Source organism: Catharus ustulatus, chromosome 1 (genome assembly GCF_009819885.2).
Source record: "Catharus ustulatus isolate bCatUst1 chromosome 1, bCatUst1.pri.v2, whole genome shotgun sequence".
Classification (NCBI taxonomy): Eukaryota; Metazoa; Chordata; class Aves; order Passeriformes; family Turdidae; genus Catharus; species Catharus ustulatus.
The window spans coordinates 83,283,893-83,355,383 of NC_046221.1; the positions used below are offsets into that span (position 1 = coordinate 83,283,893).

The 71,491-nt window shown below is 47.4% G+C and overlaps 1 protein-coding gene across 1 annotated transcript; it reads right to left on the bottom strand.

The window, feature by feature from the left end:
- Positions 1-12,547: 12,547 nt before the first annotated feature.
- Positions 12,548-50,515, bottom strand: LOC116995517 (inositol 1,4,5-trisphosphate receptor-interacting protein-like 1). The gene is made up of 4 exons (XM_033058348.1): positions 50,459-50,515; positions 49,661-49,700; positions 47,683-47,772; positions 12,548-14,209 (listed from the first exon to the last, which is right to left on the bottom strand). The coding sequence occupies exon 4, from the start codon at positions 14,204-14,206 to the stop codon at positions 12,548-12,550; it is 1,659 nt and encodes a 552-aa protein (XP_032914239.1). The 5' UTR covers positions 14,207-14,209; positions 47,683-47,772; positions 49,661-49,700; positions 50,459-50,515.
- Between the last annotated feature and the right edge of the window lie 20,976 nt (positions 50,516-71,491).

Sequence of the window (71,491 nt, forward strand, 5' to 3'; positions counted from 1 at the left end):
TTTGTAAAAATTACTCTCGACCTCTTACATTTCATGCCAAAAAATACAGTGCATACATTCTCTTCAGCTCCTCAAAGACACAGGCTGAATGCAGCTGATCAGGCTACCAGCCAACTTGGTCTGTGAGCCTTGCAGCAGGAGAAAAATGGCACATTGCCCAGGAGCCAACCAGGGCATGCTTCTCCTGACTGCTGCTCCACGCCACAGCCAGCTGGAGAAGGGAGCTGCTCCCACATCACAGACATGCTGGGCAGCCTCAGCTCAGTTCACATTCTCAAAGTTCAGAAGATGGGCGCTGAGGAAAACTCGATTGCCACCATGACTTAAGTGCAAAACGCCCAATTAAATCATGGAGATACAGCCCTCTGAAAGCAATGGTTTTCTTCAGAAAACTTTGTGAGTAATCAGCTATCTTCTTTATTTAACCTATAATAGTTCAAGACGACACGGGAGCGATAATTCATACTAAAAAAATAAACAATTTTGTGGTTTTGTCTCTTTTCCCACTGCACAACGCACATTACGTTGATGGTTTCCTCATAACTGTGCCTGCTCTAGATTTTGGCCAAAGCGTTTTCTAAAATTAACACTATTATTAAAAAAATTAAAATGTTTTAAACATTTCCATGATTATTAGGCTTCTTCCAGGTTTTTTTTCACAGTATGAAGGATAGGATTAAGATGTCTAGGTACTGTTAGTAAGGAAAAACAAAACAATATTTGGGCTAACCTACTCTGCCAGAAACATACCTTGGGATCAAAATTAGCACGCACATTCTCTATTTTTAAACAAAAAGCCCTTTGTCCTCCACAGGTCACCTGTTACCATTGTTTTCAGTTTTTAGCTAACTTCTCAGGAAAGGCAAAGAATCAAACAGTATGACATAAACAGCCATCATTTAAAACAACAGCGAGAAATGGTGTGGTTGGTCTGATCAGCCATCATGGAACCACTGCGAAATCACTGGCATCCCTATGCATTTCTGTACAGCAATGTGTGCCACAGTTAAGACTGGGAATTACTGTCCTTAGCTAGTCAACTGGCATAGCTTACTCCTGAGCTGTTCCATTTAAGTACCAAAACTTGTCTTTACCACTCAAGCAGTACCATTCCAGGACTTTAAATCTGAGAGCTCTGTGCTTCATCTGGATGCCTGTGGATAATGCTGATGCCTTTCCTGTTTGAACACAACCTAGGGCATTTTGAATGGGGAAGAAGGGACAGAGGAAATGGGCACCAGGAGAACACTGACCAGTCTTAAGCGGGAAAGCGTCCAAATCCTAGACAGCAATGTATTAACCCTGCAAAGCTACTTATGCATAAAGTCAGTCACAATTGAGCAACAGGAAAGATTATCATATTTGTCTTTTAGTTGTGACATTAATTTAATTTGACTCCCAGGTTCAAAATACACTATTATTTTTGGTTGGTAGTTCATATTTCATAAACAGTTTTCCCTTCCAAGGCTACCAGTAGGGGTTTAAACTTCTCATTACAATTCTGAAAGACATCAAAAACTTGGCAACAGCAGTACAGCCTTCCCTCAGCATTTAGGATAAGCTGGAAAGGAAAGATCTTTCCCATTGTTTGTTATCAGAGCTATTGCTCTGACCAACCTTATCTCACTAGTTCAAGTGATTTTCTCCCTTTCTCTGAATGATTTTATAGAACTGTTTCTACAGCAAACATCCCCTGTCAAAGAAGAAAAGGTGAAGAGACTAAGTAATCACAAAGTGGGTGAGATTGAAGAAAGGTCTCTGAAGAACAAAGGAGACAATTTGGAAGAATACTTGTAGAGCCAAGTAGTGAAAATTATCAAGAATAGTCCTAACTCCTTGACCTAGAGGCTGAATACATGAGCAGCAAACACCAATTAATGGCAATATAGGCCGTGTAGGGGACACTGGGAGAAAATATTTCAGATGGGGACGACACTTCTCAAAATGGGTTAAATCTTTCTAGTGATTATAAGTGAAATTTAAAATCTTTCCAACATGTTAGGGTCTACGATTTCCCTCAGAAAATACTGTCATCAGCAGATGTAACAGAAAAGGCCTGAGAAACATTGGAAGGAGATAGCTCTAAACTGCCTGTGTGAAGTGTTTGCCTTATGGGCCACAAAGGCAGTCAAAAGCCTTTGACAAGACACAGGCTGATGGTAGCTGAGCAAAGAAGCAGATTTAAATGGATTCAGGGCATGAGGAAGTGCACGGATGCCAGGCAGCCTTATAAACATACCCTGGATCAATTAAAACCTGAGGGTACATCACAGCGTCTGCTCAGAGAATAAATGAGGCCAGGATAAGAACATATGTGCTTCTGCAGGAGATCTCATGGCCAGTGGTACCCAAGTAAACCAGGCTGGCAACTCCTAGAGGGAAATCAAAAACCTGTAATCATTTTTGGGAATTAAAGTAGTAAATGCTGAACAGTGCAAAATGCTCCTGATTTTCCCACAGTAAGAAGTCCCTCATATTTACTGCAAGTACTAGCATAACAAAACAAAGGCTCAGAACAAGCACAAATTGTATTTTCCTCAGGTTCTCCTCCAGAGGCAGTATCTAAATACTAACTTTTAAGATGACAAATATACCAACAATGCAGTAAAGCAGCAGGATGTCACAGTTAGCTTTCTGCAGTCTGTTTATGAGATACAGTCTCTGTGTTGTGTTACACCAAAATGCTTATGCCAAAAAATCCACAAGAATTGATGAAGTACAGAGAGACAACAGCTTTTTCAGACTCTCTACCATATTGCTATATACATCTTGCAATGACTATTTATATTACCTCATGCTACATATTCTGGCCATACAATTCAATTAGCAAGTCACAATCCAAGAACGCTATCTGTTTTGTGACAATTTTAATATTTAAAGCAACCAGGCTCCATAGACATAAACACCAAAAGCCATGTAAATAAACGAGGAGTGATGTACAGCATGTGAAAAGTTTCAGACAAAGCAACAGACTTATTTATTAGAGCAAAGACATTCTCAAGTATTCTCAAGCTGTAAGCCTAACAAAAGTGTATCTTGGAGACTGTTCTCATAATTTCACTCCATATCTTCTTCCTCCCTTCCCCAAAACAACAGGGACAATGGGAAGAATGACATCACGCATTTTGCTTGTCAAAGAGTCCCAAAGGCAGCTAAAATATTGAACACTAGTTTTTCTTAACTATTGCTAAAGCCACAACAACACATTCCAAAATAGTCCCAACCACTTTTCTTACTGGAACAGATTTTCCTTGCTCTGAGCTCATTTAAAAGGGTTTTTGTGCTCACTTAGCACTGTGTGCAGTCAAGCCAACGTAAAAAGCCCAAACAGTAAGTTTTCATCTACCAGCAAGGAGACATGAGAGAAAATGGACATTTAACACTAATACCAGATAATAGGGCTGTTACATAAAATTCAGTAAACTCAGGGGGGAGTTCTTCACACACAGTTCCTTCAAACCACCAATTAGCAGAAGAAACACACAGAATGTGCATGCCCCCTATGTTCTTCCTTTTACTGGAAGGAAGCAGTAGGGTTGATTTCTAAGATACTGAGGTCAGCATCATTTAAGACAAGTACCAAAACTCATTTGTTGAAAAGCTACTGAACCCTTGTGCTGACTCTTGTGTCCATCTTTGATGTTTGTGGAGAACTGCAGAACACAGAATAAAGAAAATTATAATGATCTTGCCACTATTGAGTACCTCTGAATAATCTTCATGGGACAGGTATGTGTTAATACACATAATATTGACTCTGTGTTTTGGGGCACACAAGAAATTGATAAATGATCTAAATTAGTACATTTAGTTCAATCAAAGCTGATCTCAGAAAAAAAAAATCCTCAACCAAATATTCAACAAAAGCATGGAACCTGTCATTGGAGTTAAGCATTTACTCAGTCCTCAGCCCAATACAATTTTATTTCTTCAGTGTACCTTACTGGCACTCTAGCTTTTCACTTTTTAATATCCAATTATGTATAGCAGAGCAGTGGCAGAAAGCTTTAGTCAAGGCAGAGAGTAGTGTTTTGATTGAAACGTTTCGCAATCCTCCCTTTTTCATTCAGATACTGACCACATTCCCAGAATATACCAAACAATATTAATTTATCAGCACTCTTTATAAGGTCTGTAAAACGTCTTGAAAGAGTTCTGTCAAAGTATATTAAAACTGCAGCATTTCCCAAAAATCCCCAACTGATTAAAAGGAAGCTATGCATTAGCAACATATTTATTGAACTTTAAACTCTTTAAATGTCATTTTTACTGGACTATTAAAATTTAAAAGATAAATGTGAAGGAAAAGGTAAGAATAAGATTATAGAAAACTCTAAATTTAGTGCAGACTAAGATCTGCGATGTACAGTTTTTTAACTCGACTTACTCTGTTGTGAACATTTAGCGCAGTCAAGGTCTGTGGACATCCGGAACCAGAAACTCCTCATTCACAGAATTCTATGAGAAAGCTATCCATGAGAAGCTGAGATCCTCAGCAGTAAAACAGAAGAAAAAAGCGCTTGATAGCTAAGAAGCAGGTGCTGTGAATTTTCCTGAAGGCCGGCAGGGACACTGGGGCAGACGCAGGTGCAGCTCGGGAGCCCTGAGGGGGGCGGGGCGGGGCGGGGCGGGGCTTTGCCGTTACCGGGCAATTTGTCCGGCGCGGCAAGGGGCGGCTCCTGCCGCTGCTCCTCTCAGCGCCCTCAGACGCGTGCGAGTGGCGCTCTGTGAGGGTAAGTGCAGCGACAGGCGCTCCGAGCGGCTTGGGAAAAGGTGTTGCAGTGGCTCAGGGGCAAGTTAGGAGCTCCTTCAGAGGGAGGGAGTGTTGGGCAGCGGCGTCAGAAAGGCAGCAGGGTGTTTCGCTGGAATTCTGAGGGAAAAGCTGAGATAGTTCAGGCGGGACTGAAGAGCTTCTGAGGAGGAAAGCGGAGGGGATGTTAACGATAAATTCTGCGGGACAGAATAGAGTTCTGGCAGGGAAAAGCTGAATTATTTTGTGAAGGATATTTTCGGGGTAAATCTGAGATAATCTGCCGTGGCCAGAATGGGCATTTTGGGGCGAAATCTGAGGTGAATTCTGAGGGACAGAATGAAGTTGTCGTAGGGGAACGCTGAGTTGCCGTGAAGGGGTTTTTTGTGGGATTCGATAGGAGGTATCCTGTGTCTCGCTGAGGTAGAAGCAGGTGCTGTGAATTTTCCTGAAGGCTGGGAGGGACACTGAGGCTGACGCTGGTGCCGCGAGTGTCTCTCGGGTGCCCTGTGGAACCCGGAGGTGGAAAGCGGCGGTCCCGAGTGTCGCTGAGAGAGAGGCGCGTGCCGCGAGGGACTCGGAGAGGCCGTGGGGGTGCCCTGAGGGGGGCGGGGCTTTGCTGGTACCGGGCAAGTTGTCCTGCTCCGCAAGGGGGCGCCCCTCCCCATTCCTCCCCGCCTCACTCCCCTCAGAGCCCTCAGACCCGTCAGTCGCGCTCCATGAGGGAGTCGCAGCGATAGGCGCTCCGAGCGGCTTGAGAAAAAGGTGTTGCAGTGGCCCAGGGGCAACTTAGGAGCTCTTGCGGATGAGAGGGAGCATTGGGGAGCGGTGTCAGAAGGCAGCAGGGTATTTCGGTGGAGTTGCTGAGGGAAAAGCTGAGATAGTTCAGGCAGGACGGATGAGCTTCTGAGGGGGAAACTGGAGGGGATGTTCAAGGTAAAATCTGCGGTAAATTCTGAGGGACAGAATGAAGTTGTTGCAGGGGATTTTTGTAGGATTCGTTATGAGGTATCCTGTGTTTCCTGATGGCAAAGCAGGTGCTATGAGTATTGTCGTAGGCTGGAAGGGACCCTGAGGCAGCGACAGGTACCATGGCTTTGTACCAAGGAATAGGCTGGAAGGCTGAAAATAGAGAAAATAAAGGCAAAAGAGATTAATAAAGTGAAAACTAGACTTTATGTCAATTAGGAACTAATAAGTGGAACGATAATGAAGTTGTGTTTCAGGTCTCAGTAGTACTCCAAAAGTAGTGTTTATGAGACAGAACACAAACCTTACTGGGTCCTTCTTCCTTTATGGAAGCCGTCATGGAAGAAATGCTAGATATGTGGTATGGCACGGCAAGAGACGGAACAAGAGGAACTGCCTTAATATAAAATGGTGGTGTGGGAAAGCCTCTCTGGACAAATGGCATCCCTGCCATTTCTACGGCACAGATTGCTCCTGAGAGTCTGGTGGGCACATTGAGTGTAGGCGGGCTGACTTTGCACAGGGGGACCTCCCTCTAACCACGGCTTGGTCATCTCCTTGGCTGCCCTTGGACTTCTGCCACTGTGCTGCTTTGGGTGGCAAGAGACAGGGTCAGCCCAGTAAGAAGGGTGACAGCCCCACAATAGGAAGATGGAGGAGGATGGAACTGAGCTCCATGAGGACACCCTGTAAGGTGGGAAAAACATTTTTTGCAACCCCAGTAGCATTCAGTCCTCAGGGTAGGGTCAGGAGTACCACTTCAAGGGTGTAGCGCATGCAATGCTGAGAGGGGACAAGGTAGGGTGGCTGCATTTGGAATAGAAGGGAGATGTGGCAATTCCAGTGGTGGTGTGCAGAACTACTTGTGGGGCTCATGGGTGCCATTCAATAGCTGGAGCATCTATGGTGCAACTAACACGTAACAATGGTCTACTCCTTCCTTGGCAGAAGCCTTTGGGGGAGAAAGCAGAGACGTCGTGAGGGACGGCCAGGCAAGAGACAGCAAGAGGAGCAGCGGCTTGAAGATGAAGAGGTGGCACGTGAGAACCTCCGGGCAAATGACGTGCCTGGCATTTCCAGGGCACACATTCCTGCTTGGAGTCTGGTGGGCGCCTTCAGGGTGCCCTGACTCCTTGTGTGCTGGGCGACCTCCCTGTAAGCAGGGCTAGGTCTTTGCTTTTGCTTCCATTGGCCTTTTACAATTTTGCTGTTTTGGCTGCCCAGAAAAAGGGGCGACCGTCTAAGAACGGTGAGCGCCCCGGAGGGAAATGGAGCTCCCTCAGGCCACCCTGTAAGCAGGGCAGGTCCTTTTCCCCATGGCCAATGGTTTTGTGCCCCTGTCCAGTGTGACCCCCTGTAGTCAGGGTGTGTCACGGCCTTTTGTGCCCCTGAAGCCCCTCAGCATGCATAGGCCCTTATGGCCTCCCTGCAGCATCCCCGGGGCCAGCCTGGAGCTCTTGTCTCCTGCTCAGCGGAGGCAGGGCACCCCCAGGCTGTGTGTACAGAGCTTGCTCCCCCTGCTGGCACCTTGCCCCCGTGTGTTCCCTGGTCAGGTTAGTGTGTGAGTGAGGCGGTGTGTGTGCGCCCCTTTGTCCCTTAGAAAATAGGGCAGAGTAGGTTAGAGCTGCCAGGAGGGGAAGAGGAGCTCTGTGCCTCAGCCAGGGGTGCCCTGTCGCAGCGCAGGCAGGGACAGGGCCCGGCCTGGCCCCCTTGCTCCTGAGGACAGAGCCCAAGCCCCTTAGTTGGCAGCATGGGCACCGGGACCCGCCTGTAGCCAGAGCCTGGGTGCGTGCCTGTGCTGCGGGGCTGCCTGTCCTGCTGGCACCTGCCGGCATGCCTGGCCTGCACTCCCAGCAGCAGGCAGCTGCAGCCCCTGTAAACAGGGGCGCGCAGCCTTTTTAGCATATGCTTGCCATGCCCAGCTTCATTTGCCCGGAGGCTCTCGCTGCCACCAGTTCAAGGCCTTCGGGATTCGATGCCGAGGTGAGGCAGCCTGTGCTTTTGGGGAGTTTGGCTGTGGGCGAGTGGGTCTGTGGGATCCCGGTGGTGCTTCTCGAAGCTCCCTCTGGGGCTCTTGAGGGCCATTTCCCTCCTTCAGGTGTTGGAGCTTCTCAGGTGTTACAGGTAATAACTGAATTAAGCCAAATTAAATAGTGAAGCAACAATTTTTAGTTGTGCGCCTGAAAATACGGTCCTGCGAAGCCGCAAACGAAAAGAACAACACCGAGCCCGGCGATCAGTGCCGGGTGAACACGCTACCATGATCTGGCCTATATCGCACCAGATCGCCCCCTGTGTGCACGGATGCCATCCCGGGGAGCCCAGTTTTTGTACAGGTTTTGCAGCCTGAGGTGAGCGACGCCTTTGTTTCTGCTGTGCATTTTCATATTCAGATTAAATTCTTTTCTTGGTGCTGCCCTGGACAAAAGTCCTTCTTGTGCGTCGATGAATCCTGTTCTGGGGGCTGTGTCTGTTGCGTATCCATGTGTACTTTTCCTTGGGAGGGTTGATTTTTGCTTACGGGAGCCGAAGCTTTGGAATGTAATTTTTCCTGGTGGAGAGGATTGGATTTACGGGAAGTGGCGTTGCTATGAGGGGACTCCCAGAACCTGCCGGCTGTTTGATATGTGATACTTGCCATGGCTTTTATGGGTGATCTTTTCCTGTTTGGTTGTCGAGTGGTTTCAGGATCGTTGAGCTAGGTTTCTTGATGTGCATAATTAAGGCTTTGGTCTACGGCTCCGGGCGCTGGTGGCAGCAGCTGAAAAGTTGTCTTATTTTATGTCTTGATTTTATACAACCTTCTTATCTGATATAAACACGGATTATAACAAGGCATATGACAGGTGTAACTCGAGTTTGCTACTTCCTTGGCAGAAGCCGTTGCGGGAGAAAGCAGAGACGTCGTGAGGGACGGCCAGGCAAGAGACAGCAAGAGGAGCAGCGGCTTGAAGATGAAGAGGTGGCACGTGAGAACCTCAGTGCAAATGACGTCCCTGGCATTTCCAGGGCACACATTCCTGCTTGGAGTCTGGTGGGCGCCTTCAGGGTGCCCTGACTCCTTGTGTGCTGGGCGACCTCCCTGTAAGCAGGGCTAGGTCTTTGCTTTTGCTTCCATTGGCCTTTTACAATTTTGCTGTTTTGGCTGCCCAGAAAAAGGGGCGACCGTCTAAGAACGGTGAGCGCCCCGGAGGGAAATGGAGCTCCCTCAGGCCACCCTGTAAGCAGGGCAGGTCCTTTTCCCCATGGCCAATGGTTTTGTGCCCCTGTCCAGTGTGACCCCCTGTAGTCTGGGTGTGTCACGACCTTTTGTGCCCCTGAAACCCCTCAGCATGCATAGGCCCTTATGGCCTCTCTGTAGCATCCCTGGGGCAGGCGTGGAGCTCTTGTCTCCTGCTCAGCGGAGGCAGGGCACCCCCAGGTGGGTGAACACGCTATGATGATCTGACCTCTATCATATCAGATCGCCCCCATGTTCATGGATGCTATCCCGCGGAAGTGCAAAGAATCTGAAGGCACATCTGTTCTGCCATCTTTTCAGTGATCTAAAGGAGATACAGTGCTTTCTATAAGGACAAGGACAACCTTTGGTGGTCTTGCCTCTCCATACAAATAGAACATGCCCACTTCGGAGGGGATGAGATGGAGTACTATCAAATGCTGATTTTGCAAGACAGAAAGATGTATGCAAGGAGACTTTTTACCCCACAAAAAGCGGAATGTAGGTTGCCCCAGCCCGACTCCCACAGCACAATCCATTGCCTTGCAGAGAACCCATGGAGGCGCCGGTTGTATTTGCTCAGGTGCGGTGAGCTGCGCCCTGATGTGAGGCACGGCAGAGACTGGAGCGCTGTCTGGCCCTGCCTCTTTTCCCTCAGGTGCGCCCAGAAAGCGTGGGAAATCGCCTGATTTTTCTCTCCACCTGAACCTCAGGTGTTGAAAGGCTGCCCCCCCAATCACAAAAAGCAGAGGGAAAGGCTGTAAGGAGAATTTTTCCAACACTGCGCAAACGAAGTGCATGTAATTGAGTTTTCTACATCCTTGAATGGGTTCTCACGTTTCTCCTCAGCAGTTATTCCTCCCAGAGAAATAGCATTTCTGGCCATGATTTTCCTCGAGAATATTATTCATTTCCCATGTGCCTGGCATGTAGGAACATTCACCTTAAATGTTGAAGTCTGATTAAAATTAATGGCACAAGGATTCATAGGCTGTTCCTTTTTGGATTATTTATTAGTCCTGTGTGGCAGCAGCCCTAAGTGTTGGAAACTCTTCCTCTTCTGATGCTCAGTTAACAGCTATAGCTTGGTAGCTTTTTTTCACTGAACTGTTGTTCTTGTGATGACTGTTTATTTGACACAACTGTAGTTACAGTGAAATCCCTGTAGGTGCGTAGTTTGGTAAAATGGAAATAATCCAAACAATTTCCATCTGTTCCTACTGAAGGCTTCCTGCTCAGCACTGTACCCCTTGGTTCAGATGGGCTTGGGTTGTTTGGGGATTTTTCTGCTGTTGTTTGGCAACCATTTCCCAAAGCTGAGATACAGCTGCACCCAAGGAATGTAAACAGCTTTACAGAAGTAAAGAAGCTCCCATCCATAACTCAAACACATGGTCCCAAAGCAGGATGAGTCTGATAAGGAGGGCTGTGCTCACAGGCTGAAGATGTGCTGATATGCTGAAGCATACAAAGGAGATCACTGGATTTGTTTGCACAGCTTTACATCCAAACACTTGGATGCATGTTAACTTTGAAGTAAAGACTTGGAAGCTGCATACAGGACTTTGCACAGCCTGGCAGGCAGAGGTAACATCCTCTCACTGAGTGTTACAGCATATATGGCATGGGTCAAAGTTCCTTAGAAAGAATGACTAGGATGACACCCTTCAAAAAGGCACCCAATGTGGATCACTAATGTTGATATTCTTCAAGGATGTTTCCTCAAGGATGAAGAATACTTTGGTTTTCTGGAGACTTTTGCGAATACCCAAGGCACTCTCGCCCTTTACTGTTTGTGATCAGTTTCCTGCATGTCAGCTTCCAGGTGCTGCTCTTACCCTGCCTGTTCATTTTCTCTGTGCTGCCTGTGGGCTGTTGGCCCATGGTATTAACTGGGCAGGAAATGTCCCAGGGCTGGCTCAAGAATTAAAGTACCAAAGGAAGAACATTAAAGCCTGTCCCAGTGACACCCAAATACTTGCCATCATCATCTGAGAGCTCCTGCGCTGCCTCTGGCGTTGAACAGCTGCTCTCTGTGTTCTGGCTGTGGTTGGAGGGCTTATCACTGGTTTTGCAGCACCTGCAGTCTTTGGCAGACCTGTGCCAGGCCATCACATCCTCACCAACCAAAAGACCCAGTTTTCCCTTGCCTCTCCCTGGCTAGAGGCAGGGCCCCTCTAGCCCTGGTTATTATTCCTTTCCTGAGCCTACATACTAGAGGTTCCTTCAAGGGGATCTGACAGATCATCCTCCCTTCTGTAATACCCAGCAACTTGGTCATGGCAGGTCAAGGCTAATTTCCGTTTAGTGCAACTCCCTCAGTTAGGGTTTCCCTCGCTGAGTTGGTGAAGTCCACTGCTAAATGGACAGATGCAAAGCTTCAGCTTTCATGAGCATCACATCAGACTCAGAATCTACCACACATAATGCGGGTGATCCAAACCTGTGTAGATGGCTCTAGGGCACTACTGCTGCGATTCAAGAGCTTTTTTTTCTCTTGAACCAAAGACCCTAGTTACTTTATACAAACATATTTAGGATATTTGATGGAGAGGCACCTCAGTTCCTCCTCCTTCCCTTGATCACATTAGCTTTCCATATAACGTTAGGACCCTACTGGAGAGAAGCAGCAAAGTAAAGGAAAATCACTAAAACTAAAGTAACTCTGTCTTGACCTGCCTGGCCTCTGCACGCTTCCCAAGAATCTTGGCCAACATCTTGGCTTTCAAAATGTGTTCCAACTCACTATTCTAAGTTCTTTTAACACAGAGCATAGTGTTCTGCATGTCCAACAAGTTACTTTCTGTGGTGCCAAAGCCCTGGAGAGCATCTGGCATGAGCCAAATCTTCATTGTCTCCCCAATGAACACAAGAAGGCACAGCAACGGTGTCTCTTGCTTGGTCTCTGCCCAGCCAGAGCTGCTAGGGACTTCCAGAGCCCATGTGAAATGGCCAGCATGGCCTGAGAGTACAAGGGGAGCACAGGGCGAAAATCATCTTTGTAGTAGCCACCATGGTCTTCAGTGGCTGCAACACAAGGAAGACCACTGACAGGAGCAATGTGGAGTGAGAATTGTGTGCCTTTGTTAAAAAAGGCTTGCTACTTACAGTGCCTACTCCCAGCCAGTCCCAAATTCACAGCTAGTGGAATTTAAAAATACTCTAGGTCTGGTTGAGTTCAAAAAGAGCTTGCAGAGTCCAGATAATGGAATAGATCAGTTTATTGAAACAATACCAAAAGAAGATTTGGGATTGCTGAATGCCCTATCTAGTGCATATTAATATATATAATTCACTAACTAGAGGGTTCTCATATATAAATTCACTTACTAGAGGATCCCAATATATATAGTAAATTCCTTAACTAGAGGGTCCTAATAGATAAAATTCACTAACGAGGGGATCCTAACATATATATAGTAAATTGATTTTCTAGAAGGTCCTAATATCTATAGTAAATTAACTGGAGTGTCCTAATATATATAGTAAATGCACTAACTGGAGGGTCCTAATATGTATAGTAAATTCACTAACTAGAAAGTATTAATATATATAGTAAATGAGGCCCCACAAGCACAGCTCTGTGCATGAAGATCTCTTTCAAATGCTTAGAACAGCATTTTTTTGAGCTGGTGTAGCAGGTGAACGTACTCCTGCATGGCCTTCTTGTGGGCATCCGGACTGCTGGCAAGGTTCTGGAAGAGGTTGGGGGCTTCAGCCATGCGGAAGTCGGAGGGCAAACTGATCTCCATGGGAAACCTCTCGTTGCCTAGGACGAAGTGGTTCAGCTGTTTTGCGTCCAGTGAGCAGCGGAGGTACTTCATGGTGTCCTTCACGCGCCGCCAGAAATCCTTCCTGCGCCACTGCGTCAGGGGTACGGTGTTCAGCAGGTGCATCACCACTGTCTTCAGGGCATAGCTGGAGAAACCTGCCCCCATCAGCATGCGGCTGAGGAGCTGCAGGCACTTGCAGTGCCAGCTGTCAGGAGGAGCCTGCCTGGAAATGTGTCTAAAGAATTTTGCCTCTGCCACGGCGTAAGTCTCCACCCATGTTATGCTTGGGATACCTACTTCTGTAGGCTGGCTGCCCACAAAGATATCCGAGTCTCCTTGCCTCACTCCTAAGATGAGCTCAACCATGAGGCTTTCCTGGTCTTTCCTTAGCTGAAATTTACAGGACCGGGTGGAGGGCAGCAATCTTAAACGCCAATGGCGCGATTGAGGCGAAAGCACCCAGGCTTCTTTCGTGAATTGATAGAACCAGTGGACAGTTTTCTCCACATCTAGATAGCTGTCAGTGCACAGGGTATCCAGAAGGCTGGGGTCCTGGTCCCTTCTCAGCTCCTCCTCAGAGTGGTGGAGGAAACATAGCATGTCATCCCCCAGCTGCTCCCTCATGCAGGTGCACAGCAGCTCCACACGGACACAGCAGCTCCTCTGGAGCACCCCTGCAGTTTCCAACTCCAGGTGGAAGGCATGTCCTGGAGGGGGACTCAGTGGTACAAGCACATTGTACACAAGGTCCTCTGCACGGGGACTCCAGCCTTCAAAGGTGCTGCCCACTCCGATGGCTTCTTGTGGCACTGGGTAGAAGCTGTTGGACCAGTTTTGTCCAAAGATGTCTGTGAGTTTCTCCATCAGGTCTGTTACGATGGAGCAACCCTTGTCCAGGTCCAGAGCAGGCAACTGTACGCGCTCCTCTAAAAGGCTTCCAAGGGTCCTTTGGACATTGTGGCCATCATCTTCTTTGTTTGCATCATGTTTGCCCTCTTCCTTTCCATCAACATTGACTTTCTCCCCCTTCTCATTGTTTTTTACTTCTTCCTTTTCATCATCAGAACCTTCTTTTGCTTCATTTCCAGCAACATTAACTTGATCCTCCTTCTCATTGTTGTTTAATTCTTCCTTTGCATTGTCAGAGCCTTCTTTCGCTTCATTTCCCACATTGCTTTCTGCCTTTGCAACCACAATGCTGCCTTCTTCATTTCTGTCCTGATTGTCCTCTTCCACATTTGCACTGTCATTTCCGACTTCTCTCTTTACAAACTCGTTCTGTCCTTCTTTTTCCTCCTCCGCCAAGTTGCTGCTGGACCTCTCCTTGTGGCCACTGTTGTCTGGATCACATCTGATTTTGTGGAGTCCAAACCACAGTGCCAAGAGAAGGACAAGGAATCCATTTGCAGCCCAGAACTGCCAGGCAAGCAGGGCTCCCCAGGCCACACCACTGTGCTCCATGTTCTGCTCCAGTTCCTGAATCAGCCGAGTCATCTCCTGGTTCAGAAAATCAGCACGCTGCTGCATGCGCTCCCGTGTGGCCTCATCCAGCCCATCCCCGGCCTGCTGCGGGTACTGGATGAGGCCTTGCAGAAGCAAGAGAAGGAGTGTAGTGGCAAGCATGGCCTAAGCAGCTGGGTAGGGGTTAAGTGAAGATGGGAGGGAAGTACTGAGAGGGGAAGTGGGGACAGGAGTCCCAGGGATCTATTGGAAGGCAGGAAGGAGGGGCCCAGGCAGCTGGCAGGCTGCAAGGCTGTGCCCCACTGCTCCAGCAACAGCAGCAGCACTGTGCCCTGCCAAAGGCAGTCCCACAAGGGATCGGCCTCTGGATTCCCGCTGAGAAGCAGCTCCCCGGGTACTGGCGTTTCTGCCGTGGGCCTCGTCCCGCGTTCAGCACAGCCTCCTGTCTGCGTGCGCACTCGCCGCTCGCTGAGGCTGTACTGGAGCAGGGTCACCTGCTGCTTGGCTTGATAGCTGCCCCCATTGTGATGCGGGTCCTGTGATGTCACAGGTGCCAGAGTGCGTCCCAGCCAGGCCAGTGCCACCCTCCATCTCTACCTCAGCTCATGAACTCATAATGGCAACCAAACACCTGACACGTGCAGACCCACGGAGCATAATGGACTCCCAGGGGTCCCCTTGATAAAACAGGCAGAGCCCCCCGAACCCTTTCCAATCTGAACTTGGTTCACATGACCCATAAATGCTTTGTTCCTGTACATTTCCTGCTGTGAGATGGAACCGGTTCCCAGAGCACATAATAATTCACTGGGCAGAAAACTTCCCACAGGCATTTCAACACAGAAAATTCTCCCGTGTCAGATATGGTCCCTCTTGTGCTTTTCCACCACGTGTTGTACGACCCAGGCACAGAGATCACAGCTAGAAAAATCTTACCTGTGATGATCTCTTGGGAGCGAGTGCTCCCTTGGGAGGCTTTATGGGTTAGTTAGAACAAATCTAGAGCTCTTCTACTCCACGTAACTGGCCTATGGCAGACCATAAAAAGAGAGATAAGATCAGCCACAGGTCTCTTTCCAGGGCTGCCTCTATGGTTCAATTATTAATAATTAAATTAGTGGAAAGACAAGCACACGGTTTCTAAGGAAATCATATTTTATAAAATCTGGACTGACAGACGGTTGTTGAAGCGATCTGGTTGCGCAAGAAGTCTGTGGGATTGTTCTGCCTTGTCTTTCCCCAGTGTTGATTCATGCAGGCTGTTTCTAGACAGGGGTTTCCAGAATTTGTCCACATCCCTGTGTAGGGAGTGTCCACAGTGCGAACGTCTGCTATGAACAACCCAGGTACAACCCTCACCCTGCTCTGTGACTGGAAGGAAACCTGGCCACACCAGTAAAGAAGGCCACAACTTCTTTCCGAGAAGGAGCATATTCTTTTAATTGTCTACTTTTACATTACCATGTTCATATGGCTGCATATATTTTGTGAATGCTTCATGATAATATCTGTGATAACTGCTTTTGCGCATTGTAAAGGGAAAAAGAATCCAAAAGAAATTTGACTAATATGTTGCTGGCAACTTAAAACCTTTATCAAAAGCATATTGTTTCATTAACTGGAAAATGATCCATTAATGTTATATATTCTTCCTAAAGGAAGAAAAATTCTATTGTTTTCTCTAGTAAAACTTAAAAAAAACCCAGCAAAAATGTTATGAAATTTCAGGTTGGTTAAAAACTTTTGAATTAGTTGAAGTTTGGAAAGAAGTTTAAAATTAAGCTGGATCTTTATGTGATAGAATTGCCTGTATTTTATCTGGTCTGTGATCCCATCACACAAACCTAAACATAAACTCATATTGTCCAAAATGTCCTAGAACTTGAGCACCACCTTGATTTAGTACATGCCAACCAGACCTACTAAAGTCATTGTGGGACCAGAGCCTTTGCTTGGCTGGAGCAGCCTGACCTCATGCAAGTGAATGCTAAGATGGAGTTCTCAGCCAGGAGAACAGGCTCTACTAAAAGCTGCCTCTTCAAATACAATCTGAGCTATCCTTAGATCCTGCAGCTTTTCAGCCATGTAGATCAAGTCACTTGTAATGATACTAAGGCTACTCATGAGAAAATGGCACATCCTTTCAGGACACAGAGCAATGAGACCATGAGTTTTATCTATAATGATGATCTGTTGAAAAGAATAGTGAGTTTGAAAACCAAGCTCCTAAGTCTCAAGTGTTAGAAAACACAGGAATGAAAACTGTGTATACTTCCAGAACCACCACTGTAAATTCTCATGCCTTGTCTGCAGTACACCTTCCACCACCAACAAACCTGAGGCCTTCAGCCAGCACTGCAAAACCACTTCAGTGCCAGGAGCGCTTTGCAATTATATAAATTGTGGCATTTTAATGCATAGGCACAATGAGACAGAAGTAGGACTGTAGAAGCAAAATTAATTCTGGCATTTCACAACTAATGTCTGACCTTGCAATTTTAAAATAGAGGCTTTTTTCATTGGAGTTAAATACAGTTTTGGCTGGTGCATTCTCCAAAAACATGAGCAATGAATGAACTTAAGTTACATTGCCTCATTGCATTGTCCTAGGGTGATGTTATGGTGGCTTGTATCCCCAATCATGTGTTCTGTTTAAGCAAAAGTTTGTTTTGTCTACTTATCAGTTGGCTCCCCTCCCCCATCGTCTGTGCTTGAGAGCCTAGCTTTGCTGGCTCAGGCTGGCTCTGGCTGCTTGCTGGCTTTGCTTGCTTTTGCTTGCTTTTGGTTGCTTTTGCTTAGCTTTGCTTCGCTTGCTAGCTTTAGTTTTGCTTTTGCTTATTAGTTAGGCAGTCCAATCTCTTTCCCTGGACTGTTTTTTGTTCTTTCCCCCCTTTCCTTTCTGTATACCTTCTGAACCTGTTTGGACCCAGACCTGGAACACCGAGGAACACTGGGACCCTGCAATTTGAGATCTGCAGCAGCCATGCTCAGCGCCGGAGACTGATACCATCCGCAGGAGAGATTTTCTGAGTTTGTCACCCTCCCACACCGGTGAAAGAGTTTTTATCTCATCCGGGGTTGTTCATTTTCTTCTCTTGTGTTGCGGAGTGTTTTGTTTGATAATAAACAGGTTTTTTCCACTTTTCCTCTGAGGAAATTCTTCCTGAACCTGGTGGTGGGGGAGGAGTCTTGGGGGGTTGGTTTTTTTCCTGGGGGCTCCTCTTGGAGGTTTTCCCTAAATTTGCCCTAAACTAGGATAAATATTTGGCGCCCAATTGTAGGGCAAGAGAAAGTGGAAAAAACTTTGTTCTAATAATGTTGTTTGAATTTATAATGTCTCTTGGGCTGGAGGCCTGCATGTATTTTTGCTCTTTAGGGTTTTTTGAGGTCTTAATACCTCTGTGGTCCCTAGGTTTATTTTCTCATCCAGAAATAGCTCCAGTGTTTTCCCTAATACGCAGTTTCTGTAGCAGAGGGGCAATGACCAGAATATCCATCAGGCTGGGCTTGGTTGTAATGGCTTGTAGGAGGTTTTTAAAGATGCTGGAGTCTGTTCCAGGAATGTATGCTTCATGGTTATGGTTATGTGCCCAGTTTGTTAGAGGAGAAGCAGGGGATGAGGCTTTTCAGCCTTTGTTTTCCTTCCTCTCCCCTGAATTTTTTACATCCCTATTAGAGTATGTTCAGTTTCCCCTGAATGCTAAAGAGACCATCTTTCTGCTGTTTAATCTAGTAACCTTTCTTTATACAGTCTGCAGCTTCTATAGGATAAGAGCTGAGATTTCTAGAGGGGCTGATGAGACTCCTGACTTAGGAGTAGAGCCAAGTGTGAGGAATCCTGAGTGGTGTGGGAAATGGGAGGATATGGACCAAATCTTGAGGGAATTTTCTGACCCTATAGTCTGGGACTTTCCACCTGAACAAATTCAAAACCCAGCTGAGGTGGCAAAATACCTGAAAGAGAAGTGCCATGATAACTCCAAGGAGGAAAAGATCATTGCAGTGAGCTGGTCCCTGGCATATGCTTATCGCACTCTGCTAAGATACTGTAGGGCAGCAGGCAGAGGAAAGGGGACAGGGAGATAAATCAGCCACTATCCCAGTCACTCAGGCTGCAGCCAACACCCCAGGCTCAAGGCCAGCAGCTAAACCAGACTGTATGCCTCAACCAATGGCTGTTGCTACTAGCACGAGAAGTGGGATGTCCACAGACAAGACCAATCGACCAGTGGATGATGAATATGATGAGGATGCAGGAGAAGGACCCTCAGTGCCTCCTGATATAAAACCAGGAGTCAAAGCAACTGGTACAAGATCAGAGGCCAATATTGAGTCCTTTTCCCTAAAGGACCTCCGTGGTCTAAGAAAGGATTACACTCAACCTGATGAGTCTATAATTAGTTGGTTGGTCCGTCTTTGGGATGCTGCAGGCGAGGCTACAGTTCTGGATGGCACTGAAGCGAGGTATTTGGGATCCCTGTCACATGATCCTGTCATTGACCAAGGAATGATGAGGGGGACTAACCCTCACAGCCTCTGGGCATGGGTCCTAGACAGTGTAGCACAAAGATACCTGTGTGCAGACGATCTCTATATACAGCAGACACAGTGGAAGACTATAGAACAAGGGATCCAATGCCTGAGAGAAATGGCAGTAGCAGAGATTATCTTCTCAGATGACATAACAACTAGGAATCCAGACTTGGTACCATGTACATCTGTGATGTGGCGAAAAATTGTGCGACTTGGGCCACATGAATACGCATCTGCTTTGGCAATAATGAAGCGGGATGAGAGGGATGAGACCATGCTTGATATGGCGAAGAAGCTCCGAGCATATGCAGATGCTGTACATGGTCCAACACATGCCAGAATCGCAGCTGTGGAAACACGTCTGCAGAAATTAGAAGACAAGATAGAGGAGAATCATAAGAGACTCAGGGATGAGATTAAGGAGGACCTTCTCCAAATCTCGGCTGTACCAATTAGAGGCCCTGGTATCCAACGCAGACGTTCCCCCAATGGGGAGAGAAGGTACACCCCACAGGCTGAGCTGATTGTGGAGAAAACATGAAGAGATGGGATGGAAAATCTACTGCTGCTCTGGCCCAACCGGTGTGTGAATTGAAGGAAGGCAAGACTCAAAGAGGAAATTCCACCAAAAGGAGAGCAACTCCATTTGCCCGTAGCCAAATTTCCAAGTATGATGATGATGATGACATGTCCGATCCCCTTGAAGTAACCTCCAAGACATGTGCCCAAGGAAAGAAGGATAAACAGGCTTAGAGGGGCCCTGCCTCTAGCCCAGATAAAGCAAGAAATTGCTCATGCCGTAGCCCTTGGCCCAGTCAGGACAGGACCAGATGTGAAGAATGTGCTCTACTCTGCAGCTGGGAGCCATGGTTTGTCCTGGAGCCTGTGGCAGAAGGCACCTGATGAGACTCGAGGCCGACCTCTGGGATTCTGGAGTCGGAGCTACAGGGGGTCTGAAGGTAACTACACCCCAACAGAAAAGGAAATCTTGGCTGCCTATGAAGGAGTCCAAGCTGCCTCAGAGGTGATTGGAACGGAAGCACAACTCCTCCTGGCACCCCGACTACCAGTGCTGGGGTGGATGTTCAGAGGAAAGGTTCCCTCCACCCACCATGCCACCAGTGCTACATGGAGCAAGTGGATTGCCCTTATCACACAGCGCGCCCAGATTGGAAAACTGAATCACCCTGGGATTTTGGAAGTAATTACAAATTGGCCCAAAGGTAAAAGTTTTGGTGTCACAGATGAGGAACAAGAACCAGTGACACGGGCTGAAGAAGCTCCGCCATACAACCACCTGCCAGAGGAAACCCGTTACGCTTTATTCACCGACGGTTCCTGTCGCATCGTAGGGATGAATCGGAGGTGGAAAGCAGCTGTATGGAGCCCCACACGACGGGTCGCAGAGGCCACTGAAGGAGATGGTGGATCAAGCCAATTTGCTGAACTCAAAGCCATTCAGCTTGCCCTAGACATTGCAGAAAGAGAGAAGTGGCCAAAGCTTTATCTGTACACTGATTCCTGGATGGTATCCAATGCTTTGTGGGGATGGCTGGAGAGATGGAAAGAGGCGAACTGGCAGCGTAGAGGAAAACCAATTTGGGCTACTGAAGAATGGAAAGACATCGCTACCCAGTTAGAGAAACTACCTGTGAAGGTTCGCCATGTAGATGCCCATGTCCCCAGAAGTAGAGCTAATGAAGAGCAGCAAAACAATCAGAAGGTAGATCAGGCTGCAAAGATAGGGGTGTCAAAGATAGACCTTGATTGGGACCACAAGGGGAGAATTGTTCCTTGGCACGATGGGCCCATGATCGCCTCAGGCCACCAGGGCAGAGATGCCACCTATAAGTGGGCACGAGACCGAGGGGTGGATCTAACCATGGACAGTATCTCTCAGGTTATCCATGACTGTGATACGTGCGCTGCCATCAAACAGGCCAAGCAGGTGAAGCCCCTCTGGTATGGGGGACGTTGGTCCAAGTACAAGTACGGGGAGGCCTGGCAGATTGACTACATCACACTGCCTCAAACCCGCCAAGGCAAGCGCTACGTGCTGACCATGGTGGAAGCCACCACAGGATGGTTGGAAACCTACCCTGTGTCTCATGCTACAGCCCGTAACACCATCCTGGGCCTTGAGAAACAGGTCCTTTGGAGGCATGGCACCCCTGAGAGAATTGAGTCAGACAATGGGACTCATTTCAAGAACAGCCTCATAAACAGCTGGGCTAGGGAACATGGCATTGAGTGGGTGTACCACATCCCCTACCATGCACCAGCTGCAGGTAAAGTGGAGAGGTACAATGGATTGTTAAAAACCTACCTTTGAAAGCATTGGGTGGGGGTTCTTTTAAAAACTGGGAGCAGCATTTAGCAAAGGCCACCTGGTTAATTAACACCTGAGGCTCCACCAACCGAGCAGGTCCTGCCCAGTCTGAGTCCCTTAATATAATAGATGGAGATAAAGTCCCAGTGGCCCATGTCAGAGGTTTGTAAGGGAAGACAGTATGGATTAATTCTGCCTCGAGAACAGACAAACCCATTCGTGGGATTGTCTTTGCTCAAGGACCAGGTTGTACATGGTGGGTAATGCAGAGAGATGGAACAACACGATGTGTACCTCAGGGAGATCTGACTGTGGGGTGAGACAAATATGATTGTTTGCTGAATGTTACCGCCATTGTCTGTAAATTAGATCACACAGACATGAAACAGAAGGAAATGTGTAAGTATCGAAGGTTTGTGCAAGTGAGATGGAAGGAAATGTGTACGTGTCGAAGGTTTGAGCAAGTGAGATGGAAGTATTTAATTGATGAAGTTTTAACATGGTGTTTAGTAGTGGACTCACGATATGGAGATAAGGGGTGGAATGTCCTGGGGTGACGTTATGGTGGCTTGTATCCCCAGTCGTGTGTTCTGTTTAAGTGAAAGTTTGTTTTGTCTACTTATCAGTTGGCTCCCCTCCCCCATTGTCTGTGCTTGGGAGGCTGGCTCTGCTGGCTCAGGCTGGCTCAGGCTGCTTGCTGGCTTTGCTTGCTTTTGCTTGCTTTTGGTTGCTTTTGCTTAGCTTTGCTTTGCTTGCTAGCTTTAGTTTTGCTTTTGCTTATTAGTTAGGCAGTCCAGTCTTTTTCCCTGGACTGTTTCTTTGTTCTTTCCCCCCTTTCCTTTCTGTATACTTTCTGAACCTGTTTGGACTGGACCTGGAACACCGAGGAACACTGGGACCCTGCAATTGAGATCTGCAGCAGCCACTCTCAGCGCTGGAGACTGATACCATCTGCAGGAGAGATTTTCTGAGTTTGTCACCCTCTCACACCGGTGAAGAGTTTTTATCTCATCCGGGGTTGTCATTTTCTTCTCTTGTGTTGCGGAGTGTTTTGTTTGATTAATAAACAGGTTTTTTTTCCCACTTTTCCTCTGAGGAAATTCTTCCCGAACCCGGTGGTGGGGGAGGAGTCTTGGGGGTTGGTTTTTTTTTCCTGGGGGCTCCTCTTGGAGGTTTTCCCTAAATTTGCCCTACACGTCTCCAGCAATGATTTTCAGGGTGGAAAGCCTGAATTCTGCTTCACAGGCTGCTGGTAGTTGGACTAAGAGAAATAGTGATGGAAACATAAGACTTTCCAAGCACCATGGTTGTGTCCATGCTCCTTCTCAGAAAGACGTTGTGGCCTTCTTTCCTGGTGTGGCCAGGTTTCCTTCCAGTACAGAGCAGGGTGAGGGTTGTACCTAGCTTGTTCGTAGCAGACCTTCGCACTGTGGACACTCCCTACACAGGCATGTGGACAAACTCTGGAAACCCCTGTCTAGAATGTGTTGTCCATTGTCCTTTCTTGATACACTAGCCATTCCACTCAGAGTGAGGGTTTGGTAGTGCCAGTTTTTGTGATTTTTGCCTTCCGCGAAGTTAGGAAGGGTGCTGTGTAGGCTATTGACTCAGGATGAGCGTCTAGCTGTGTTTGTATTGTCTTTGAGCCTTCCTTGAAGTTGGGAAGGGTGCTGCACTAACTATTCCACTCAGGGTGAGGGTTTAAGTGGTGCAAGTTTTTCCTGTTGTTATATGTTTTGTATTGACTTTGCTTGAGGAAAAAGTGCTTCCTGCGTAACTTGTATGTGTGTGTAATTTCTGCTTCTTTTCTTTTTCTCCGGGAAATAAGGGGCTTAACTCAGTTAAGGCTGTGCGTGTGATTTAAGTTACTAGTTTTCCTATAGTAGTTTCTACTTCTCTAACTCATAAAATGACGTGAAAATCATAGTACAGAAGATAAAGCTGCATTTTATGCTTTGCTAGCTAAATACAATTCCAAAACCATCTACAGGGAGGGAAAGAATGAGCATACAACAACTGGTTTAATCTAGAAAATGTGATTGATAGAATACAATCTTTGCAACATCAAACAAAATTCAAACTGGGCCAAAATAAGACCACTCTCTGTTCAGTTTTGTGAGCCTGCCTTACGGCAGCTATAGAAACTCGCTCTAGGCGAAAAAGTGAAGAAAAAACAATTATTGACTCTGTACGAAATTTAGTGAAATTTTTGCAAAAACAATTAGATGAAGAAAGGAGTAAGAATCATGTTTTAAGGGATGAAATTATTTTTTTAAAGCCTCCCTAAGACTAGAACATCCCCAAACATTAAAACACACAAAATCACCAATAGAAACAGAGGAGAATGAAATTAATCAAATAAATCCTCAAAAAGAACTAACTCTGATGAGAAATTGTGGGGAACATTGCTGCCTTAGCTTGAAATCCATAATTAAACCAGAATTCAATTGTATCAATGATGAGGATTTTGACCCACAAGTAGCCACTAAAGAAATCCTGTTCACTGCTACTGAATTGTCAGAACAAGTAGCTAGTGGGTACTGGGGACATGAGGTTTCTTAACAACGGGAGACCAACGTAAGTCATGGTCCCTAACTCAGCATGCAGCTTATTGAGCATGGGGGCTCAAACCCTTGGAAAGGGGAGACCCTGTAGCTTTAATTGGTACCCCCAACCAACTCATAGAAAACTTTCACAAAGCTGCTTGCTTGCAAATTATGCTTGAAATAAAATTCACTGCTGGCTATAAATCACCTGTACAATTACCTGTAAATGTAAAACAATGCCCTCTTCCCTCTGGTGCCAAAGAAGGGATCAAACCAGTTATACAGGATTTGCAAAATCAAGAAACAATAATTAATACTAATTCTTCTTTCGACTGTCCTATATGGCCAGTCCAGAAACCCCAAACCTGACAACGTGGCTGTTTATCAATGGTTTTCCCGTGGGAGGAGGCGAAATAGAAGTAGTGGGGGATACTGAACAAAAAATCATCTCCCATTTGGAAAGCCTTAATTTTCAAATTTCCCCAGAGAAAACTCAAAAACCTTCTCAGAAACTGAAGGCATTGAAGACAACCACCAGTGGGACCCTCCCTGCTGATGGGGGTGGCGCAGAGCTCCTCAGTTAGGAAGTGGTATGACCTGATAGAGCATTACTGTAACACCTTCTCAGTGACAAAAGGAGCTGTAAAAAATCTGACAATTCAAGAAACTGAGAGCTTGGCTGGCAGCCAAAACAAACCTGCCTCAGTAATCACAGTAGCCTCTCCTTTCTCCCCCAAACAAACACCAAATTCTCGGTTTAAGAAAAGAATGATACGAGACGGGAAGCTAATAGCAGTTTGGAGTGTGCTGATAGCTGTTTGGGGTGTTTTCCAACCTGAGGTACAGATTGCCTCTCTTGTTTGCATCTACACTGACTCTTGTGTTGTGTTTAAAGAAGGTACAGAGTAGCCTCCAGTCAACAGAATTCCAGTCCACGTTACATGCTGAATAGTTCCATCATTTTTAACCCCCTGCCTCTTTGTGGCAGATTCTGTTGTGTCTACTTTTGACAGAAGAACGCCGCAGGACATGAAGATTAATTGCTGAATCCCTCATCTAACCTGTATACAGTTATGGCACAGGATCTCACAGCCATGTTTTATATTGTGAAATCCAAAATCAGAATTGTTAGTTAAACTTAAATGTTGTACAATTTTTTCCCATAAAGTCATGTGCGGTAAAAATAATACAAAATACTGGGGATAACTTGATGTTAATGTTGTAACACCTAACACCCAACCACCGGTTATACTGAACCTGAAAATTTTTTGAAATTGGACCATAGGTAATTAGAAAAACCGGCCAACAACAATAATGTTGAATTTGGCATAGTTTTTCTAACAAGGCAAATTATCAATAATTCTTTTAAGTAATGAATAATAAGAGACATAACCGGTGTTGTGGGAACAGGATTGGGAATTTTGAATAGCATTGATTCAGAAATACTGATGGATAAATTGGCTCTAACATTTCTTTAGCTCTTAGTTGTATCCAGGCTCAATTGTGGATGCAATCAGTTCTGTGTCTATTACAAGAGGAGGCAAGAAAGTACTTATTCTACTGAAATTTGGAGAATAATCTGGGATAGTGCCACTAACTCTGAAAGAGAATTCCAATCCTGGTGGAACTTGCTAAATTTACCTACAACCCCAGCACAAACACAACCACAGCCTTTGTACCGATGATATGCAATGCTTCAGTGCATTCAATATTCCCTATCATTGCATTAGGGCTGAATCACGATGGAGCTGTTCTCTATCCTTTGAGCATAGAGAATGGGCCCATCAAATTGGTAGAAAATGGCAAATTGTTAATTTGGAAACTTGCATTGTCCGGGAGCAAAGAGAGTTTATCTGTGAAAGTAACGCAATCAGAGCTCAAGATATTTGCTTAGACACAGAAGAATGAAAATCATCCAAACAAAATTCCTTGAAACAGTACTGATATATATATATTTGGGCAATAGGTGTGCATGCTTAAAAACTGCTTGTAATAGTTTTTTGGTTTTTGTTTTTTGTTTTAGTAGAGAGTACAGAAAATTATTCAAATCTTTGTGTTTGTAATTTTACTAAAATTACAGGATATGATTTTTCTTTTGTAGCCTCTGTTATCTCTCATCACCTTCTACAGTCCAATTATACACTGATCTCTCATTTATTGCCTACTCCCATTGGAATAAACCTCTCTCTTGATAAAGCAATTGCTGCTTCACCAGACCTGATTGGTATTTTGGAAAAGATTAAAAGAAATGAACAAAGAACTTTAATAACTGTTTTCCATAATGTGAAAGAAATTCGTTGTGTTCTGGAAACGGTCAAAAGAGTTGCTGAATACCGATGGTGGGATACACTTTTTGGGTGGTCGCCTACTGCCACAGGAGTCCTAAACAAACTGAGTCATCCCATCATCGTTCTCCTGATCCTGGTCTTAATTGATCAGCAATTCTCTACATTATGAATTGGAGAATTATGAAAAGGTTGACACATTTAACATCCACACTAAATTTACACAAATCTCTCACCATTGACATCCCTAAGGTTATTGATGTAAGGAGTAACTGTGTGATCTTGAAATAAGACAAAACATGTTCTTCGATTAAAAATTCACTTTTCTTTTGACCATCCTGTATTTTGAATCGATAGTTCAAAATGGATTATTTTTTATTATCTTAACTTTTTAATATCAATTTACAAATTGCTTAGTTTAGTCGAATTACATTTTGAATATTGATTAAAACTGATTGTTGCATTGTATTTCTCATTGAAATTGATCATTCTCTCTGTAAGCAGAAATTGTTTCTATGGAATGAAAACAATTGAATAATTAAAAAATTGATCATTTGTTTGTTTTCCCTTCCTCTTTTTCTTTCACCATATCTCTCTTACTCTTCTATCCATTTTCCTATCTTTGTTTTCCCTGGGATGTGCTACCAACTCGGACGAGTCCTGAAGATGTCGGAACAACACCACGAAGAAGCGCTCCTGACAATGATCGTGAGTCACGGGGTGGTGTAAGAGTTGGTCCGAAGATTGCCTGATTCTGCCTCACAATCATCGTCAGTGACTGAGACCTTGAGACCCCCACCACTCGTTCCAGGCCGGAGCCGCTGAAGCTATGCCAAGGCGGATGTTCTAATGAACTGAGTCTGGTTGTGTGCTGCATCGTTATGGTGCGCTGTGCCCTAGCAGGTGCAGGCTAAACCATACTTTCTGCAGCTGAATCAACAGGCCTCACTCTCACAATGGTCCATAAATCTTCCCACCTTTTGGCCAGCGGCCCCCTCACCTCGAAATGGACTATAAAATTATCACCCTCAGAAGAGACCTTTGGAGACTTCTTTCTCCCCATGGATGAAGACAGTCGCCGGATGACCTGAGGACTTCTCATCTGTTGGTAGCTATTCCCCCCTATTCTCTCTCTCTCTCGCTCTCTCTCTGTCTCTCTGTGTCTGTCCCTCTCTCTCTCGCTCTCTCTCTGTCCCTCTGTCTCTTTCTCTGCCTCTGTCTTTGTCTCTCTCTGTCTCTCCCTCTCTCTCGCTCTCTCTCTCTACTTCATCATCTTTTTATCTCTCTCCTTCTCACCATTACCCCAAAACTGAATTGTTGGCCCTCAATAAATTGCTTTGCTGCTTGTTGCTGAACAAAACCTTAGTCTCTTGCTGTTGTCCTTTTGCACCTCGCGGTCGAACGAACCATCACGATCCCCGCTCAGGTTGTGCGGACCGTGACATTAATTCCTATGTGAAGGTGTTTGCAATAGTCCCTTAAGACACTCTCGCCTTCAAAATGGTGCAAAGAATCTGAAGGCACATCAGTTCTGCCATCTTTTCAGTGATCTAAAGGAGATACAGTGCTTTCTATAAGGACAAGGACAACCTTTGGTGGTCTTGCCTCTCAATACAAATAGAACATGCCCACTTCGGAGGGGATGAGATGGAGTACTATCAAATGCTGATTTTGCAAGACAGAAAGATGTATGCAAGGAAAATTTTTCCCGCACAAAAAGTGGAATTTAGGTTGCCCCAGCCCCATCCCCATCCCCAGCCCCAGCCCCAGCCCCAGCCCCAGCCCCAGCCTGACTCCCACAGCACAATCCATCGCCTTGCAGAGAATCCATGGAGGCGCAGGTTTTATTCGCTCAGGTGCGGTGAGCGGCGCCCTGATGTGAGGCGGGGCAGAGACCGGAGCGCTGTCTGATCCCGCCTCTTTTCCCTCAGGTGCGCCCAGAAAGCGTGGGAAATCACCTGATTTGTCTCCCCACCTGAACCTCAGGTGTTGAAAGGCTGCCCTCCCCGATCACAAAAAGCAGAGGGAAAGCTGCATACAGGACTTTGCACAGCCTGGCAGGCAACGGTAACATCCTCTCACTGAGTGTTACAGCATATATGGCATGGGTCAAAGTTCCTTAGAAAGAATGACTAGGATGACACCCTTCAAAAAGGCACCCAATGTGGATCACTAATGTTGATATTCTTCAAGGATGTTTCCTCAAGGATGAAGAATACTTTGGTTTTCTGGAGACTTTTGCGAATACCCAGGGCACTCTCACCCTTTACTGTTTGTGATCAGTTTCCTGCATGTCAGCTTCCAGGTGCTGCTCTTACCCTGCCTGTTCATGTCAGAGAGCTGCAGTTCTCTCTGTGGAACAATCTGTTCACTACCCTCAGGTCCTCATAATCAAAATTCCCTAAGTCCAAGTCAAGTTTGTACATTTGCATGGACAACAGTGGGAATTAGGGTAACCACTTCTCTATCTGTGCAAGCTGCTAAAATTAGAAGACAATTTCTGTGTGAGGATGGTTTGGAAGAACTGTGGGCAAGGCAACTTTCCCCCATGAAATAGAGTTCTACCGTTTACCAAAGAGCGGCAACAGCCTTGCCTGTCCAATGACGATGGGTGTTAGGATGGGTGAGCCGGTGACCAGTTAATTAGAGTTGGAGTTGGAATGTGCTGGCTGTGTTGTGAGAAGGAAGGGACATGGGGTCGTGGAAGGGACAGTCAGGGTTAGGCGGCCGGGTAAGGGACAGGTGGGGATAAGGCGGTCATGCAGAAAGGGGAAGGAATCTTGCAGAGAGAAGGAGGGAAAGGAGTCAGTGCTGTGTGGAGCTGGCGGCTGCGAGGCAAGGGAGGAGTCAGTGCTGGGTTTTGGGGGCCGGCTGCTGCGCACCTGCGAGGGCGAGCAGGGCGCGGCCATGTGCGGGGCTCACGGTCGGGCTGGCTGCGCTTCCCGGCCCGCCTGTGTGGACAAGGAAGGAGTCATGGGCTGTGTGCAGCTTGATGCCTGGGAGGAAAATCCAGCTGCTATTGCCATTTGTCCTGCTTTGACATTAATGGTATCTGAAGGAAATGATGTTTTCTGAGAGGGCAGCTAGGGCAAGGAAAGGAGAGGGGATGCCCATGGCAGAAATCTTGGCTGCTTTCCCCTCACTCCTCCTCCCCCAGCGGTGGCCACTGGGACCGCAAAGGGGCGAGTGTGGCTGAGACGGGTTCCCCCCCGCGAACAGAGTACAGATAAACCACACACTACTATTTCTGTCTGGTCCCTGCTAAGATCGTGTTCCAGCGTTGCATCATAGCATAAAAAGTATGACCTTACGGCTAAAAAAACCTCTGTATCATAAAATAATTCCCGGTGGTGGCACGAAAAACACCCCCATCTGCAGACCCAGGCAAAATATTAACTCTTTCCCTGCCCAGAATAGACCTTACAAGCACTTTGTTCTCTCTCCTGAGTGAAAGTATAGAACCAAAATAAAGATACGCACAAAACCAACATAAAAATGCCGAGGTTGAACAAAAGAAATATTCAAGTCCCAGATGAAGAAATGAAAAAAGTGGTGAACTGAAATATCTCTTTTTTTAAAGTATAACAAAAAGACTCCTGTTTCCCTATAAAACATAGAAGTATCTTATAAGGTAAATAAATATTTTTACTGTAAATAAAACCAGAGACATTAGTGCTAGAATAAACAAACACTAAAATTATTATAATCACGTAAGTTTAAACAATAATAATAAAAAAGTTAAAAACTCCTGCAGCCCCCAGGGAAGAAGAAGCAAAAAACCCCAACAAACCTCTCTTTTCCAAGATGAAGAAAGCTTCTGTTTAAAGTGTCACAATCCTTAAAGTGTGCCCTGTAAGTTCATATAGCCCTCAAAAATGGTTGTGAAAAAACTGTTAGTCAAGAAGAGATTTTTTACATAATGTTCAAATTTCCATTTTCCTGGGCAGCTAATCATTGTGACATCGAGGCCATGAAAATCTCTTTCTTGTGTAAAAATTTCCACAGACTGAAGAGAGAAGTCTCTTCTCCCAAATACATTCATGAAAGATTCCTTTTAACAAAAATTATAAACTAGCTAGTTAATTTTCTCTGTGTTGCCTGTGGGCTGTTGGCCCATGGTATTAACTGGGCAGGAAATGTCCCAGGGCTGGCTCAAGAATTAAAGTACCAAAGGAAGAACATTTAAAGCCTGTCCCAGTGACACCCAAATACTTTGCCATCATCATCTGAGAGCTCCTGCATTGCCTCTGGCGTTGAACAACTGCTCTCTGTGTTCTGGCTGTGGTTGGAGGGCTGATCACTGGTTTTGCGGCACCTGCAATCTTTGGCAGACCTGTGCCAGGCCATCACATCCTCACCATCCAAAAGACCCAGTTTTCCCTTACCTCTCACTGGCTAGAGGGGCCCTGCCTCTAGCCCTGGTTATTATTCCTTTCCTGAGCCTACATACTAGAGGTTCCTTCAAGGGGATCTGACAGATCATCCTCTAGCCCTGGTTATTATTCCTCTCCTGAGCCCACATACTAGACGTTCTTTCAAGGGGATCTGACAGATCATCCTCCCTTCTGTAATACCCAGCACCTTGGTCATGGCAGGTTGCGGCTACTTTCCGTTTAGTGCAACTCCCTCAGTAGCGTTTCCCTTTCTGAGTTGGTGTACCTGTGCTGCCAGGACAGAAGTGGGTTTCCCATCTCATTTTCCATGTCTTCCCCATGGTCATGTAAAAAGAAGCACAGGCCAGCTCGTGGGGTGTACCCTCACTCCCTAGCTGGGGGGCGTTGACTTCCGACTTTGTAGTCTGTGACTCGCACCGGTGCTGCATTGATTTTCCTCATCTCCTCTTTCATCCCTCTCATCTCCTCCTTAAACTCCTCTTTGAGTTCTTTAACCACAGCAGAGACATGAGCCTGCATTGGGCCATTGATCATGCTCTCAAATTTTCTGAGCTTGTTAGCAACAGAACCCACTGTCTCCTTGGTTGTTGTTGGCATTAAGTATTGCAATGAATGGTGGTGTATTGAGATGGCCCCAGGTCTGCCAGATTCCACAGCATGTGCCCTGTGCACCTGACCTTGTCAGGGTCATTGTCATGCTGTCCATCCCTCCCAAAGAGTACCTCCAGTACCGCCACCTCTCTCAGCTGTTTGGATCCCTTCTTCAAGGGTTTTTCCAGTGCATTCTATGGTGGTGCTCCTGCATTCTCTCTCTGTGGACAATCCTCTCTCTCACACTCAATAAAAGCTGCTCCCAGAGGGAAAGGGGGTCTGTGTCTCTTACGAATACCTGATCTACACCTGAATCCTGGGTCAAAGGTCCCAAATTCCTTGCCTCAGTACCATCCAGTTGCACACCCGCACCCATAAGGTTCCCAGACCCAAAGTAACCAAGTTGTAAAAGCATCACGGCCCCATTGTAGAACGTCTTTTCGCAGATTACAGAGACTTTCATACGACAGGTACTCAGCGACAATCTCAACCTCTAGTTCCCCTGCTGGTTGTGAGGGCCCTCCTTTATTATCCTTATTGTCTAGGTGCTTTGTTTTTGTCTTAGACTTTGTAGTTTCCACAGGCGCGACTGCTGCTGGCTGTGAATGTCCCTGTAGTTTAGTTGGAACCTGGACAGACGTGACGTTTGTAGGTTCCACTGCAGCATCATTGGATTCTCCCTTTTTAGGGCAGGGGGAGGGTCTCTCACCAGCTGGGGAAATGTACTCCTTTAACATCTGGGCCTATCTCCTTCACTTCACCACCATCCACTCCGGGTGGTTCCTTTCTGAGGTGGGCTCTGGGCAGGGTCAGGCTCTGTGGCAGCATCCCTAGTTTCTGGGCAGGGTCAATGTCTGCAGCACCATCTCTATTTCCTGGAGTAGGTGTACAGGGTTGTTATCCTAGCTCAATCCCCTCTTATCTCTAAATGTTAAATAGAACAAGCCTATCAGTAACACAAGCCACTGTATAGATATCATTAGCATTTAGAGGAGATCTGAACCCTTCAAAGAGTGGCGGGGTAGACCCAAAAATCTGGGTGAAGGGTTGGGAGAAAATTTCCCCTGGTGTCATTCTCTCACAGTAAGTACTATTATTAGAGTAACTCTAAAAATATACAGTGAGTGTGTGATAGCTCTGAATTCATGTACTCGCCTTTCAAAGGAAGTTACAAATCCATGAATTCCTCACCTTGTTAACCTATAAAGCAAACTGGATAACAGCCACAGTAGCCTTAGTTATAGGGCCATGTTTAGATAAGGGCCTGTAAATGGGAGAAATACAGCCACAACCATGTGCCACCGAAACCAGGGTAAACTAGACAACATATTACCACCTAATGAGGTTTCTGTATCAGCACAAAAATTAGGTGACTCAAGAACTGTAATTCCGTTTATCTCTCGATGCCCTTGAGCCCCACGCTGGGTTCTAAAATCTGGCCTAGTTTGGAAGACAAGTGTCTGCTAAGAAAGGCAGAAGCCTCACTTTGAAAATGGAGAATGTAAACCCCCTCCCTCCAAATTATTATAACTTTGAAATCAAACGGCTCCCAGGCAAAGATACGGGAATTAGGAATAACAGTTCTTTACTAGAGAAATTAAAATAGAAATACAGTACTACAAAGAAATAGACCCCAAGCCCTGGCAAAGTCAGAGTACAACCTGACACCCCGTCAGGCAGGGTGTTGGCAGTAGTTCGATTAAATGGTGGCTGTAGTCCTTTTGTAGTGACAGATGTGATTCAGTTGAAGCAGTGGTCCTGTAGAAGGTGCAGTTTCCTTCCAGAGGTCCAGTGGTGATGTGGAGAAAATCCAGCTTCTCTCTGGAGTCCAGTGGAGAAGGGGCTAGCCTGGTGTCCCCCACACCTCTGTTTTATCTTGGTAAGAAATGTTGGGCTCTTCCCCCTGGCTGGAGCAACTTCCTGAGGAATGAAGTAATTTTATCAGTCACACAGTGGGACTCAATGGGCCATTAGCAGAAGATTACCTCCCTGAAGGAATAATGAGTTGTGAAAAGATAAAGAAAAATGCCCCTGCCTGGCTTCAATGGATGGTCCATTGCAGAACATCTCCCACGGAGATAAGGATCACCGCCCCCACCCTCAACAGATGGTGATAGAATAGATACCTTTTTATCACATCCTGTATTGTAACCCAGACAATGACCTAATAAGAAAAATCAAAGCCATTAGATTGTTTAGACAGGGAAGAAAGAGACATAAACATTTTCAAAATATAAAGAGTAAGTTTGACCAAGACAGGCAGCACAACTGGATGCTTACATATTATTAAAATGCAAATGAGGAATTTAAACAGTGAGGAGGTTACTTATGCAAACAACTCAGAAGAGCCAAGAACAAAGTGAAAACCCTTTCATGATCAATCCCATGCTCTCACCTGCAGCCATTATTTTCTAGATACTGTTTTAGATGACAGGCACTTTCTGAATGGAAGGTATTAAATGACTGTCATTTTATATTAAAGAAAAGTCTCTGCTGTAGAAGTCTTACCTGACACTGTATTATCTGTATTAATTGTCTCTTATCCTCATTTTCTACTATGTACATTCAGGTGTCTTTATAATCTCATTTCTTTCCCACCAAACAACAGTATGAATAGTCAGAAAACCTATTTGTAAGAGTCAGGGGAGGTATGCATAAACAGAAGGTTCTAGTGGTCAGGTCTACTATAATCTGTTGCAAAAGGATCCTTCCAGCTTTCAATGCCTTGGACAGCATGAACAATGCTCAAAAATCACAGTGTTGTATCTAATGCAAATGGTACCTTTCTCACTGTATTTTTGCTACAGGTCTGAGTTGATAGTATTGCATCGGGAAAGTGTAAAATATGCTTATGGGATCTTCACTGTATTGATGACCACTTTTTGAAAGCAAGTCCATAGCTCTTTTGCCTGCTCCTCAGGTACAAATTTGTAGCTGCAAGTTTGGGACTGGGCAGGGATGATGCCTGAAAGCCTGTACAATTGCTACAACTTAAGTGAGTTGTAGTAACGGTATGTTTGAAGACAATCTCAAATTCTAAAGTCACAGGATGACAGAAACCCACCCTGTCAAAGCACAATCCTGCTCTCAGGCACATCACAGATGCAGCACTTTCTGCCTTCTCTCACTACTCTGGAAGTACTCACTGCACTGTTTGCAGTACTGGTCCTTGGAACAGTTTAGGCACCAGAGCCATACTAGGAGCAAACTCTGCTATTCAGCTACATCTGGCTTCTACAATGGGTAGTGATTTTTTTAAATTAATCAGCATGCTGAGGGTTGTGCCAGCTGGACACAGTAAAACACGGATAGCATTCTGTTGAACAAAGAAAGAGAAATATTCAATGAAGCACATTTGAACCTCAGTTTGAAACCTCGCCCCCACCCCCCCTAAAAAAAAAAAAAAAGAAGTTGTTTGCAAGGACATCTCGGAAAGAGACACTCTAAGGACTTACTCTGAATTTTCTGGTTGCCCATGTTGGCCAGATACCAACCTCCACATGTTGCAGATAATCTGAGGGTAAGTAATGCATTCTAAAGTACAGTAATTTCACGAATACAAGCCGCAGCAATTTGACAAAAAATTTTGGTAGAAACCCGGAAGTGCGGCTAATACTCGGGGGGCGGCTAATATGTGAATAATTTTCTGACATTTACAACCCCAGACCGTGCCAGCCAGGGCGCCGAACCAAGCACCTGCCAGTAAAAGCTGGAATTTTGCGATTGTTACAAATTGTTACTCTGTTGCCTTGGCTCCCTGCAGGCAGCACTGGGGGCGGGGAGAGAGGCCAGGAGAGTTCTCTTCTTCCTCCTCTGCTGCAGTTCCGGGGGAGAGACGGGGGGACCCCGCGCCGCCATTGCCGCAGCTCGGGGAGGAGGGGGGGTGCCTGCACCGCCATTGCCACGGCTCAGGGAGGAGGGGGGGTGCTCTGCCCCCACCCTCTGCTGCCACGGCTGTGAGCGGGGCGTGCTCTCCGTGCCCGGCCGGGGTCGGTGCGAGCGAACCCAGAGGCGGCGGCCATCCCTGAGCGGCACCCACCGAGCTGGGCCATCTGGCCCCGTCAGCAGCCCCTAGCGGGCCGAGCCTGCACAGCCTTAGTTGAGCCAGTAAACCCCCCGCCATGCCGCGGTTCTGTTAGTATTTGGCAACTTTATTGCACGCGGGTCCTCGCTGCGAACGACAGAGCGGCTTATATTCAGGTGCGGCTTATTTATGGACAAAGAACGAAATATTTGCCAACACCCAGAGATGCGGCTTATACTCAGTGCGGCTTGTATTCGTGAATTTACTGTAAGTTGGCTATCCAAGAAGCAAGTTGCTTTTAGTTAGGTACCAAACAACATCAATCCATTGGGAGTAAGAACGCTCAAGCATTTTGAGAACACACTCAGAAAGCAGAACAATGTTATAAAACTAGTCAGGACTTCCCATTCTTGCACTTTTTTCATTACAAGAACCAAGTTTTCTTAGGAGTTGAAAACAAAAGACTGATTTACTAATGGTGTTACTTTAGAAGATCATTTCTCCAGCTGATCTCTTGTTAGGAACGATGTGCAAGAGGCCAGAATGAAGTCAGTGCAGTAAGTCAGGAATCATCATAACCACAGTTTTTGCTGGCTTTCTGGAAATTGTCTTGAACTACACATGATTAGTGTAAGTTAAGATATATGTAAGTAACATATATGCAATTGCTATTTTTACTGTAAATACCACTGTAGATAGAACATCTTGTAATACATAAAACTCACCAGTAGCGGTTCTCTTTTTTTTCCTTTCTTTTCTTTTTTCTTTTTCTGTTTTTTTTTTGGTAGAGAATAACCTTGCCTTTGACACAGGAACAGTAAGAGAAAATCATCATTTTATGTCTTAAAACTTTGCAATTGTCTCTGACAACAACTACATTCCTTTGCTTTGCATTCAACTGGTTTGATATTTAATATCTTGGAACAACTATAGCAGGTTGTAGAAAAAGGTGAGAGTTAGAATGCTCTTTGGTTTTGTAGGTAGCTGCATTCTTAATTTTTTTATTGCTTTCATGGGATTCACAAAATAGAGAAGTAATTTAGTTCCCGTACAAAGATTTCTGACAAAAGACTTGAAGTTTCAAATTTACACACTTGGGTGAGATGTCACTCCTTATGTAGGATAGTTATGGGATCAGGCTGAGACATGTGAGCCTACTTCAGGCACAGAGCATTTAACAGAAGACATGATTAAGGTCAAACCTAATAATCAGAAAGGATTTGCACACAGCAGCAGGTGACTGTGAGATGGGCATGAAACTCAAGTGGAGAAACAAAAATGGATCACATGTATACCTGAGATTTTCTCAAAATGTTTCACCCTCTGGCAAATCTGCCAGACATCTCACCTAAGTGTGTGTAGAGAATGCTACATCCTATTGAGATTAACACTCTGTCAAAAGTATAACAAAAGAATGAATATAAAAAGCCACCAGAATAATTAGCATAATTTTTTCTTAATAGGAATCACATATAAGACAATGTAAATATCTCAAAGTTCAAGTTCTATAGAAACAAAACAAAATTACTCCTCCTTCTCTATTACATCACATTTTGTTTCTTCCAAAAATCCTGATATAAACACTTTTTTCAGCAAGCAAGCAACAAGCCAACCAAGAACTGGAAAATTTTGAACCATGTCAGTGAACTGATGTCAGCCAGAAATGTCAGCCAGAATTCATCATGAATTAATAAAGAAGGAGGGAGAGGAGGTATTGTCAGTTGGTTTTAATCACTTACAATGAAGCAAAGAGGAAAAAAAAAAACAGCATGAGAATAGGAAATCTAGATCTTTTCATTCAATTCTGCAAGTAATGTAGATGCACTCTGTACTCTGTACATCTGATGTTCAGGAAGATTTAGCATCCAAAATTTAAGTGTACCAGGAATTCTCTGGGAAACTAAGCACTTTAAAGCCAGGCCATTCTTCTCCCTTCACTGTCCAAACACATTCACCTCCTGTAATATCTTAAAAATGAATAGCTGGGAATGACATATCCCATACTCCGTCTTCTTCTTCTGTATTGTGGAAGCCACTGCTGAGTGATTGAAACTTAAACGGCATCCAGGTTAAATTTAGTCAATCTTAGCATTAATCTCAAAGTTAACACAATCACTTTCTAGGAAAAAAATCGAAATTGGTCTCTAATACTAGGTCCCAATTAAAATAACCTCTCTGGCTTGAACACCAACGTTAGAGATGAGAAACCGAGCCAATGTGCTTTGCTTGGCTGACTATCTAAGTCTTTCCGCTGGCACCTTCTCAAACTGACAGCAGTGGAGGAAGGCAGGGGCAGCAACAGTATGTGGGGGCTGCTGTCAAGATGGGAGACAAGACCAACAGCAAGCAGTCCTATGGGAAAGGTTGAATGTGGATGGGGGAATCACTGGTGTATAACTGGTCCTGGCTGAAATGTTTCAAAAACATGTTTAACTCAAGAAGTATTTGGTAATTTCCTTAAATACGCCCCCCACTCTGCCCACACGCGTCTCTCATTATGTACTTAATGAGCAGCACAAGCATCTCCCTTTCACTTGTGCAGCAAGAGGGTTTTGACATGTAAAATCTTTGCACACTATTGCAAAGTTAAATATGTGTGTGGCCCTCCTGCCAGCAACAAGGATATAGTTTACATTTTTAAAAGTTTTTAAAAGAATACTGCCTTGACCCTCCTCTGGGGAAGGAGGAAGTCCCTGAAGTATAGCACTAATGACAATTTATGTTGTTGTTGAGGTATTTTTTTTTTCTGCTGAAGAGAAATGCTAAAGCCTCTTAGTTGTCATTTTGGACAAATAGCAAGGTCCAGAGTCACCTCAGAGGATCTGCAGTCGTGACATTTTCTGCTGTGGGCCCTGCTACCTGCCACAAACTGTTCTTCCCTCAGCCAGTCAAGCATCAATCCACCTCTCTTCCTAAAAACAGTGAGAACTTCCCTCCCACTCTGCTCAGTTTGTTATTTCAGATTTTTAGAAAGTGTGGCTAACACGGAGAGCTAAATACATTCCACCAGAAATCTCCTTAAAGGTGATCCTTCGGCAGCTGCTTTTCTCTTTCAGCTCCCAGGAAATGCATAAGAAATCTTTTCGGTGCCAGAGCTTGCCAAACACTTGCAGAAAACCATCTCATTCTCTTCTCCCCTGTCCACCTTAATCTTTCCACTCCAGCCCTTTCCACTCCTTTCCCTCCCGCACACAAGAAGATGAGTTTATCCCAAGCACAGTTAGGGTTAACTGGTCTGAAATTCTGCTCCATTTTCAGCAGAAAGTCCTTTCAAATTTATTAATGCAATAAAATTTAATGCATTCACACCCCCTGAGATGTAAACAGAACACTCCTAAGTTTTTAGGTTTCTCTGCCCTCTGCTATTTGGGCAAAGTGGGGAAGTGCAATGTAGGGGGTTAATTTTCACTTTAGGCCTCAGCCAACAGGGTTATACATACATTTTACAACTTGCAGGTTTCCCTAGTGAGAAGAATCTGATGTAAATAACATTTTCTGTAGTCATCCAGGTCCTCTACAGCAGTGTTCAGCCCAAGAACCTAACAAAAGAGGGAAAATGCCTCCAGAGAAGAGTGATTATATGAAGAGTATGGGTCTTTGACCACAGCTACAAGAAAACAGGAAATAGGAAAGAAAGTGGAAAGGGAGATACATAAAGCACACTGTCCTGGTTTAGGGCAAATTTAAAAAAAAAAACAAACAAACCAACCCCCAAGACTCCTCCCCCACCACTGGGTTCGGGAAAGAATTTCCTCAGAGGAATAAAGTGGAAAAAACCTGTTTATTAATTAAACAAAACACTCCCAACACGAGAGAGGTAAATAACAACCCCTGATGACAAACAAAAACTTTTTCACCGGTGTAGGAGGTGACAAGCTCAGGAAAGTCTCTCCTGTAGGTAGCGTTAGTTTCCGGGCAGGATGACTGCTGCAGGTCTCAGCTTTGCAGGGTTCCCGGTGTCCCTCGGTGATCCAAGTCCGGTCCAAACAGGTTTAAAGAGTGTACAGAAAAGAAAAAAGGAAAGAACAAAGAACAGTCCACAGAAAAGATTGGACTGCCTAACTAATAAGCAAAAACAAACTAAAGCTACCAGAAGCGGCTGGCATGCGGCAGCAGCAAAGCAGCAAAGCAGCAAAGCAGCAAGCAGCCAAGCAGCAAGCAGCAAAGCAGCAAGCACAAGCAGCAAAAGCAGCCAAGCAGCAAAGCAGCCCAAGCGCAAGCAGCAAGAGCCGAGCAGCAGAGCTAGCCTCCCAAGCACAGACATGGGGGAGGGGAGCCAACTGATAAGTAGACTAAACAAACTTCTACTTAAACATGGACCACACGATTGGGATACAGGCCACCATAACGTCACCCCAGGACATTCCACCCCTTATCTCCATATCGTGAGTCCACTACTAAACACCATGTAAAACTTCATCAATTAAATACTTCCATCTCATGCCTGTGTGATCTAGTATTTTGTGTCACCCCACAACCAGATCTCCCTGAGGTACACATCGTGTTGTTCCATCTCTCTGCATTACCCACCACGTACAACCTGGTCCTTGAGCAAAAACAATCCCACGAATGGGTTTGTCTGTACTCGAGGCAGAATTTATCCATACTGTCTTTCCTAACAAACCTCTGACAGTGGCCACTGGGACTTTATCTCCCTCTATTATATGAAGGGACTCAGACTGGGCAGGACCTGCTCGGTTAGTGGAGCCTCGAGTGTTAACTAACCAGGTGGCCTTTGCTAAATGTTGCTCCCAGTTTTTTAAAAGAGCCCCCACCCAATGCTTTTAAAGTAGTTTTTAACAATCCATTGTACCTCTCCACTTTACCTGCAGCTGGTGCATGGTAAGGGATGTGGTACACCCACTCGATGCCATGTTCCCTAGCCCAGCTGTTTATGAGGCTGTTCTTGAAATGAGTCCCATTGTCAGACTCAATTCTCTCAGGGGTACCATGCCTCCAAAGGACCTGTTTCTCAAGGCCCAGGATGGTGTTCCGAGCAGTGGCGTGGGGCACAGGGTAGGTCTCCAACCATCCAGTGGTGGCTTCCACCATGGTCAGCACGTAGCGCTTGCCTTGGCGGGTTTGAGGCAGTGTGATGTAGTCAATCTGCCAGGCCTCCCCATACTTGTACTTGGACCAACGCCCCCCATACCAGAGGGGCTTCACCCGCTTGGCCTGTTTGATGGCAGCGCACGTATCACAGTCATGGATAACCTGAGAGATACTGTCCATGGTTAGATCCACCCCTCGGTCTCGTGCCCACTTATAGGTGGCATCTCTACCCTGGTGGCCTGAGGCATCATGGGCCCATCGTGCCAAGAACAATTCTCCCTTGTGGTCCCAATCAAGGTCTATCTTTGACACCCCTATCTTTGCAGCCTGATCTACCTTCTGATTGTTTTGCTGCTCTTCATTAGCTCTACTTCTGGGGACATGGGCATCTACATGGCGAACCTTCACAGGTAGTTTCTCTAACCGGGTAGCGATGTCTTTCCATTCTTCAGCAGCCCAAATTGGTTTTCCTCTACGCTGCCAGTTCGCCTCTTTCCATCTCTCCAGCCATCCCCACAAAGCATTGGCTACCATCCAGGAATCAGTGTACAGATAAAGCTTCGGCCACTTCTCTCTTTCTGCAATGTCTAGGGCAAGCTGAATGGCTTTGAGTTCAGCAAATTGACTTGATCCACCATCTCCTTCAGTGGCCTCTGCGACCCGTCGTGTGGGGCTCCATACGGCTGCTTTCCACCTCCGATTCATCCCTACGATGCTGACAGGAACCGTCGGTGAATAAAGCGTAACTGAGTTTCCTCTGCCGGCAGTTGGTTATATGGCGGAGCTTCTTCAGCCCGTGTCACTGGTTCTTGTTCCTCATCTGTGACACCAAAACTTTCACCTTCGGGCCAATTTGTAATTACTTCCAAATCCCAGGGTGATTCAGTTTTCCAATCCGGGCCCGCTGTGTGATAAGGGCAATCCACTTGCTCCATGTAGCACTGGTGGCATGGTGGGTGGAGGGAACCTTTCCTCTGAACATCCACCCCAGCACTGGTAGTCGGGGTGCCAGGAGGAGTTGTGTTTCTGTGCCGATCACCTCTGAGGCAGCTTGGACTCCTTCATAGGCGGCCAAGATTTCCTTCTCTGTTGGGGTGTAGTTGCCTTCCGACCCCCGGTAGCTCCGACTCCAGAATCCCAGAGGTCGCCCTCGAGTCTCATCGGGCGCCTTCTGCCACAGGCTCCAGGACAAACCATGGCTTCCCAGCTGCAGAGTAGAGCACATTCTTTACATCTGGTCCTGTCCTGACTGGGCCAAGGGCTACGGCATGAGCTAATTTCCTGCTTGATCTGGGCAAAGGCTTGCTGCTGCTCAGGCACCCCAGTGGAAATCGTTCTTCTTACGGGTGACCATGTAGAGAGGCTCACAATCTGACTGTACTCAGGAATGTGCATCCTCCAAAAGCCTATGGCACCTAGGAAAGCTTGTGTCTCCTTCTTGCTGGTTGGTGGAGGACATAGCTGTGATCTGTATTGATGACCTCAGTAGGGATCTGGACGCCGTCCCATCTTGCCACTTTACTCCCAGGAACTGGATCTCTCAGGCAGGTCCCTTGACTTTGCTCTCTTTATGGCAAAGCCGGCTCTCAGAGAATCTGGATGATCTTTTCTCCTTTCTCAAATAACCTCACTGCCGTGTTCCCCCACACAATGATGTCATCAATGTATTGCAGGTGTTCTGGAGCCTCACCCTTTTCCAGTGCAGCCTGGATCAGTCCATGACAGATGGTGGGGCTGTGTTTCCACCCCTGGGGCAGACGATTCCACGTGTACTGCACGCCCCTCCATGTAAAGGCAAACTGAGGCCTGCACTCTGCTGCCAGGGAATGGAGAAAAATGCATTGGCAATATCAATAGTGGCATACCACCTTGCTGCCTTGGACTCCAGCTCGTTACTGCAGTTCCAGCATGTCCGGCACAGCAGCACTAAGTGGTGGAGTCACTTCATTCAACGCTCGATAATCTACTGTTAATCTCCATTCCCCTTCAGATTTACGCACAGGCCAGATGGGCTATTGAAGGGTGAGTGGGTTTTGCTGACCACCCCTTGGCTCTCCAGCTCTCGGATCATCTTATGGATGGAACTACAGCATCTCGAGTTGTTCTATATTGTCGGCGATGCACTGTGGAAGTGGCAATTGGTACCTTTTGCTCTTCTCCCTTCAGAAGTCCTACTGTAGTTGGGTTCTCAGACAGTCCAGGTAAGGTGTTCAATTGCTGGATGCCCTCTGTCATCACAGCTGCTATCCCAAATGCCCACCTGAATCCTTTTGGGTCTTTAAAATACCCCCTTCGGAGGTAATCTATGCCTAAAATACATGGGGCCTCTGGGCCGTCACAATGGGGTGTTTTTTCCATTCCTTCCCAGTCAGACTCACTTCAGCTTCCACCAAAGTAAAGTCCTGGGATCCACCTGTCACGCCAGCAATAGAGACGGATTCTGCCCCCACATATCTCGATGGAAACTAATGTGCATTGTGCACCAGTATCAACTAAAGCTTTGTACCTTTGTGGTTCCGATGTGCCAGGCCAACGGATCCACACAGTCCAGAAAACACGATTTTCCCTCACCTCACCCTGGCTAGAGGCAGGGCCCCTCTAAGCCTGTTTTATCCTTCTTTCCTTGGGCACATGTTTTGGAGGTTCCTTCAAGGGGATCGGACCATGTCGTCATCATCATCATACTTGGCAATTCGGCTACGGGCAACTGGAGCTGCTCTCCTTTTGGTGGAATTTCCTCTTTGAGTCTTGCCTTCCTTCAATTCATGGACTCGTTGTGCCAGAGCAGCAGTAGATTTTCCATCCCATCTCTTCATGTTTTCTCCACAATCACGCAGGAAAGAACCACAGCTCAGCCCGTGGGGTGTACCTTCTCTCCCCATCGGGGGAACGTCTGCGTTGGATACCAGGGCCTCTAATTGGTGCAGCCGAGATTTGGAGAAGGTCCTCCTTAATCTCATCCCTGAGTCTCTTATGATTCTCCTCTATCTTGTCTTCTAATTTCTGCAGGACGTGTTTCCACAGCTTGCGATTCTGGCATGTGTTGGACCATGTACAGCATCTGCATATGCTCGGAGCTTCTTTGCCATATCGAGCACGGTCTCATCCCTCTCATCCCTCTTCATTATTGCCAAAGCAGAAGCGTATTCATGTGGCCCAAGTCGCACAAGTTTTCGCCACATCACAGATGTACATGGTACCAAGTCTGGATTTCTAGTTGTTATGTCATCTGAGAAGATAATCTCTGCCACTGCCATTTCTCTCAGGCGTTGGATTCCTTGTTCTATAGTCTTCCACTGCGTCTGCTGCATATAGAGATCGTCTGCACACAGGTATCTTTGTGCTACACTGTCCAGGACCCGTGCCCAGAGGCTGTGAGGGTTAGTCCCCCTCATCATTCCTTGATCGATGACAGGATCATGTGACAGGGATCCCAAATGCCTCGCTTCAGTGCCGTCCAGAATTGTAGCCTCGCCTGCAGCATCCCAAAGACGGACCAACCAACTAATTATAGACTCATCAGGTCGTCGAGTGTAATCCTTTCTTAGACCACGGAGGTCCTTTAGGGAAAAGGATTCAATATTGGCCTCTGATCTTGTACCAGTTGCTTTGACTCCTGGTTTTATGTCAGGGGGCGCTGAGGGTCCTTCTCCTGCATCACCATCATCATCATCATCATCCACTGGTCGATTGGTCTTGTCTGTGGATTTCCCACTTCTCGTGCTAGTAGCAACAGCCATTGGTTGAGGCTTACTGTCTGGTTTAGCTGCTGGCCTTGAGCCTGGGATGTTGGCTGCAGCCTGAGTGACTGGGATAGTGGCTGATTTATCTCCCTGTCCCCTTTCCTCTGCCTGCTGCCCTACAGTATCTAGCAGAGTGCGATAAGCATATGCCAGGGACCAGCTCACCGCAATGATCTTTTCCTCCTTGGAGTTATCATGGCATTTCTCTTTAAGGTATTTTGCCACCTCATCTGGGTTCTGAATTTGTTCAGGGGGGAAAGTCCCAGACTATAGGATCTGAAAATTCCTTCAAGATTTGACCCATATGTTCCCATTTCCCACACCACTCAGGATTTCCTCACACTTTGCTCTAATCCTAAATCAGGAGTCACATCAGCCCCTCTAGAAATCTCAGCTCTTATCCTATAGAAGCTGCATACTGTATAAAGCAAAGGTTGCTACATTAAACAGCAGAAAGATGGTCTCTTTAGCAGTCAAGGGAAACTGAACATACTCTAATAGGAATGTAAAAAATTCAGGGGGAGACGAAGGAAAACAAAGGCTGAAAAGCCTCATCCCCTGCTTCTCCTCTAACAAACTGGGCACATAACCATAACCATGAACCATACATTCCTGGAACTAGACTCCAGCATCTTTTATAAACCTCCTACAAGCCATTACAACTAAGCCCGGCCCAATGGATATTCTGGTCATTGCCCCCCTGCTGCAGAAACTGCGTACTAGGGAAAACACCGGAGCTATTTCTGGGTGAGAAAATAAACCCAAGGACCATAGAGGTATTAAGACCTCAAAAAACCCTAAAGAGCAAAAATACATGCAAGCCTCCAGCCCCAGAGACATTATAAATTCAAACAACATTATTAGAACGAAGTTTTTCCACTTTCTCTTGCCCACAAGGTTGGGCGCCAAAAATTTGTCCTGGTTTAGGGCAAATTTAAAAAAAAAAAAAACAAACAAACCAACCCCCAAGACTCCTCCCCCACCACTGGGTTCGGGAAGCAATTTCCTCAGAGGAATAAAAGTGGAAAAAACCTGTTTATTAATAAACAAAACACTCCCAACACGAGAGAGGTAATTAACAACCCCTGATGACAAACAAAAACTTTTCACCGGTGTAGGAGGTGACAAGCTCAGGAAAGTCTCTCCCTGTAGGTGCGTTAGTTTCCGGGCAGGATGACTGCGCAGGTCTCAGCTTTGGCAGGGTTCCGGTGTCCCTCGGTGATCCAAGTCCGGTCCAAACAGGTTTAAAGAGTGTACAGAAAGAAAAAAAAAAGAAAAGAACAAAGAACAGTCCACAGAAAAGATTGGACTGCCTAACTAATAAGCAAAAACAAACTAAAGCTACCAGAAGCGGCTGGCATGCGGCAGCAGCAAAGCAGCCAAAGCAGCAAAAGCAAGCAGCCAAGCAGCAAGCAGCAAAGCAGCAAAGCAGCCAAGCAGCAAAAGCAGCCAAGCAGCAAAAGCAGCCAAGCAGCAAAGCAGCCAAGCAGCAAAAGCAGCCAAGCAGCAAAGCAGCCAAGTGGCAAGCAAACAGAGCCGAGCAGCAGAGCTAGCCTCCCAAGCACAGACATGGGGAGGGGAGCCAACTGATAAGTAGACTAAACAAACTTCTACTTAAACAGGACACACGATTGGGGATACAGGCCACCATAACGTCACCCCAGGACACACATGATTTCAGGCAGCAGGATGTTGGGCAGTAGAAACAGCAAGAAGAGAACTTGTACATTTCTTTTGCTGGAGAAAGTAAAGCGTTCCAGTCAAGCAAAGTGCTTAGAAAGCTTTGCACAATGCACTAGCAAGGAGGACTGAAGACACTTGGATCATTTGATGGGAGGAATCAAAGCTAGACTGAAGTTGGAAGAGCTGAGCCCTTGGCACTTTTTCCCCAGAAAAGTGACGCGTTCACATTGCATGTGGTTTTTGCATGACTGCCTCAGCAGGGTACTTGAAACAGTACCTGGAGAGTCACTGTACCAACTCCAGCCATAGCCAACACACAGAGACTGATCACCTGATATCTTTGCTCTGCTGCTTCTGCCTACCCCTCTTCACCATTCCCTGCCCCAGTGCCTGCCCCTCCCACTCGCAAGGAAGTCTTCTCAACCTCTTTTACAGAGGCTAGTAAAGGAAGTGGCGATGAATGGATCCATGGCTTCTCATTTGCATGAAAGACTACTGCAAGCACAAAAACATCAGGGAAGAGGCAGGGCTGGGGGACAGGTGAGACCATGTCTGTAGTCTCAGCTCCATTTGCTAAATCCCTGATGTCTCAAGGAGACAGTAGGTGTCGACCAAAGCAATGGGATGGGGCTGCACAGATATTCACACACATAGAAATTCTCACTATTTGTGCATTAAAAAAGGAAAAGGAGAGAGGCTACTAAACTCCATATTTTCTCTGTCACTTTATGAACCCCAGAGCTGGCAAAGATGAGTGTTAGGTGCATTTGGTCTGATGGTATAAGCAGAGAAAAAGAGAACACCATCCCAGTGAGTAATCTACCCAGGTTACAGTAAATTCACGAATACAAGCCGCACTGAGTATAAGCTGCATCTGTGGGTGTTGGCAAATATTTCATTTTTTGTCCATAAATAAGATGCACCAGAGTATAAGCCGCTCTGTCGTTCGCAGCGAGGACCCGCGTGCAACAAAGTTGCCAAATACTAACAGAACCGCGGCATGGCGGGGGGTTTACTGGCTCAACTTCACGAATACAAGCCGCACGGAGTATAAGCCACGTTTCCAGTGTGTTAGCAACGTTGATGTCTTTGTCAATAAAAAAGCCGCACCCAAATATTAGCCGCACTTTCGTTCGCAGCGAACTTTCATGAAGTCGTCATTTAATAACACAATCGCGGATTGCCGAGGCTTACTGTCTTACTGGCGACCTTGGAAACATTATTTCCAGGTGAAAAAAGACACAGACAATAGCTGCGGCAGCGTTCCCTGCAAGTCTTATTTACAAGCTGAAAAAGACACGAACAATAGTGCGAGCATTCCCAACAGATCCGCGTCACCTTTAAACAGCTGCTCAGCCGCGCGGGCGAGCAGCCAAGCTCCCAGTGGAGCTGCATCTCTGTGCCGGCACAGCCACCCTTCTCATCTGCGCGGGTGAGCGGCCGAGCTCCGAGGGGAACTGCATCTCCATGCCGGCACAGCCACCCCACTCATCCACGCGAGCCCAGCGCCCCACCTCGCTCCGCGTGAACCTAGCCAGCCACGCAGCCGCACAAGGACAGTCAGCCGCGCAGTTGCACAAGACTGAAAACACTTTAAAAAGTACGGAGAAATATCACACACTTTTATCAAACTGCCGAGAGAATGTGCCGAGGGAACTCACCCCGATAACACCCCCCCCGCCCCTCAGTAAAGCCGTCATCCACAAGCAGGCAATAAGCTGTTCTCTGATTAGTTCATCGTCGGAACAACCAGGAAACCATGGATTTCAAACCATTTTGGCTCGGGACAGGACCGGCACAGTACCAGGTAAGGGCAGATATCACATTTTTGTAAATAATTAGCCGCCCGGAGTATTAGCCGCACTTCCGGGTTTCCACCAAAATTCTGGTCTAAATGGTGCGGATGAATCTCTGCAAAGCCTAGCATGCCTTTCCAAGTGTGACAGATAAATGCTACAAGGAATTATCTTTTCATTAGTTGCAACTAGGAAACTTATTTCATCTTGCCATGAAAGCTGTTTAGCTTCACCTATGGTTATTGCTTTCTGGCCTGTTTATTCTGGAGAAGACTGAGAGGAGATCTCATCAATACAATATCTCAAAGGTGGGTGTCAAGAAGGTGGTACCAGATTCTTTAGAGTGGTGAGGAGCCATGGCCATAAACCCAAACACAAGAAGTTTCATCTCAGCATGAGGAAGAACTTCTTTGCATTGAGGGTGATAGAGCACTGGAACCGGCTGCTGGGGTAGGTAATGGATTTTCCCTCGTTGCAGACATTCAAACCCCAACTGGACACATTCCTGTGTAACCTGCTCTATGTGACCGTACCTTGGCAGGAGGGCTGGATCAGATGATCTCCAGAGGTCCCTTCCAAACCTAATGGTTCTGTAGTCCTCAAAGTTGAGGAAAACTCTGCTCCTATTTCAGCACCCAGGGTTAAGAAAAAAATTGGTTATTCATCATATAGATGATATTTTGTAGGTGAGATGCTTAATTTGTGCTGCTGAATATATAAAAACAAAATGGGAAGTCAACATAGCTGTTTCAAACCTGGTACTAAAATCTCCTACTGAAACACACCAATAATTTAAGCAAGTTTTCCACACAAGTAAACAAATAAGATGTCTCAGTTTTCTTTTTCTGGGAAGGTTGTCAAACCCAGAGAACTGGTCCTGAACTGGCATTTTGTTGACTATATTCAGGTGGATTCATAGTGCAGTGTCTGAAAATATAGCAATCGGGTGGCATTTGGCCATAGATACTATTTAGTTTAATATTTCACAGCATTTTTCATCACCCTTTTATGACTTAGAATGCAATTTCTCTCTTCAACCTGTATCAACTAATAAATACAGTAATTTCATGACTATAAGGCACACCCATTTGACTAAAATTTCCCCTGAAACCGGAAGTGCGCCTTATAGTCCAGTGCGCCTTATCTGATGGACAAAGCGGCAAAATTTGCCAACCCGGAAGTGCGAGCCGCAAGGGGGAGTGGCCCCGCAGCAGGGCTAGGCTGTGAGGGGAGAGGTGTCCCGTGGGGCTGTGCCTGGCTGTGAGGGGGAGTGCCCCCGCTGGACTGTGCCTGGTTGTCAGGGGGAGTGCCCACACGGGGCTGTGCCAGGCTGTAAGGAAGGAGTGGCCCTGTGGGGCTGTGCCGGGCTGTGAGGAGGGAGTGGCCCTGCGGGGTTGTGCCGGGCTGTGAGTGGGGAGTGGCTCCGCAGCAGCGTCAGGATGTGAGGGGAGAGGGGCTCCGCGGGGCAGGCCCACCGGCATTGCGGCAGCCACCGCGCGGGGGAAGCCCGCCGGTGTCGGGGCGGCCGCCGCACGGGGTGGGAAAGCCACCGGAATCAGGGCAGTGGCAGCGCGGGGGAAGCCCGCTGGCGTCGGGGCCGCCGGAGCACCCGGGAACTCCCTAAGCAGAGGGGCCCCAGGGACACCGCACGGAGCGGCGGCGGGCATTTTCCGGCACCAGGGACACCGCATGGAGCGGCAGTGGGCATTCCCTGGCCCCGGGGATGCCGCACGGAGGGGCGGCGGGCATGCCCCGGCCCCAGGGACGCCGCACAGAGCGGCGGCAGGCATGCCTCAGCCCCGGGGAGGCCGCACGGAGCAGCGGATACACGCGGGTCCAGGGGCCCATGGCTGCCGGGTTGGGGCGGGGCCTCGGCCTGCAACCGCGGGGGGGAGCTGGGGGCGGAGCCTCGCTGGGAAAAACAAAAGTGCACCTTATAGTCTGGTGCGCCTTATCTGATCTGCAAAGTTGCAGAATTTGCCGACTCCCGGGGGGTGCACCTTATAGTCCGGTGCGCCTTATGGTCGTGAAATTACTGTAATCATCCACAACTGCAGCAAGATGATCTTCCAGTATTCTTTATTTTTTTTAATCTCACATATATTATTTCTAGGCACCCAGCTTAGTATAATTTGACGTTGCCTTTAAGCCAGTGCCTAAAAATGCATTCTACCTGGCTGGCTGCCTGGCTGATTTGCTTAAATCTGCTTTTAAGAAACACTGAAGACATTGAGATTCTGTCTCACTTAAACAAATAAATACAGTCTGCTTTGTAGAAAGTACTGTACTTCCTCTTCCTCTTTTTGTTCCTGTTTAAGAGGATCTGGAGAGTGATTAAAGCAGAAAAAAAAAACCACAGAAAAAAGTCAAAGAAAAAGTCCTGCAAGAGGTTTTTAAGGAGAAAAAGTTAGATTCACATCTACAGCAGGTTTTATGGAATTTCACCATCTCTTCCCATTGCACTTTTGTGGTTTAACACACCTCAGGCTACAGTATTAAATGGATACCTACTGATATATGATGTTCAGACACATCCTCTTCAATCAAACACCTGAAAATGCATGAAGAAGAAGAGAACCTGGGTCAAGAATGCAATCCCACCTGCTTTAGCATTTTCAGCTATGTTGCTTGCATTTTTCTGGACCTTGGGTACAGTCAGCTGCAAATCTGATTGTGCATTTCAGAATTCAATCTCATCTTAATATCTCACTTTGCTGCCCCCTACTTGAGTTTTTTTAAGCTTTGGATCTGATTTTTTAGCTTTTAAGGACTGATCAATGTTACTTAGATAGCACAACATCGTGCTACTTAAGTACTGTGACACGGTAACATCTCTGTAGCTTCATATATAGCAGGGACAGCCAACAGTGTCCTGGGCTCTGTCAACAGGGTCACAGTCAGCACATGGAGGGGAGGAATTCCATCCCTCTGCTCAGCCCTTGAGAGATTTCATTCTCAATCATCTGTGTCTAATTTTGGACCCCTGATGCAGGATGGACATAAATGAACTAAAGTGAGTTCAGTGTTTGGGAAGCTGGAACATTGTCCTCTGAAGAGGGCTGAGGGACAGGGGCTTTTTCAGGCCTGGACAACAGAACACATTAGAGACACGTCATGGCAGTTTTCTAGTGCATCCAAGGAGATCATGGAGAAGATGGAGACAAGTGCATCTTAAGGCATCATCCACCATGATGAACAGTAGGAGGAGGGAAATCAGTGAGCATAAACTGAAACATGAGAACTGCAACTTGTGTGTGGCAACAGTGGAGGAGTGGTAGAGATGACCTACAAAGCTGTGAAGACACCAACCTCACCACTTCAGAGCAGTAAGCTACTGTCCATATGCACCTTCCTTCTTTCCTTTACCTCCAGTAGTCCACAGACTGTCACGGTGCCTCTTCACTCCTTGTTTTTACTTTATATACGAACAGCGACACTTTTCAGCTATCCATATGCTCACCTGTAACAAATTTGAGCTTCATGAACCCACTAACTTAAAGCTCCAACAATCTAATCACAATGGGAAAACAAATTCACTCGGTACTTCATTCAACACTATTGCACATATTAACACAAATGACAGCAACATCACTTAACTATTTCACACAGCTGGAATTTTCATGAATGTTTTCTAGATGATAGGGATTAAAATATTAGGAAATACTTCTATTTATAAGATAAAAGTTTGGAGTTACAATATGAAGAAGCCCACTTAAACACTATACTGTCATCAATGTGAAATGACAGCATTATATTTTGCTGATGTTTGAGGAAAAAACCTCCCAAATCTGAGGTGTAGCTGAGAAAAAAAATCCTACCAGGCATCCAAACAGGTTGTGGAGGGTTGCCTTTGGGAGCAGGGAACACCTATTTGTCCTCTATTTGTGTAGAGTCTAACATAATAAGCTCCTCAGCCACGACAAGGACTCTTAATCACTGCAGCAACATAAATCCAAGGGTAATCATAATAGACTTATACTGGTGTCTATTACAAATAATGGAATTTGTCCCTTGGCAATAAAACCTGTTTCATGTAACTATCAGGCCCTGAACGTACATAATTATGCATACAAAACTGGATCTAAGTTGAATACTTTCTTTAAAAGTATCCTTCAAGCCACATTTTTTAAGTTCTTCAGTTGAACCTGGTAAAAGCATGTAAGAAAGAACAAGCTTTGCAACTGTGTGGTTATCCAAGTCATTCCTGTGTACTACTATTTCTTCTGCTAGGAGCACCTTGTCTGTGCTAGCGGCTCACTAAAACACTAAAAGATAACCATCAGGAAGGTGTACATGAATGTCATAGGCAGGAGTGAGTTTAAGGCCCTTTCACATTTTGGCTCAAAGATTAGTAAGAGCAGAAATTTTGAGAAATTTCTCTATGCTTGTTAGTGTTAACGTATGTTTTCCATTCCTGAAGAATTTTGAGAAATCTGAGAGAGAGGAGAAGGGGGGAAAGATATAAAGTGTTCATTGCTCCTGCTGAGTTTCCTTCTTCAGTTTTTTCATTTTATCATTTAAAAGGAGCATTGTTTTACTTCAAAACTATTATACAATAGGGAAGAGAACTTGGACCCTTAATTCAGCAAGTCAACTTTAGCCAAGTTTTGTGCATACGAACAGTTCCCATAACTTTTGTATAACTTACTACAGGTGTAAATTGAGACATGATAAGAAAATCTGTTAACTCAGATGCATGTACATAATGCTCTTTGATTTTTCTTTGATCACTTCTGCAAATCATTTGCCCCACTCACTTGAGCATACTGAAAGAGAGGTGCCAGCATTACTCAGAGGCTTATTCTGTTTGGATCATAATTATTACTACACCTATTTCTTCTCCTTCCTTCCTGTGTGCTTGGCACAGGAAAGGGTGAGGGGAGGGGGGGAACCATAGAAACAGCAGAATGTTTGTGGGAGGTGAGCAATGGAAGTAATGGAACAGCAACAGACAGAAGTAATCTGGTCTAAGAATGGGCACTTTTTCTGTCTTTTTTGTTGGTGTTATTTTAATTTTTAAAAATATGCCTTTATTTTTTAAAAAAAGGATGAGACCTAATCCATTTTACATATGTGAGGCTCATGGTTAGGAGCTGAAAGAGCAATGGACAAAGGTCTGACACTGGAGATAGGGCTATGGAGAAGGACAATACCTGAGTCTGAACAATGGGGACAATGGGGCAAGAATGAACTGACAGGAGGAAAGAGGCAAGAAGGTGTAAGCACAGGCAAAAGCATCAGTGCTGTAATGGAGTGAAGGAAATGGCAAAAAAATATTCAATCTTCCCAACAGAAAGGATTCAGCAGAGCCACAAGGTCAGGCTATGCACTCATACAATACTGCTGTCAGAGCTGCAAGATCAGGGCCCTGTTCCTATAATGCCAGAAAGAACACACCTGAATGAAGGTCACCAGATTCCATGAGATATAAAACAGGTATTGCAAAGACATTCTCTTGTTTGTAATCACACACTATTATATTTGAATACACATAACTGTCAGCAAAAAATAGTGATAGTGAGACAAGCATAAAATTGTATCTCTCTCACAGCCAAGGTCATAAAAGATGGGGAAAAGCAATCTACCAAGAGATTTGCTTAGGGAAATAAAGAATGTATCTTTCACTATTAGACAAAAAATTAAAGAAATTTTTTAGAAAGCCAAAACAATTGGAGAGAGTAACTTCTCATTTAATCTTTGACTTTCACCATGAAATATATTTACCTCTATTTTACCCAGATACTGATATTTTTTGATTGACAGCAGCTGGATTGGACAACTGGAAAACTGTAAGAGTTCTCTGCCTTGAGGAAAATGCAACGCAAGACATGAATTTTAGCTTATGAATGGGATGCAGTTTTTCTCAAGCCTCAAATCAGGGGCATGAGTCATTTGGAGTGAAACCAACCTCTACTACTAGATTACACTTACCTTACTGCTTGAGTAAGCCTATAAAGTTGTGCGAGACGTGACACAAAAACACCAATCCTGTGCCAAGGAATTCACACATCCACTTCACCCCAGGCAAAGGAAGTTGGAAATACACTGTTCTGAAAGTTTTTATTCTCTTCAGTATTGTATGCAGATTTACATTTTTGAAACTAAGCTGATTCTATCAGTTCACTGAGTCTGTGTGGGTGAGGAGCAAGTGTGGCTGTTAGAGTTCAAAATGCAGGGCAGAAGTCTTGTGATGCTTACTTCTGGTCATTAATCCTGCATTGATGCACAGAGAGAGCCGGCTGGACCTGCAAGAACTACACTACGTAAGTCTCAAGCTAGGAAGGGTTTGTTTGTTCAGAGGTGTCTGTGCTGTGCCAGCACTCAGGTAACTAGGACCCCAGCCACCTGATGCAGAAGTCATGTACACAAGTATTCCCAAAACCAGAAAAAGAAACAAATCATTTTTGTAAAAATTACTTTCTACCTCTCATATTTCATGCCAAAAACTACAGTGCATACATTCTCTTCAGCTCCTCAAAGACACAGGCTGAATGCAGCTGATCAGGCTACCAGCCAACTTGGTCTGTGAGCCTTGCAGCAGGAGAAAAATGGCACATTGCCCAGGAACCAACCAGGGCATGCTTCTCCTGACTGCTGCTCCATGCCACACCCAGCTGGAGAAGGGAGCTGTTCCCATATCACAGACATGCTGGGCAGCCTCAGCTCAGTTCACATTCTCAAAGTTCAGAAGATGGGTGCTGAGGAAAACTCGGTTGCCACAATGACTTAAGTGCAAAATGCCCAATTAAATCATGGAGATACAGCCCTCTGAAACCAATGGTTTTCTTCAGAAAACTTTGTGAGTAATCAGCTATCTTCTTTATTTAACCTATAATAGTTCAAGACGACACGGGAGCGATAATTCATACTAAAAAAATAAACAATTTTGTGGTTTTGTCTCTTTTCCCACTGCGCAACGCAAATTACGTTGATGGTTTCCTCCTAACTGTGCCTGCTCTAGATTTTGGCCAAAGCGTTTTCTAAAATTAACACTATTATTAAAAAAAATTAAAATGTTTTAAACATTTCCATGATTATTAGGTTTCTTCCAGGTTTTTTTCACAGTATGAAGGATAGGATTAAGATGTCTAGGTACTGTTAGAAAGGAAAAACAAAACAATATTTGGGCTAACCTACTCTGCCAGAAACATACCTTGGGATCAAAATTAGCACGCACATTCTCTATTTTTAAACAAAAAGCCCTTTGTCCTCCACAGGTCACCTGTTACCATTGTTTTCAGTTTTTAGCTAACTTCTCAAGAAAGGCAAAGAATCAAACAGTATGACATAAACAGCCATCATTTAAAACAACAGCGAGAAATGGTGTGGTTGGTCTGATCAGCCATCATGGAACCACTGTGAAATCACTGGCATCCCTATGCATTTCTGTACAGCAATGTGTGCCACAGTTAAGACTGGGAATTACTGTCCTTAGCTAGTCAACTGGCATAGCTTACTCCTGAGCTGTTCCATTTAAGTACCAAAACTTGTCTTTACCACTCAAGCAGTACCATTCCAGGACTTTAAATCTGAGAGCTCTGTGCTTCATCTGGATGCCTGTGGATAATGCTGATGCCTTTCCTGTTTGAACACAACCTAGGGCATTTTGAATGGGGAAGAAGGGACAGAGGAAATGGGCACCAGGAGAACACTGACCAGTCTTAAGCGGGAAAGCGTCCAAATCCTAGACAGCAATGTATTAACCCTGTAAAGCTACTTATGCATAAAGTCAGTCACAATTAAGCCACAAATGCCTCAACTGGAAAAAATGAGCAACAGGAAAGATTATCATATTTGTCTTTTAGTTGTGACATTAATTTAACTTGACTCCCAGGTTCAAAATACACTATTATTTTTGGTTGGTAGTTCATATTTCATAAACAGTTTTCCCTTCCAAGGCTACCAGTAGGGGTTTAAACTTCTCATTACAATTCTGAAAGACGTCAAAAGCTTGGCAACAGCAGTACAGCCTTCCCTCAGCATTTAGGATAAGCTGGAAAAGGAAGATCTTTCCCATTGTTTGTTATCAGAGCTATTGCTCTGACCAACCTTATCTCACTAGTTCAAGTGATTTTCTCCCTTTCTCTGAATGATTTTATAGAACTGTTTCTACAGCAAACATCCCCCGTCAAAGAAGAAAAGGTGAAGAGACTAAGTAATCACAAAGTGGGTGAGATTGAAGAAAGGTGTCTGAAGAACAAAGGAGACAATTTGGAAGAATACTTGTAGAGCCAAGTAGTGAAAATTATCAAGAATAGTCCTAACTCCTTGACCTAGAGGCTGAATACATGAGCAGCAAACACCAATTAATGGCAATATAGGCCGTGTAGGGGGACACTGGGAGAAAATATTTTCAGATGGGGATGACACTTCTCAAAATGGGTTTAAACCTTTCTAGTGATTATAAGTGAAATTTAAAATCTTTCCAACATGTTAGGGTCTACGATTTCCCTCAGAAAATACTGTCATCAGCAGATGTAACAGAAAAGGCCTGAGAAACATTGGAAGGAGATAGCTCTGAACTGCCTGTGTGAAGTGTTTGCCTATGGGCCACAAAGGCAGTCAAAAGCCTTGACAAGACACAGGCTGATGGTAGCTGAGCAAAGAAGCAGATTTAAATGGATTCAGGGCACCAGAAGTGCACAGATTGCCAGGCAGCCTTATAAACATACCCTGGATCAATTAAAACCTGAGGGTACATCACAGTGTCTGCTCAGAGAATAAATGAGGCCAGGATAAGAACATATGTGCTTCTGCAGGAGATCTCATGGCCAGTGGTACCCAAGTAAACCAGGCTGGCAACTCCTAGAGGGGAAATCAAAAACCTGTAATCATTTTTGGGAATTAAAGTAGTAAATGCTGAACAGTGCAAAATGCTCCTGATTTTCCCACAGTAAGAAGTCCCTCATATTTACTGCAAGTACTAGCATAACAAAACAAAGGCTCAGAACAAGCACAAATTGTATTTTCCTCAGGTTCTCCTCCAGAGGCAGTATCTAAATACTAACTTTTAAGATGACAAATATACCAACAATGCAGTAATGCAGCACAATGTCAGAGTTAGCTTTCTGCAGTCTGTTTATGAGATACAGTCTCTGTGTTACACCAAAATGCTTATGCCAAAAAATCCACAAGAATTGAGGAAGTACAGAGAGACAACAGCTTTTTCAGACTCTCTACCATATTGCTATATACATCTTGCAATGACTATTTATATTACCTCATGCTACATATTCTGGCCATACAATTCAATTAGCAAGTCACAATCCAAGAACGCTATCTGTTTTGTGACAATTTTAATATTTAAAGCAACCAGGCTCCATAGACATAAACACCAAAAGCCATGTAAATAAACGGGGAGTGATGTACAGCATGTGAAAAGTTTCAGACAAAGCAATAGAATTATTTATTAGAGCAAAGACATTCTCAAGTATTCTCAAGCTGTAAGCCTAACAAAAGTGTATCTTGGAGACTGTTCTCATAATTTCACTCCATATCTTCTTCCTCCCTTCCCCAAACAACAGGGACAATGGGAAGAATGACATCACGCATTTTGCTTGTCAAAGAGTCCCAAAGGCAGCTAAAATATTGAACACTAGTTTTTCTTAACTATGCTAAAGCCACAACAACACATTCCAAAATAGTCCCAACCACTTTTCTTACTGGAACAGATTTTCCTTGCTCTGAGCTCATTTAAAAGGGTTTTTGTGCTCACTTAGCACTGTGTGCAGTCAAGCCAACGTAAAAAGCCCAAACAGTAAGTTTTCATCTACCAGCAAGGGGACATGAGAGAAAAATGGACATTTAACACTAATACCAGATAATAGGGCTGTTACATAAAATTCAGTAAACTCAGGGGGGAGTTCTTCACACACAGTTCCTTCAAACCACCAATTAGCAGAAGAAACACACAGAATGTGCATGCCCCCTATGTTCTTCCTTTTACTGGAAGGAAGCAGTAGGGTTGATTTCTAAGATACTGAGGTCAGCATCATTTAAGACAAGTACCAAAACTCATTTGTTGAAAAGCTACTGAACCCTTGTGCTGACTCTTGTGTCCATCTTTGATGTTGGTGGAGAACTGCAGAACACAGAATAAAGAAAATTATAATGATCTTGCCACTATTGAGTACCTCTGAATAATCTTCATGGGACAGGTATGTGTTAATACACATAATATTGACTCTGTGTTTTGGGGCACACAAGAAATTGATAAATGATCTAAATTAGTACATCTAGTTCAATCAAAGCTGATCTCAGAAAAAAAAAATCCTCAACCAAATATTCAACAAAAGCATGAAACCTGTCATTGAAGTTAAGCATTTACTCAGTCCTCAGGCCAATACAATTTTATTTCTTACAGTGTACCTTACTGGCACTCTAGCTTTTCACTTTTTAATATCCAATTATGTATAGCAGAGCAGTGGCAGAAAGCTTTAGTCAAGGCAGAGAGTAGTGTTTTTGATTGAAACGTTTCGCAATCCTCCCTTTTTCATTCAGATACTGACCACATTCCCAGAATATACCAAACAATATTAATTTATCAGCACTCTTATAAGGTCTGTAAAACGTCTTGAAAGAGTTCTGTCAAAGTATATTAAAACTGCAGCATTTCCCAAAAATCCCCAACTGATTAAAAGGAAGCTATGCATTAGCAACATATTTATTGAACTTTAAACTCTTTAAATGTCATTTTTACTGGACTATTAAAATTTAAAAGATAAATGTGAAGGAAAAGGTAAGAATAAGATTATAGAAAACTCTACAGTTTTTTAACTCGACTTACTCTGTTGTGAACATTTAGCGCAGTCAAGGTCTGTGGACATCCGGAACCAGAAACTCCTCATTCACAGAATTCCATGAGAAGGTTATCCATGGGAAGCTGAGATCCTCAGCAGTAAAACAGAAGAAAAAAGCGCTTGATAGCTAAGAAGCAGGTGCTGTGAATTTTCCTGAAGGCCGGCAGGGACACTGGGGCAGACGCAGGTGCAGCTCGGGAGCCCTGAGGGGGGGGGGGGGGGGGGGGGGGGGCTTTGCCGTTACCGGGCAATTTGTCCGGCGCGGCAAGGGGCGGCTCCTGCCGCTGCTCCTCTCAGCGCCCTCAGACGCGTGCGAGTGGCGCTCCGTGAGGGTAAGTGCAGCGACAGGCGCTCCGAGCGGCTTGGGAAAAGGTGTTGCAGTGGCTCAGGGGCAAGTTAGGAGCTCCTTCAGAGGGAGGGAGTGTTGGGCAGCGGCGTCAGAAAGGCAGCAGGGTGTTTCGCTGGAATTCTGAGGGAAAAGCTGAGATAGTTCAGGCGGGATTGAAGAGCTTCTGAGGAGGAAAGCGGAGGGGATGTTAACTATAAATTCTGCGGGACAGAATAGAGTTCTGGCAGGGAAAAGCTGAATTATTTGTGAAGGACATTTTCGGGGTAAATCTGAGATAATCTGCCGTGGCCAGAATGGGCATTTTGGGGCGAAATCTGAGGTGAATTCTGAGGGACAGAATGAAGTTGTCGTAGGGGAACGCTGAGTTGCCGTGAAGGGGTTTTTTGTGGGATTCGATAGGAGGTATCCTGTGTCTCGCTGAGGTAGAAGCAGGTGCTGTGAATTTTCCTGAAGGCTGGGAGGGACACTGAGGCTGACGCTGGTGCCGCGAGTGTCTCTCGGGTGCCCTGTGGAACCCGGAGGTGGAAAGCGGCGGTCCCGAGTGTCGCTGAGAGAGAGGCGGGTGCCGCGAGGGACTTGGAGAGGCCGTGGGGGTGCCCTGAGGGGGGCGGGGCTTTGCTGGTACCGGGCAAGTTGTCCTGCTCCGCAAGGGGGCGCCCCTCCCCATTCCTCCCCGCCTCACTCCCCTCAGAGCCCTCAGACCCGTCAGTCGCGCTCCATGAGGGAGTCGCAGCGATAGGCGCTCCGAGCGGCTTGAGAAAAAGGTGTTGCAGTGGCCCAGGGGCAACTTAGGAGCTCTTGCGGATGAGAGGGAGCATTGGGGAGCGGTGTCAGAAGGCAGCAGGGTATTTCGGTGGAGTTGCTGAGGGAAAAGCTGAGATAGTTCAGGCAGGACGGATGAGCTTCTGAGGGGGAAACTGGAGGGGATGTTCAAGGTAAATTCTGAGGGACAGAATGAAGTTGTTGCAGGGGAAAGCTGAGTTACTTTGCAGGGGATTTTTGTAGGATTCATTATGAGGTATCCTGTGTTTGCTGATGGCAAAGCAGGTGCTATGAGTATTGTCGTGGGCTGGAAGGGACCCTGAGGCAGCGACAGGTACCATGGCTTTGTACCAAGGAATAGGCTGGAAGGCTGAAAATAGAGAAAATAAAGGCAAAAGAGATTAATAAAGTGAAAACTAGACTTTATGTCAATTAGGAACCAATAAGTGGAACGATAATGAAGTTGTGTTTCAGGTCTCAGTTGTACTCCAAAAGTAGTGTTTATGAGACAGAACACAAACCTTACTGGGTCCTTCTTCCTTTATGGAAGCCGTCATGGAAGAAATGCTAGATATGTGGTATGGCAGGGCAAGAGACGGAACAAGAGGAACTGCCTTAATATAAAATGGTGGTGTGGGAAAGCCTCTCTGGACAAATGGCATCCCTGCCATTTCTACGGCACAGATTGCTCCTGAGAGTCTGGTGGGCACATTGAGTGTAGGCGGGCTGACTTTGCACAGGGGGACCTCCCTCTAACCACGGCTTGGTCATCTCCTTGGCTGCCCTTGGACTTCTGCCACTGTGCTGCTTTGGGTGGCAAGAGACAGGGTCAGCCCAGTAAGAAGGGTGACAGCCCCACAATAGGAAGATGAAGGAGGGTGGAACTGAGCTCCATGAGGACACCCTGTAAGGTGGGAAAAACATTTTTTGCAGCCCCAGTAGCAGTCAGTCCTCAGGGTAGGGTCAGGAGTACCACTTCAAGGGTGTAGCGCATGCAATGCTGAGAGGGGACAAGGTAGGGTGGCTGCATTTGGAATAGAAGGGAGATGTGGCAATTCCAGTGGTGGTGTGCAGAACTACTTGTGGGGCTCATGGGTGCCATTCAATAGCTGGAGCATCTATGGTGCAACTAACACGTAACAATGGTCTACTCCTTCCTTGGCAGAAGCCTTTGGGGGAGAAAGCAGAGACGTCGTGAGGGACGGCCAGGCAAGAGACAGCAAGAGGAGCAGCGGCTTGAAGATGAAGAGGTGGCACGTGAGAACCTCCGGGCAAATGACGTCCCTGGCATTTCCAGGGCACACATTCCTGCTTGGAGTCTGGTGGGCGCCTTCAGGGTGCCCTGACTCCTTGTGTGCTGGGCGACCTCCCTGTAAGCAGGGCTAGGTCTTTGCTTTTGCTTCCATTGGCCTTTTACAATTTTGCTGTTTTGGCTGCCCAGAAAAAGGGGCGACCGTCTAAGAACGGTGAGCGCCCCGGAGGGAAATGGAGCTCCCTCAGGCCACCCTGTAAGCAGGGCAGGTCCTTTTCCCCATGGCCAATGGTTTTGTGCCCCTGTCCAGTGTGACCCCCTGTAGTCAGGGTGTGTCACGGCCTTTTGTGCCCCTGAAGGCCCCTCAGCATGAATAGGCCCTTATGGCCTCCCTGCAGCATCCCCGGGCCAGCCTGGAGCTCTTGTCTCTGCTCACGGAGGCAGGGCACCCCCAGGCTGTGTGTACAGAGCTTGCTCCCCCTGCTGGCACCTTGCCCCCGTGTGTTCCCCTGGTCAGGTTAGTGTGTGAGTGAGGCGGTGTGTGTGCGCCCCTTTGTCCCTTAGAAAATTAGGGGCAGAGTAGGTTAGAGCTGCCAGGAGGGGAAGAGGAGCTCTGTGCCTCAGCCAGGGGTGCCCTGTCGCAGCGCAGGCAGGGACAGGGCCCGGCCTGGCCCCCTTGCTCCTGAGGACAGAGCTCCAAGCCCCTTAGTTGGCAGCATGGGCACCGGGACCCGCCTGTAGCCAGAGCCTGGGTGCGTGCCTGTGCTGCGGGGCTGCCTGTCCTGCTGGCACACTGCCGGCATGCCTGGCCTGCACTCCCAGCAGCAGGCAGCTGCAGCCCCTGTAAACAGGGGGCGCGCAGCCTTTTTAGCATATGCTTGCCATGCCCAGCTTCATTTGCCCGGAGGCTCTCGCTGCCCACCAGTTCAAGGCCTTCGGGATTCGATGCCGAGGTGAGGCAGCCTGTGCTTTTGGGGAGTTTGGCTGTGGGCGAGTGGGTCTGTGGGATCCCGGTGGTGCTTCTCGAAGCTCCCTCTGGGGCTCCTTGAGGGCCATTTCCCTCCTTCAGATGTTGGAGCTTCTCAGGTGTGTTACAGGTAATAACTGAATTAAGCCAAATTAAATAGTGAAGGCAACAATTTTTAGTTTGTGCGCCTGAAAATACGGTCCTGCGAAGCCGCCAACGAAAAGAACAACACCGAGCCCGGCGATCAGTGCCGGGTGAACACGGTACCATGATCTGGCCTGTAGCGCACCAGATGGCCCCCTGTGTGCACGGATGCCATCCCCGGGGAGCCCAGTTTTGTACAGTTTTTGCGGCCTGAGGCGAGCGACGCCTTTGTTTCTGCTGTGCATTTTCATATTCAGATTAAATTCTTTTCTTGGTGCTGCCCTGGACAAAAGTCCTTCCTGTGCGTCGATGAATCCTGTTCTGGGGGCTGTGTCTGTTGCGTATCCATGTGTACTTTTCCTTGGGAGGGTTGATTTTTGCTTACGGGAGCCGAAGCTTTGGAATGTAATTTTTCCTGGTGGAGAGGATTGGATTTACGGGAAGTGGCGTTGCTATGAGGGGACTCCCAGAACCTGCCGGCTGTTTGATATGTGATACTTGCCATGGCTTTTATGGGTGATCTTTTCCTGTTTGGTTGTCGAGTGGTTTCAGGATCGTTGAGCTAGGTTTCTTGATGTGCATAATTAAGGCTTTGGTCTACGGCTCCGGGCGCTGGTGGCAGCAGCTGAAAAAGTTGTCTATTTTATGTCTTGATTTTATACAACCTTCTTATCTGATATAAACACGGATTATAACAAGGCATATGACAGGTGTAACTCGAGTTTGCTACTTCTTGGCAGAAGCCGTTGCTGGAGAAAGCAGAGACGTCGTGAGGGACGGCCAGGCAAGAGACAGCAAGAGGAGCAGCGGCTTGAAGATGAAGAGGTGGCACGTGAGAACCTCCGGGCAAATGACGTCCCTGGCATTTCCAGGGCACACATTCCTGCTTGGAGTCTGGTGGGCGCCTTCAGGGTGCCCTGACTCCTTGTGTGCTGGGCGACCTCCCTGTAAGCAGGGCTAGGTCTTTGCTTTTGCTTCCATTGGCCTTTTACAATTTTGCTGTTTTGGCTGCCCAGAAAAAGGGGCGAACTTCTAAGAACGGTGAGCGCCCCGGAGGGAAATGGAGCTCCCTCAGGCCACCCTGTAAGCAGGGCAGGTCCTTTTCCCCAGTGGCCAATGGTTTTGTGCCCCCTGTCCAGTGTGACCCCCTGTAGTCAGGGTGTGTCACGGCCTTTTGTGCCCCTGAAGCCCCTCAGCATGAATAGGCCCTTATGCCTCCCTGCAGCATCCCCGGGGCCAGGCCTGGAGCTCTTGTCTCCTGCTCAGCGGAGGCAGGGCACCCCCAGGCTGTGTGTACAGAGCTTGCTCCCCTGCTGGCACCTTGCCCCCCGTGTGTTTCCCTGGTCAGGTTAGTTGTGTGAGTGAGGCGGTGTGTGTGCGCCACTCTTTGTCCCTTAGAAAAATAGGGCAGAGTAGGTTAGAGCTGCCAAGAAGGGGAAGAGGAGCTCTGTGCCTCAGCCAGGGGTTGCCCTGTCGCAGCGCAGGCAGGTGACAGGGCCCGGCCTGGCCCCCTTGCTCCTGAGGACAGAACCCAAGCCCCTTAGTTGTGCAGCATGGCCACCGGACCCGCCTGTAGCCAGAGCCTGGGTGCGTGCCTGTGCTGCGGGGCTGCCTGTCCTGCTGGCACCTGCCGGCATGCCTGGCCTGCACTCCCAGCAGCAGGCAGCTGCAACCCCTGTAAACAGGGGCGCGCAAGCCTTTTTTAGCATATGCTTGCCATGCCCAGCTTCATTTGCCGGAGGCTCTCGCTCCCACCAGTTTCAAGGCCTTCGGGATTCGATGCCGAGGTGAGGCAGCCTGTGCTTTTGGGGAGTTTGGCTGTGGGCGAGTGGGTCTGTGGGATCCCGGTGGTGCTTCTCGAAGCTCCCTCTGGGGCTCTTGAGGGCCATTTCCCTCGTCAGATGTTGGAGCTTCTCAGGTGTGTTACAGGTAATAACTGAATTAAGCCAAATTAAATAGTGAAGCAACAATTTTTAGTTGTGCGCCTGTGAAAATACGGTCCTGCCGAAGCCGCAAACGAAAAGAACAACACCGAGCCCGGCGATCAGTGCCGGGTGAACACGGGTACCATGATCTGGCCTGTAGCGCACCAGATGGCCCCCTGTGTGCACGGATGCCATCCCTGGGAGCCCAGTTTTTGTACAGTTTTTGCGGCCTGAGGCGAGCGACGCCTTTGTTTCTGCTGTGCATTTTCATATTCAGATTAAATTCTTTTCTTGGTGCTGCCCTGGACAAAAGTCCTTCCTGTGCGTCGATGAATCCTGTTCTGGGGGCTGTGTCTGTTGCGTATCCATGTGTACTTTCCTTGGGAGGGTTGATTTTTGCTTACGGGAGCCGAAGCTTTGGAATGTAATTTTTCCTGGTGGAGAGGATTGGATTTACGGGAAGTGGCGTTGCTATGAAGGGGACTCCAGAACCTGCCGGCTGTTTGATATGTGATACTTGCCATGGCTTTTATGGGTGATCTTTTCCTGTTTGGTTGTCGAGTGGTTTCAGGATCGGTTGAGCTAGGGTTTCTTGATGTGCATAATTAAGGCTTTGGTCTACGGCTCCGGGCGCTGGTGGCAGCAGCTGAAAAGTTGTCTTATTTTATGTCTTGATTTTATACAACCTTCTTATCTGATATAAACACGGATTATAACAAGGCATATGACAGGTGTAACTCGAGTTTGCTACTTCCTTGGCAGAAGCCGTTGCGGGAGAAAGCAGAGACGTCGTGAGGGACGGCCAGGCAAGAGACAGCAAGAGGAGCAGCGGCTTGAAGATGAAGAGGTGGCACGTGAGAACCTCCGGGCAATGACGTCCCCTGGCATTTCCAGGGCACACATTCCTGCTTGGAGTCTGGTGGGCGCCTTCAGGGTGCCCTGACTCCTTGTGTGCTGGGCGAACTCCCTGTAAGCAGGGCTAGGTCTTTGCTTTTGCTTCCATTGGCCTTTTACAATTTTTGCTGGTTTTGGCTGCCCAGAAAAAAGGGGCGACCGTCTAAGAACGGTGAGCGCCCCGGAGGGAAATGGAGCTCCCTCAGGCCACCCTGTAAGCAGGGCAGGTCCTTTTTCCCCCATGGCCAACTGGTTTTGTGCCCTGTCCAGTGTGACACCCCTGTAGTCAGGGTGTGTCACAGCCTTTTGTGCCCTGAAGCCCCCTCAGCATGCATAGGCCCTTATGGCCTCCCTGCAGCATCACCCGGGGCCAGCCTGGAGCTCTTGTCTCTGCTCAGCGGAGGCAGGGCACCCCCAGGCTGTGTGTACAGAGCTTGCTCCCCCTGCGGCACCTTGCCCCCGTGTGTTCCCTGGTCAGGTTAGTGTGTGAGTGAGGCGGTGTGTGTGCGCCCCTTTGTTCCCTTAGAAAATAGGGCAGAGTAGGTTAGAGCTGCCAGGAGGGGAAGAGGAGCTCTGTGCCTCAGCCAGGGGGTGCCCTGTCGCAGCGCAGGCAGGGACAGGGCCCGGCCTGGCCCCCTTGCTCCTGAGGACAGAGCCCAAGCCCCCTTAGTTGGCAGCATGGGCACCGGGACCCGCCTGTAGCCAGAGCCTGGGTGCGTGCCTGTGCTGCGGGCTGCCTGTCCTGCTGGCACCTGCCGGCATGCCTGGCCTGCACTCCCAGCAGCAGGCAGCTGCAAGCCCCTGTAAACAGGGGCGCGCAGCCTTTTAGCATATGCTTGCCATGCCCCAGCTTCATTTGCCCGGAGGCTCTCGCTGCCACCAGTTCAAGGCCTTCGGATTCGATGCCGAGGTGAGGCAGCCTGTGCTTTTGGGGAGTTTGGCTGTGGGCGAGTGGGTCTGTGGGATCCCGGTGGGTGCTTCTCGAAGCTCCCTCTGGGCTCCTGAGGGCCATTTCCCTCCTTCAGATGTTGGAGCTTCTCAGGTGTGTTACAGGTAATAACTGAATTAAGCCAAATTAAATAGTGAAGCAACAATTTTTAGTTGTTGCGCCTGAAAATACGGTCCTGCGAAGCCGCAAACGAAAAGAACAACACCGAGCCCGGCGATCAGTGCCGGGTGAACACGGTACCATGATCTGGCCTGTAGCGCACCAGATGGCCCCCTGTGTGCACGGATGCCATCCCGGGGAGCCCAGTTTTTGTACAGTTTTTGCGGCCTGAGGCGAGCGACGCCTTTGTTTCTGCTGTGCATTTTCATATTCAGATTAAAATTCTTTTCTTGGTGCTGCCCTGGACAAAAGTCCTTCCTGTGCGTCGATGAAATCCCTGTTCTGGGGCTGTGTCTGTTGCGTATCCATGTGTACTTTTCCTTGGGAGGGTTGATTTTTGCTTACGGGAGCCGAAGCTTTGGAATGTAATTTTTCCTGGTGGAGAGGATTGGATTTACGGGAAGTGGCGTTGCTATGAGGGACTCCCAGAACCTGCCGGCTGTTTTGATATGTGATACTTGCCATGGCTTTTATGGGTGATCTTTTCCTGTTTGGTTGTCGAGTGGTTTCAGGATCGTTGAGCTAGGTTTCTTGATGTGCATAATTAAGGCTTTGGTCTACGGCTCCGGGCGCTGGTGGCAGCAGCTGAAAAAGTTGTCTTATTTTATGTCTTGATTTTATACAACCTTCTTATCTGATATAAACACGGATTATAACAAGGCATATGACAGGTGTAACTCGAGTTTGCTACTTCCTTGGCAGAAGCCGTTGCGGGAGAAAGCAGAGACGTCGTGAGGGACGGCCAGGCAAGAGACAGCAAGAGGAGCAGCGGCTTGAAGATGAAGAGGTGGCACGTGAGAACCTCCGGGCAAATGACGTCCCTGGCATTTCCAGGGCACACATTCCTGCTTGGAGTCTGGTGGGCGCCTTCAGGGTGCCCTGACTCCTTGTGTGCTGGGCGACCTCCCTGTAAGCAGGGCTAGGTCTTTGCTTTTGCTTCCATTGGCCTTTTTCAATTTTGCTGTTTTGGCTGCCCAGAAAAAAGGGGCGACCGTCTAAGAAACGGTGAGCGCCCCGGAGGGAAATGGAGCTCCCTCAGGCCACCCTGTAAGCAGGGCAGGTCCTTTTCCCCATGGCCAATGGTTTTGTGCCCCTGTCCAGTGTGACCCCCTGTAGTCAGGGTGTGTCACGGCCTTTTGTGCCCCTGAAGCCCCTCAGCATGAATAGGCCCCTTATGGCCTCCCTGCAGCATCTCCGGGGCCAGCCTGGAGCTCTTGTCTCCTGCTCAGCGGAGGCAGGGCACCCCCAGGCTGTGTGTACAGAGCTTGCTCCCCCTGCTGGCACCTTGCCCCCGTGTGTTTCCCTGGTCAGGTTAGTGTGTGAGTGAGGCGGTGTGTGTGCGCCCCTTTGTCCCTTAGAAAATAGGGCAGAGTAGGTTAGAGCTGCCAGGAGGGGAAGAGGAGCTCTGTGCCTCAGCCAGGGGTGCCCTGTCGCAGCGCAGGCAGGGACAGGGCCCGGCCTGGCCCCCTTGCTCCTGAGGACAGAGCCCAAGCCCCTTAGTTGGCAGCATGGGCACCGGGACCCGCCTGTAGCCAGAGCCTGGGTGCGTGCCTGTGCTGCGGGGCTGCCTGTCCTGCTGGCACCTGCCGGCATGCCTGGCCTGCACTCCCAGCAGCAGGCAGCTGCGCGCCCCTGTTTACAGGGGCGCGCAGCCTTTTTAGCATATGCTTGCCATGCCCAGCTTCATTTGCCCGGAGGCTCTCGCTCCCACCAGTTCAAGGCCTTCGGGATTCGATGCCGAGGTGAGGCAGCCTGTGCTTTTGGGGAGTTTGGCTGTGGGCGAGTGGGTCTGTGGGATCCCGGTGGTGCTTCTCGAAGCTCCCTCTGGGGCTCTTGAGGGCCATTTCCCTCCTTCAGATGTTGGAGCTTCTCAGGTGTGTTACAGGTAATAACTGAATTAAGCCAAATTAAATAGTGAAGCAACAATTTTTAGTTGTGCGCCTGAAAATACGGTCCTGCGAAGCCGCAAACGAAAAGAACAACACCGAGCCCGGCGATCAGTGCCGGGTGAACACGGTACCATGATCTGGCCTGTAGCGCACCAGATGGCCCCCTGTGTGCACGGATGCCATCCCGGGGAGCCCAGTTTTTGTACAGTTTTTGCGGCCTGAGGCGAGCGACGCCTTTGTTTCTGCTGTGCATTTTCATATTCAGATTAAATTCTTTTCTTGGTGCTGCCCTGGACAAAAGTCCTTCCTGTGCGTCGATGAATCCTGTTCTGGGGGCTGTGTCTGTTGCGTATCCATGTGTACTTTTCCTTGGGAGGGTTGATTTTTGCTTACGGGAGCCGAAGCTTTGGAATGTAATTTTTCCTGGTGGAGAGGATTGGATTTACGGGAAGTGGCGTTGCTATGAGGGGACTCCCAGAACCTGCCGGCTGTTTGATATGTGATACTTGCCATGGCTTTTATGGGTGATCTTTTCCTGTTTGGTTGTCGAGTGGTTTCAGGATCGTTTGAGCTAGGTTTCTTGATGTGCATAATTAAGGCTTTGGTCTACGGCTCCGGGCGCTGGTGGCAGCAGCTGAAAGTTGTCCTTATTTTATGTCTTGATTTTATACAACCTTCTTATCTGATATAAACACGGATTATAACAAGGCATATGACAGGTGTAACTCGAGTTTGCTACTTCCTTGGCAGAAGCCCGTTTGCGGGAGAAAGCAGAGACGTCGTGAGGGACGGCCAGGCAAGAGACAGCAAGAGGAGCAGCGGCTTGAAGATGAAGAGGTGGGCACGGTGAGAACCTCCGGGCAAATGACGTCCCTGGCATTTCCAGGGCACACATTCCTGCTTGGAGTCTGGTGGGCGCCTTCAGGGTGCCCTGACTCCTTGTGTGCTGGGCGACCTCCCTGTAAGCAGGGCTAGGTCTTTGCTTTTGCTTCCATTGGCCTTTTACATTTTGCTGTTTTGGCTGCCCAGAAAAAGGGGCGACCGTCTAAGAACGGTGAGCGCCCCGGAGGGAAATGGAGCTCCCTCAGGCCACCCTGTAAGCAGGGCAGGTCCTTTTCCCCATGGCCAATGGTTTTGTGCCCCTGTCCAGTGTGACCCCCTGTAGTCAGGGTGTGTCACGGCCTTTTGTGCCCCTGAAGCCCCTCAGCATGAATAGGCCCTTATGGCCTCCCTGCAGCATCCCCGGGGCCAGCCTGGAGCTCTTGTCTCCTGCTCAGCGGAGGCAGGGCACCCCCAGGCTGTGTGTACAGAGCTTGCTCCCCCTGCTGGCACCTTGCCCCGTGTGTTCCCTGGTCAGGTTAGTGTGTGAGTGAGGCGGTGTGTGTGCGCCCCTTTGTCCCTTAGAAAATAGGGCAGAGTAGGTTAGAGCTGCCAGGAGGGGAAGAGGAGCTCTGTTGCCTCAGCCAGGGGTGCCCTGTCGCAGCGCAGGCAGGGACAGGGCCCGGCCTGGCCCCCTTGCTCCTGAGGACAGAGCCCCAAGCCCCTTAGTTGGCAGCATGGGCACCGGGACCCGCCTGTAGCCAGAGCCTGGGTGCGTGCTGTGCTGCGGGGGCTGCCTGTCCTGCTGGCACCTGCCGGCATGCCTGGCCTGCACTCCCAGCAGCAGGCAGCTGCAAGCCCCTGTAACAGGGCGCGCAGCCTTTTTAGCATATGCTTGCCATGCCCAGCTTCATTTGCCCGGAGGCTCTCGCTGCCACCAGTTCAAGCCTTCGGGATTCGATGCCGAGGTGAGGCAGCCTGTGCTTTTGGGGAGTTTGGCTTGTGGGCGAGGTGGGTCTGTGGGATCCCGGTGGTGCTTCTCGAAGCTCCCTCTGGGGCTCTTGAGGGCCATTTCCCTCCTTCAGATGTTGGAGCTTCTCAGGTGTGTTACAGGTAATAACTGAATTAAGCCAAATTAAATAGTGAAAGCAACAATTTTTAGTTGTGCGCCTGAAAATACGGTCCTGCGAAGCCGCAAACGAAAAGAACAACACCGAGCCCGGCGATCAGTGCCGGGTGAACACGGTACCATGATCTGGCCTGTAGCGCACCAGATGGCCCCCTGTGTGCACGGATTGCCATCCCGGGGAGCCCAGTTTTTGTAACAGTTTTTGCGGCCTGAGGCGAGCGACGCCTTTGTTTCTGCTGTGCATTTTCATATTCAGATTAAATTCTTTTCTTGGTGCTGCCCTGGACAAAAGTCCTTCCTGTGCGTCGATGAATCCTGTTCTGGGGGCTGTGTCTGTTGCGTATCCATGTGTACTTTTCCTTGGGAGGGTTGATTTTTGCTTACGGGAGCCGAAGCTTTGGAATGTAATTTTTCCTGGTGGAGAGGATTGGATTTACGGGAAGTGGCGTTGCTATGAGGGGACTCCCAGAACCTGCCGGCTGTTTGATATGTGATACTTGCCATGGCTTTTATGGGTGATCTTTTCCTGTTTGGTTGTCGAGTGGTTTCAGGATCGTTGAGCTAGGTTTCTTGATGTGCATAATTAAGGCTTTGGTCTACGGCTCCGGGCGCTGGTGGCAGCAGCTGAAAAGTTGTCTTATTTTATGTCTTGATTTTATACAACCTTCTTATCTGATATAAACACGGATTATAACAAGGCATATGACAGGTGTAACTCGAGTTTGCTACTTCCTTGGCAGAAGCCGTTGCGGGAGAAAGCAGAGACGTCGTGAGGGACGGCCAGGCAAGAGACAGCAAGAGGAGCAGCGGCTTGAAGATGAAGAGGTGGCACGTGAGAAACCTCCGGGCCAAATGACGTCCCTGGCATTTCCAGGGCACACATTCCTGCTTGGAGTCTGGTGGGCGCCTTCAGGGTGCCCTGACTCCTTGTGTGCTGGGCGACCTCCCTGTAAGCAGGGCTAGGTCTTTGCTTTTGCTTCCATTGGCCTTTTTACAATTTTGCTGTTTTGGCTGCCCAGAAAAAGGGGCGACCGTCTAAGAACGGTGAGCGCCCCGGAGGGAAATGGAGCTCCCTCAGGCCACCCTGTAAGCAGGGCAGGTCCTTTTCCCCATGGCCAATGGTTTTGTGCCCCTGTCCAGTGTGACCCCCCTGTAGTCAGGGTGTGTCACGGCCTTTTGTGCCCCTGAAGCCCCTCAAGCATGCATAGGCCCTTATGGCCTCCCTGCAGCATCCCCGGGGCCAGCCTGGAGCTCTTGTCTCCTGCTCAGCGGAGGCAGGGCACCCCCAGGCTGTGTGTACAGAGCTTGCTCCCCCTGCTGGCACCTTGCCCCCGTGTGTTCCCTGGTCAGGTTAGTGTGTGAGTGAGGCGGTGTGTGTGCGCCCCTTTGTCCCTTAGAAAATAGGGCAGAGTAGGTTAGAGCTGCCAGGAGGGGAAGAGGAGCTCTGTGCCTCAGCCAGGGGTGCCCTGTCGCAGCGCAGGCAGGGACAGGGCCCCCCTGGCCCCCTTGCTCCTGAGGACAGAGCCCAAGCCCCTTAGTTGGCAGCATGGGCACCGGGACCCGCCTGTAGCCAGAGCCTGGGTGCGTGCCTGTGCTGCGGGGCTGCCTGTCCTGCTGGCACCTGCCGGCATGCCTGGCCTGCACTCCCAGCAGCAGGCAGCTGCAGCCCCTGTAAAACAGGGGCGCGCAGCCTTTTTAGCATATGCTTGCCATGCCCAGCTTCATTTGCCCGGAGGCTCTCGCTGCCACCAGTTCAAGGCCTTCGGGATTCGATGCCGAGGTGAGGCAGCCTGTGCTTTTGGGGAGTTTGGCTGTGGGCGAGTGGGTCTGTGGGATCCCGGTGGTGCTTCTCGAAGCTCCCTCTGGGGCTCTTGAGGGCCATTTCCCTCCTTCAGATGTTGGAGCTTCTCAGGTGTGTTACAGGTAATAACTGAATTAAGCCAAATTAAATAGTGAAGCAACAATTTTTAGTTGTGCGCCTGAAAATACGGTCCTGCGAAGCCGCAATACGAAAAGAACAACACCGAGCCCGGCGATCAGTGCCGGGTGAACACGGTACCATGATCTGCCTGTAGCGCACCAGATGGCCCCCTGTGTGCACGGATGCCATCCCGGGGAGCCCAGTTTTTTGTACAGTTTTTGCGGCCTGAGGCGAGCGACGCCTTTGTTTCTGCTGTGCATTTTCATATTCAGATTAAATTCTTTTCTTGGTGCTGCCCTGGACAAAAGTCCTTCCTGTGCGTCGATGAATCCTGTTCTGGGGGCTGTGTCTGTTGCGTATCCATGTGTACTTTTCCTTGGGAGG

What these genes read in the sequence shown, in the direction of transcription:
- LOC116995517 (XM_033058348.1), bottom strand. Translation starts at nt 14,206, where the DNA reads ATGACTCGGCTGATTCAGGAACTGGAGCAGAACATGGAGCACAGTGGT.